The sequence below is a fragment of the Rhamphochromis sp. 'chilingali' genome, assembly GCF_963969265.1.
Source record: "Rhamphochromis sp. 'chilingali' genome assembly, chromosome: 19".
Lineage (NCBI taxonomy): Eukaryota > Metazoa > Chordata > Actinopteri > Cichliformes > Cichlidae > Rhamphochromis > Rhamphochromis sp. 'chilingali'.
In genome coordinates this window covers 12942873-13014961 of record NC_137946.1, presented here as the reverse complement: position 1 = coordinate 13014961, position 72089 = coordinate 12942873, and the positions used below count along the sequence as shown (strand labels likewise).

Genomic DNA, 72089 nt, shown 5'->3' with positions numbered 1-72089 from the left:
CTTACCTTCAAAAAGAAAAAAGTTTTCTTCTTATCTCTGCATGTCAAAGAGAGAGGGGAAGCAAGGCTAATGGTGCTTGCCCAGTAAACCTAAAAATGGGCATTGTCTCTCAGTTATATTTCTATTACCACATGCCACTAATCCGCAGTATGCTATTATCAAGCAGACAGTTCTAGCAGTGAGCTCAGAAGCCCCACCCACCTGTTGTTCAAACCTTTCGTTCATGAGGAGGAACCAATCAAAAGAAACATGTCTTAAAACAAAGGGTGTCTCAGTCTTGGTAACAGTAGATGAAAAGAGTGGCTACATAAAGGCTCATTATGAGATAAATAAGGATTACTGTAAAATATAAACTATGCAGCGCTAGTTAAGTAGCGTCCAAGACTAAATATATGGACCAGAAATAAGCACAAAAAGTCAGATACAGATTATATGAAAAGAAGGACATAAGTGAATTTGCTAAGCTTACCACTTTTATTGGACTTTTACTCACATTTTTACTCAACACGTGTCAGTTGCTTGATGCACCAAGATGAAAAACCAAACTCTTACATCCTCATTTGCAAAAGTCTGAGCTCACAGTGAGGCGTGACCCTGGACTGAGGACAACAGTCCACTCAGCAAACACAAGAAATAAGCAAAGGAAAGTTTATTTGAATTCTTTGAGAGTGTGTATTAAGTTGCCCCGCATGCACGTTTTATTGTGTATTTATGCTCAGAACAACAGCATAGGTCCAGAAGGCCCTACTGATCTTCGTGGTGTCCCGGTATCCCCACCCTCCACCCCCAACAAACAGACATACACACTCTCTCTCTCTCTTTTTCTCTTGCATGCTCTTGCTCTCTCTCAGCTATGAAGACTAGGCGGACATCACCCCACCCTTCACCCAGTGACTCACTCACAGAATATTCCATTTTCCTCTTCTTATTTCTTTTTTCTCTCCCCAAGGCTGAAGCTAGCCCTTATTTTATTTTATTTTTTGCAATTGGTTTCAAACAGCTGTGGTGTAACCCATTTCTATTCTGCAGAAAAATTACATCAGCAGTTCTGAAAATACAGCATGTAACACACTGTACATTATATTCCCACTGTATTCAGCTTTGTCTCCTTCACATTTCTAACAGAATTCAGTGAAAAGTAATCCAGTTTGGATTGAAATGAAAACATCACACCACACATTTAAGTTACGCTTCAATTGCTGCTTCAATTTAGAGATCACTCGATAATAAAAAAAAAACATAATCAAAGGTAAACATGTAACCTAATACATTTGTGCCCTCAGTAACAATGTAGGCAACAGTAACCTAGCCTTGTCAAACTGCAGTATCTGCTCTCTGTTTCCAACTACAGTGTAGCACGCAACAACTTCAGCCACCTGTGAAACTCATTAGCTAGCAGCAAATTGGTTCCACATGTAGAGATGCACTCCCACAAATGGTGTGTAACATAAAATGGAAATCTTGGCATGAAATCATGTAAAGGAAAAAAAACATCTACAAACTTTGTGAGAAACACAGTTGGACAGCAGCTCATGAAAGAAGCGAGCTTGGATTTTGTTCCTTCTCTAAGAAGATTTCCTGAAAGTGATAGAAAACAGGGTAACATAATCTACACCAGTCCTCTGCACTAAATGTCATTCATATCATCAACATCAGTGGATAAACAACCTGCAGACAGTAAAAAACAGCTTAATGTTTCTCCTTTTTTTGCACACAGTGCAGGTGCACAAGCTACAGTGTGTTATACTTAAAGCAGCTGTCCTCTAATTTTTTTTTTTTTTAGAGAAACCCTCAATTAAGCCACCGAAGAAATCTATAGGCCTTTCTTAAACCTTTCATCTTTGCTCTATGGGGGAGGTTTATCTTATTCAAGATCAAAGCCTTCATTATAGTGACACACTTCCAAGCTGCTGACAGACACTGGATCTAGGGAAAGTTTCACCTCCACTATCTTTTTATCTGCAGGTGTGAAACTGCCATCAGGTCCTACAAGTCCTGCATTTAAAATAATGCCCCACATTTGAGTTATCAGCAAGCGTAGCCTCAAGCTGCAGCTGGAGCGAGCAGCAGAAGTCTGCTACAAACAATCAGACGTTGGTGAGTAAAATCACAGTTCCACACTAAACTATCCTAAGTTTGTGTTCTTCTTCTGCAGCGCAAGTATTGAGTCATGTTCCTCTCCTCCTCTTTGTTAGGACATATTGTATTATTTTCCACCCTGACACTTGTTCAGCCCACAGTAACTGTTGACATGCAGCAATATTTACTCTCCAGCTAATGAACGTTTGGCAGAACTCTGCCTCCACAGTTGACGTTAGTAAGATTACGGTACGGTCTACGGTAACTGCTCTTAGTCAGCACAGATAAATAACGAAATAATTTTGGGTCGGAAAGAAAACTTTATTCCAACAGCTGCAGTGGATTCCCCACTTTATGCAAGGATGAACAGTTCAAATGACTCAGATTAATAAAACAGATTAATAAAAATATGAGTAGATCATGGTGTGTTTTTGATGTGTTTATTTCATGTTCTTGTAAAATTTGAGGAAATTGCAGTTTTTTCACCTCCATTTGCATCAGATGTGCAAGCAAGCATTATGTATTTGAGATGTCCAAAATATCTCTTGAAGCGTCTTGAATGAGACCTTTAAACTTAAAAATTCAACTGTCAAGGTCATAGGTCATCAAATATGCCATAGTGGAAGGTTTTTATTCAGTGACTGGGGTCAGGTGTTCGAAATGCATTTTCAGTGATAACTCTCACACCTAACTCCACAGTTTCACACAACTGGCTGATTAGATGAAATGAAGAGGTCCGATTTTACATCCAGAAGGTCAAAGGTCAAGTTCACTATTACATCATGCTCTTGAAAAATGGTTTTCTGGTTGTTATTCAGCATCAAAACTCAGGAACAGAACCATTCATGCTTACATTCACACCTACGGCCAACATAGGATCACAAATCAACCTAACATGCTTGTCTTTGGACTGTGGGAGGATGCTGGGGTACCTGGACAGCACAGGGAGAACATGCAAGGCTTCACACAGACAGGGCCCAGCTAGCCACTGAAGTTTAACCCAGGAGCTTTTCGCTGAGGCTCTAGGGCTAACCATTGCACTGCTGTTCTCCCTGAATTATTCACATTTGCTTATGTCAATCGTGTTTAGTCGTGTCTACTGTTTTAATTGTACTTAATCTACATAATCTGCATTTTATGGCTACGACTTCAGTGGTAGCTGTGCAATTACTGTAAATAACCTGTGAAAATGTGGTTTATAAATAAAGTTTTGGTTGCTTTTGTGGATTTTTCGATTATCTTTTAGTGAGAAGATACTTTATGTCTCCTGACTCACACTGTATTATGTAAGTTTGTTTGGGGAGGGGGCAGTAAGTTTAAATTTTATGGAAATGACTGTTAGCAGCAGGGAAGACTCTACTAAATGTAACACAGTGGGGCTTTAAAAGATTTAAATTACAGTGAGTTTGGTGGAAAAAGCCCATTCTACACCTCTTGAAATCTGTTAATGTTGGAAGTTAACATTTTTATTTTGCTGCAAGGTTTCCATGCATAAACGGAAAGCATTTGATTTTTAAATATTACCATCCCTAATTTAATTCAGTTTTGGCTTTGTCCCACAATGCTGCACTCAGAACACGTAGGATCTACTTTTTTCCTGCCAGATACTGCAGTATAAAAAAGCTGTAGTAAACATACACATGGCTGAATTCGGACAGATAAAAAAACGCACCATCATCTCTAGAAGGATGACAGCAATATTGGATTCACTCTCATTTCCATTAATCCATTAATAACTACATTAAGAAAAAAAGAGTTGACAGTTAGCTGGCAGCCGGTGCTTCTCCCTTGAAGGAAACGTCTTCATTTCTCTTACGTTGTGGTTCCATACAGATCAGAGCTGAGATGATAATTGAACTCCTTCCCATTGCTCTCAACTTCCACATCTGAATGCGACTGTAATGAGAACAGCTGTGCCGAACAGACCTCTTTCTCACAGAAATTCTTTCACCGAGGTAAAACCATATGGATGCTCTGGATATGAGAAACATGGTAATGTCAGATGCAAAGGAGGTCTGAAATCATTGCCGTCATCGGTAATCAGTCAGCGTTAAAGGGGAATGGTCTTCTGGTTGCTTTGCTGGAAAACAGCATACAGGGATGTGTGGAACTACAGATGGCGATGACTTCTTCTGCCATAATGTATGATTAAAACCTTGTGATGTGCAAATGTACACAAAACGTCCAGGGTTTCTATTCTGCTGCTCTGCAGTTCAGCAGATTTCTTTGAGCACTTTTTCTTGCTTTATCAGTCTATAATGCAGTCTTACACTCCCTGCAAGCAGCACAATCTGGAGGGCTGGCAGAAAATAATGGATGTGGAGCTCTTCCAAGAATTTCTGCTCTGATATATCCCAGAGTAATGGTTAAACCAGGGAGCGGGTTTTACAATATGAAGCATAGCTGCAAGGCACGATGAAGGAAGCAACAATATATACTAAATCCAAGACCATGAAGTGAGGCAGGAAACAGTCAATGTAAGATATACTGGTGCTGGGATAGACTTATGCTGCTTTCATACATTTATTACAAACAACATTTTGATGAGCTTAACGTAAATCCATCAACTTACTAATAAGCATGTACCCTGTTTGTGCTTATGTAGGGCTATATATAGCAAAAAAACCCTCTAAATGTAATATGTAAAATGTAGTAATTATAGTTGCACATCATGTTCTATCCACATTGTTCCCCTCCGGCTCATAACCTTCACATACTTTGTCATTTCCGAATTATGTGTAGGAAGCTAGTATATATATTCCCTTAGTTATAGGTGTAGGCTGCTGGGGGATTCCCATGATGCATTGAGTTCTTCTTCTTCAGTCACCTTTCTCACTCTCTATGTGTTAATACACCTCCCTGCATTGAATCATACTTGTTATTAATCTCTGGCTCTCTTCCACAGCATGTCTTTTGTCTTGTCTTCCTTCTCTCGCCCCAACTGGTCGCAGCAGATGGCCCCGCCCCTCCCTCAGCCTGGCTCTGCTGGAGGCTTCTTCCTGTAAATAGGGAGTTTTTCCTTCCCACTATCTCCAAAGTGCTTATTCATAGGGGGTCATATAAGTGTCGGGTTTTTCTCTGCATATATTATTGTAGGTTTTACCTTACAATATAAAGCGCTTTGAGGCAACTTTTGTTGTGATTTCGTGCTATATAAATAAAATAAAATTGTTCCCCATTTGTCCCTTCAGTCTACAGAATATTTTCCCAGATGTCTGAGGGAATCATCAAGATGTTTTTTCGGCAAATATGAGATGAGTCTTTGTGATCTTTTTGGTCAGCAGTGGTTTTCTCTCATGGATGCCATTGTTGCCCAATCTCTGTGTTATTGTTGAATCACGAATTCTGACACATGTGAAGCCTGCGGTTCTTTAATGTTGTTCTGGGATCTTTTGTGACCTCCTGAATGGGTCGTCGATATGCTAATTTTGGTAGGCTGCTCACTCCTTGGAAGTTTCACCACTGTTCCAAGTTTTCTCCATCTGTGTATAATGGCTCTCACCGCGGTTCACAGGAGTCTCTTAGAAGCCTTAGAAATGGCTTTGTGAGCCTTTCCAGAAAGACGTCAATGACTTTGATGTAGCTTGGTGTTTCTTTAGATTGTGGTACGATGTTGCTTTTTGTGATCTTTTAGCCTGTTTCACCTTGACAAACAGGTTTTTGTCTAAGTGATTTCTTGATGTAACAGGTCTGACAGTAATCAGGCCTGAGTGTGTTTAGTGAAACTAAACTCAGCTTTCCAAAAACTGTGGTTAATCACAGTTTTATGATTTAACAAGAAGTTAAAGAATTAATAATAAAATGAGAAAAAAAACTCTGTTAGTCTCTTATTGTTGTAACGAGTATGGTATAAAAGCAATATTTTCTGGCATTTTAATCTCTTATTTAACCACATTTACTTCCTGCTTATTTACCACATCTGTGAATACAAAACACAAGAGAGTTTCGCTCTGCATCTAAACTATGTTGTGATTTTGTCTGGGGATACTTTTATGGTTATGTTTACAGAAAACTGGCTTTGTAATTAAATCACAATAACAATTATGGTAAATTTGTATATATATATTTCCTTGGCAGATGCGGTTTCCGTATGACCCCGTGGTACCAAAGAAGTGGGAGGATTTACAGATCGGAAGCCTTTGTGTCAAAAACAGCTGGTTTTAGGGTAAATATTCACACAGAGACAAACAACAGACTGCATGCCTCGAGGTCAGTGGCTCCACGATGCATGAAATAGCCAAGTTACAGTAGAGATAGTGAAGCTGAAACTTTTGTAGGCATACAAACAAAGATAAAACTGATGGACATGAGTGCTGCTTGGCTCAACAACATCTGTAAGGAGCAGCATTTGGTGCTTGAACTATTTGGGCTCTTTATGGTATGCTCCAGATACTCACAGATAGAAACACTGCTGTAAAAGTTTCCTTATAAAAAGTTGTTTTTATTTATTAATTTTTATATATATATATATATAAATAGCTGAAGATGTGGTCCAAAAGAGATGTACTGCCCCAATCAGGCTAATGCAACCTGACACAGAGAAATCTGATTACTAGCATCATGGAAAGCACATCTGAGCCAATAGAGAGCACTAAAACTACCCCTGAGCTCTGGAACAATAAAACGTCCTTAAGCTGTGGAAATAAAAATATGCTTGGACAAAAAGCACAGAAATATCTGAGGTTACTTTTCAGAATAAGCCTGGAGTTAAGTCACGTCACATGATCCCTGCCAAGACTTCCCAAAGACCTTCTCGAGGTCTTCGTCTCACTTCTGAGGGACTCGTTTTTGGTTTTTTTTTCAGTTTTAATTTTCTCTGGAATATTAAGTCATGAGGCCATAAAGCTGACTTCATGTGCTCTAGGTGTCAATAAAACTGCACATATCACGATTAATGTTAGTCATTTAACTCATCTCATTCTACGTTTTAAAAAACTGATAAAAAGACAAGTCGTGTCTGCTTCTGTAGAGTTTTGGCAAGACATTTTTTGTTTTTGTTTTTATAGAACGTTTGTACAGAAACACAAGATTCTTCATCTTGGCTCATAAACACAATGCAATGAATCACATATCCCTCATATTTATAGAGGATTAGATTTGGCAGCAGCACCCCTGACAGGACCATGAATCTTCGCTCTCCTCTGCATACTTCTGACACAAGGGATTAGGAATAATAATCAACAGCAATACATGTGTGACAGACAACAAAAAGTAGGGGATTAGAGACACAGGGCTACTTCCCGCTTTGCATCACAAGCTGAAGGTTAACGTGATGGACATGCTTAGCAGTATTTGATTATTTGTCCAGTTCATCATGGTTTGTGTCTGCTGAAAAACTCAGTACCGCAAAGACAGAAGAAGCAACCTTGTTGTTTGAAACATGCATTTTTTTATTAGATCCTTTAAAGGAGAATGTGTTCTTTTCCAATTCTGAGAAATACGATCTGGTATCAAGATGCTGTTTCAAAACAACGTGGAACACAGATAAGAACACTTTGTCTCGTGGAGCACTTTGGCGAAGCAGAGGAACAATTTAGGGCTCTTGTTTTTGGAAAATTGGGTAATAGGCCTTTAAGGGAGAGAGATTATTTTTATCTTAATTATGTGTTGATGTGTGGATAGGAAAGAGATAAAACTCTGCAACTCTAAGGAGTGAAATTCCATTCACCTCTGTGACAAACTGAGAAGCTTGCCAAGGAATACCGACCACCGGCATGCTGTAAGTGGAAACACCTGATGTTATTTGCTCAGATTAAATTAAGAGGGATGGGGGATTGTTTAAAGAGGAAGCGATGTAGAGGTGTAAACAAACAGACACTATCACCTAAGTGTCTTAGGTCACCACATATTTGCGCAATAACCCTGTGTGATGCAGTGTGGCAACGCTTAGTCATATACCAGCCGTAGCCTGTAAATATGAAAAGACAGTGTGCAAACATGTATTGTTTTCCCATCAATGCTTTTGATTTATTCCAGACCGATTATTCATGCTACTGTAAACCTATAACCTTTTCATTTAAAGCATATAAAGATATTAAGCCGTCAGTGATTTCAAAAGTCCAAAGAAGCTTTGACATAAATGTCCGTCCTGAGGGGAGAGTGTGGCTTTAATTAGAGCCAAAAGGCTTGAAAGCTGCCAGTGTTGTAAAGCTCTGGCTTGCCAAACCATGGCGCCTGTCAGCTCAGCACAGCCTGCAATTTGTATTTCATGTGCGCCATCAGAGCAAAATGAAAAACATTAGTTCAGGCATGTCACATGAATAAAATCTAGAAGTTGGCTAGCAAGAAAAGGCTGTACTTGAAAGCATCAAAATGTTGCTGTAATGATGAAACCGAGCTACAAAGTACATTAAGTAGAGCAAAAAGCATGCAATTAATCTAGCAAATGAAGCACAGATCTTTTTTCTGGACATAATGCAAATGCACGAGGACCGTGCCCTTAGCAGCAATAGCATGTTAAACACAAAATGATGAGGAAACTGATCAAAGAGCTGCATGCGCAAGAGCCATGGGACTTGTAAAGGTTTATAGCAGCGAGCGAGTAAAACAAATGCTATATATGGTTGCTGATGACTTATATTCCAAAACCTGACAAATGAATGTATTCATATTCACCCTAACAAACAAGCTCCTCACGCTGATCTGGATAATAGTGTGTAAATCAAATAAAATCAACAGCAGAATGAAGGTTATGATACAATACAGACAGAACGCAGGCATTAGCATGTCTTTATTGGCAAATAACCATGTTTTCACAGGGGACTTCTTCCTGAATAAATCATGAAACTAGCAGGTTATTTCAGAACTTTAGACAGATGCACGAGTGCTGCTCTGAACTTCACTTGTTGTTGTAAACCCTGACAGACATGCAAAATATTCTACATGATGATATAAGAGGTCGACCTGAGAAACGTGCATCTATGCAATCTTCAGCATGTTCTGCAGGCGCTGACCCACCGGCCTGTGTGCTGCTTCTTGCTCTGTAAAGGGCAGCCCCACACATGTCTGAGTCGGGTTTACTATTTACTTATTATTTGACAGGAAACCCTTCAGGTGATGCTCTGTGGGTGACCTGAAGAAGCCAGTGGAAATTTACAGCTCTGTGTTGATGTGCAGACTTGTTGCTGACTGTTTGTTTGTTTTTTTAAATTAATGATGGATATGCTAAGCAGGATTCTTTACTCTTAAAAAGAGTCTTTTTTTGGTCACTGGAACATACAGAGAAATACAAAAACAGGCTATGCTTCTTGTGACTAATCTTCGAGTTAGTTAAAGACAAAAAAGACAAAAGAAAAGGACAAATTATACAGCGTGATTCTACGAATAAATTAAAGTTTTGGTTATAAATGTTTTTGTTACAGTAATCTTATATTCAAATGAACTGATATCTGCAACACAGATTGTGTGTTATATGCTGTTATGCTCTTATGCTTTATGACGTGTTATTTAACAAGGGACTTAACTTAAAAGCTGAGAAATGTTAAACCTGAACTAACGTTATGTTCATGTTGTACACTATGTATTGCCCTGTTTTTACAGGGCATGATTATTATTCTATTAAAATAGTATAAGGCTTTCTTTTAGGGTTAAAGAACAAAGACAAAGCAAAAATCAGCCCAAAAAGCACTTCACAGCAGTTCACAAGGTAGAAATGAAGGCTACAAGGCTGTAAGGATTTTTACATGTTTTTTTATTTTATCTAATCTACATAGGGTCAAAAGCATAAATACAGGCTCAAATATATACATATACTCAGTTATATTTGTTTATATGTCCATTAGCAAATTGCACCTTGACCAGGACACTTTTGGTAGTCATCAAGAACTTTCTGGTATAATTGTGGGTGAATATTTGACTGCTTTTCTTTGCAATATTGGTAGGGTTCATTTAAATTCGTTGCTTTCCTGGCACAGACTCCACTTTTAAGTGTAGTACACAGTTGTTCAATAGGGTTGAGGACAGGGCTTCGGGAAGGCCATTCAGTCAACTTAATGTTAGCTTCCATTATCCATGCCAAACCCAGTTTTGAAGTGTGTTGATTGTTCAGGTGTCTGTTAATTTGAAGGGAAGTTGAAGACCTTGCAGTTAGTCTTTATTTGTCATTATTCCATCCACTTTGTTGCAATAAAGTAGATGCAAGATGTTGCCGTCACCACGTTTGACAGCTGGTACAGTGCTCTGAGGTTTTAAAGCCTCACCTTTACTTCTCCAAACATACCTCCTGTCATTCTGTCCAAATAGCTAAATTTGCATGTCTTCTCACCATAAAACTTTTCTCCGGAAAACATTCAGCTTGTCCATGCAAGCAGCTGCAGATTATAGGCAAGCTTGACCGTTTCCTTTTTTTGAGCAGCAGTTTCTTTCTTGGTCGGTACGGTTTCAGTCCATGAATAAAATTCACTTCACTGTGGACGGTGACAATGCTGTTCCCGCAGTTTCCAGTTGTAGCCTTGGTGGTTCCTGGGTTGTTCCTGAACATCCTAAACATTTTCCTCACATCTGACAATGACCGTTTGGGTCTTCCTCTAGACCTTGGCAAAGTGGTGACACATCAGAAAAACGTCTTCTTCTGTACTCTTGTTTGAACTGATCACAGGTTTTAACAATCTGCAGCTGTTTAGAAATGGCTCCAACAGAGCTTCTTCTCAGTTCTTCTTCTTAGATCTTCAACGAGTTCAATGTACGCTCCTCTTGTTCCGAGTACTGGTCAATCCATTGGGTGCTGTCAAGAAGTCCTTTTCACGATGGCATAAAGAAACTACCAGCTGTAGTCAATTATTAACAAGAGGACCTAACAATGCCTTGGCCTTGTCAAGTTACAAGATATTGTAACCCAATATATTTGAGCATGCACTGTATATAATACTTCTTACATTGTGTGGATTAGAGAAAATCCAAAATAAATTCAAACCTATGCATCCAATTCTTGTTCTTTAAAGTCATAAAAGATGTAGACGTAGAATCATTCCACCCTGGAAAAAAGATCCAGTTAAAAATAAATCATACAAAGCCCCAAATTACCATGACATTCATGATGGGTGCATATACATTTCTCACCACAACTGTATGTTTTATGTGACTCTTGCCACAGTGAGAAGTGATAAATGCTTAAATCCCAAGTATGTTTCCAAACAAACAACAAAGCTGCACTCTGACATCTAACAGTAATACGTAAGTGTAGAGCACCAGGAAAAAGCCCAAACCCTGCACAGTAGTACTGCTGCCAGTTTTAATCCCAAAGACAGCCACCACCCTGCAGGCCATTTCCTGAATTACCGTGGTAACTGTGTTGAGTGTGTAAAATCTATTGCCAAACTCAGGCACTTACTGATCTCTTACAGTCAGCAAGAAGCAAAACCCTGCAAGTCATCTGCAAGGCCCTACATGCTCAGAAACCAGCACTGCCACTACTTCACATCAACATCTAGGTCACTTCATGACACAGTTTAGAATTCCTCTTAACAGCCATCAAACTGGGAATGAATACAGCTCATGTCTTTTTGGCTGCAGTTCATTCATTTACAGGTATAACTTGAGCAATGGAAAACATACATGCCTGCATGACCCACATCCTTTTCCTCCTACACGTCCTGTGAGAAAAAGAGAGCGAGCAGCCGGACTCAGCTGCGGGAGGAAAGTGAATACTCTCACAGGTGTTGACAGAACTTTATGTGGGGATAATATGACACAGAAAAAACAAAGCGCTCCTTACTTCAAATCCTCTACATTGCAAAGTTAGCCGTGTTTTAGTTAATGAAAGAAGAGTAAACAGTGCTTGAGCTCTCATATTTATGTGATGCTAAGAGGATCTAAGTTTTAAGGTTTCGTATTTGTGACGAGATAGCCAAGGATGAGAGGAGAGTTATTTCATTATTGGTGTCAAGGGTGTTGTGGAGGTTACTGAGCCCAGAAATTACAAGAGCAGGAAATGGGAGGCCTAACAAAAGATGAGGGTAAAAAAGATAAAGAGGATGGAAGGTGTGAGCATAATACTAGAATCCTCAATGGACATCCTCCTTAGGATCAGGGTGTAGGCCAAAATAGTGGCTCCCAATCCTACTCTAACTCAGTTTTCAGTGTCTAAACAACATAAATGGCATTGGGAGAGAATTACAAAGGACAAAAGAACCCCCCCTCACCATTATTGTCTGTAAGGAAATGCCTATAAAAGTCCATCAATTTTAAATCAATGACTATCACACCCTTGTATACAGGATGTCCACATCCCAGATAATGGATATCCTGTTTAAGACTTCCTCTTACATCTCCCACTCATTGTTAGGAATGTAGATACATTTAAAAAAGCTAATGAAAACCTTTAAAATTGTTGTGGGCTGATAGCTTAGAGCTTGTAGTTTTCCACTGCAGTGTTTTGCCTGTACACAAACTAAAGCCTGCTCAGACATGATTGTTCATCAGACGCTGGAGTATAAACGGATTATAAATGGACCGTAAACCATAAATCCGTGTCCTTTTCCAGCGGATTTATCTATAATTATATGCAGATATCTGTTGATCCTTTTCATAGCGTTTAAATACTTCCCTGACTCCCTGGGTGTTTTTCAGTGTGCTTCTTTTTCTAGTTAGTTTTCTGTTTTATTTTAAAGGATTTCTTCCATTTTACTGCTTTCCTTAAGTAAAACAAGTGCTTTTTTCCTGCTGTGGAGAGAGGCAGTTCAAGTGTACATCTCTGGTCCACTGAAAAATTTTGGTTTGGACCTCTTCAGAATGACAAGTCAATTTATAACACACATTTTGCCATGCTTTCAAATGGCCCCCAGCCCCTGCTGCAGCACCCGCTGAAGCATATTGATTTCTTTCACAACACATGATTATATATGAATTCAAACAATCATTCAGTGTCACCACAATTGTCTGGTTACTGCCCTTTAGTCTCACACTACACTTCAAACATTTCCCCTTTTGTTTGTCAAACAACATCTGACCAGCATCAAGCACCTATAGTGACTCATGCAGTGTAACAAGTGGATGACTTTAGTCTGATGGTCACAATGCGATTGAAAAAAGTAACTTAAATTGAACAAATAGGCTTTGAGAACAAAGAAGAAATTCAATCTGAAAATAACATCCAGTGTTTCCCTGTAGTTCATGCACTCAAAAAAACTGTTGTTGGATGAACACAATTTAATCATGGCACCCTTTTTCCACGCAATTTAACCAAGTACAATAAACCATTTTCGATCATGTCAAACCAACACATTTGGCATTTGATGGTTTAATGTAATCAGATTACGTTGGATCAACATAGTATACTTACATTGATTTGAAGTGATTTATTTAAGTATGTAGAGTGAAATTTGTTTTAATTCATTCTACACAAGTTAAAAACTTTAGGACAACACAATTAAATCTTGTTGTTTGAACAACTACTTTGTTAATCAAGGCAATTACTGCAAGTCTTGCTTAATAAACCAATATGGGGGCTGATGATTTCACTCATTTCAATCGAATTATTTCAATTAGATTTGTTTTCATTTGTTACACATTTAGAAACCCACTACTTTACCTTGAGGCGCCTTGAGGCGACTTATGTTGTGATTTGGCGCTATATAAATAAAATTGAATTGAATTGAATTGAAATTGAATACTTTACAAAAAAAAGTCACAATCAGATTATGATAACATTAACTTTATTAACTGGATTTAGTGGACAATATAAAAGCTTACCATTTTTGTACACCTGCAAGCATTATGCCACTTCAAAAGGAAAAACGATAGAATACTTATTTACATAGGTAATATGTTGGAACCAAAGCTTCCACAACTAAAAACAGATGCAAAATTTGCTCAATATATCAAAAAAATGTTGCGTGACCCATGGGTCAACATTTTTCCTCCAAGTGGCGTGAAACAGTGTAATCGGCTTTGAGATGTGTTTTCTCACCTTTAGTGGTGTGTCAGAGGTATCACAGTGTCAGGGGTGATGCGTATATATAAAATTCAAATAAGAACACATGCAGTGTTGGGGAGTAACGGAATACATGTACCGCCGTTACGTATTTAAAATACAAAATATGAGTAACTGTATTCCGTTACAGTTACCGTTTAAACAGGTGGTATTCAGAATACAGTTACTTTGTTGAAATAAATGGATTACACTGCGGTACTTTCCTGTTTCATTTTGTCGCGGGTCAGGACTGTTTGGGTTTTGTTTGACAGCTACGTTCTGTTGTTCCAGGCGGCAGCGTTACGGTTGCCATGGTTACAGGGCAACGCGCTCTCTCTCTCTCTGCGACTGTGTGTTTCCTGGGTGAGAGAGCGCCTTTTCGTTGTTGTTGTTGTTGTGCTAAGCTAACAGGCAGAATGCTACAAGCATAGCTCTAAAGAATGTAGCATCATGGGCAGTGTAGTCCGTGTTGCAGGGAGAATGGACTGCCATACACGTTATGGGTCTGTGAGCGCGAGGAGGGAGAAAAAGGGGAGCGGAAAGGTACGAGTTGTCATCGAGGAAAAACGGGAGCTGGAAGCATGTAAATATAATAATAACCACTTCAGCCAAGAAGAGAGCCTGACGAGCCCAGTTGTAAGTAAGCTATTAAGACTCGACTGTACACCGTGTTCGTGTTTTCCTCTGAAAACAATAAGTTCTGTTGGAGCAGCCTTTCAACGCCTCTCTCTGTCTCTCGCAAGAAAAGTTGACCCACACAACAAAGTAAAGCTATTTTTCGGCTACGAGCTGACAGGGACCCCGCCGTATTAGTCAGAGGTCCCTTTACTACAGTTCGGAGTTGCGGACCTTCAGTAATAGTAATAAATCACACAGCAATAGTACATTCACGTTGTTGTAAAAAGAATGATAATATATTAAGTAATCCAAAGTATTCAGAATACGTTACTGTCATTGAGTAACGTAACGGAATACGTTACAGAATACATTTTGGGGCATGTATTCTGTATTCTGTAATGGAATACATTTTAAAAGTAACCTTCCCAACACTGAACACATGTCATTATTTATATAACCCAAATTAAACCAAAATGAAGAAGCATTGTGTGCAAAACTAATAACAGCCTGTGATCCAATAACTTGTAGAACCACCTTTAGCAGCAATAACTTGAAGCAATAGTTTTCTGTATGACTTTATTAGTGTTTCACATCATTGTGGAGGAATTTTGGCCCACTCTTCTTCACAGCGTTGCTTCAGTCCACTCCTGAGGTCCCACCACAGCGTTTCAGCCAGTTGCGTTCTGGACTTTGAGTCATTGCAACATCTTCTGTTGCAGATTTTCTGCTTTGCTTGGGATAATTTTACTATTGCATGACCCAGTTTTAAATAAATAACGACGCTATAAAACATGCTGTAATATGTCACGTCTTGTTGTATTTCAGCTAAGGACAAGATGATCGTTTATTATGTTTTGATATGGCAACCATTAATTAATTAAAAGAGGATCTACTTTCTTTTTTTACTTTTTACATGATTGTATAAGACTATTTCTGCACAACTGCACTTTACTCTGACCTAATCAGCCACCCTTGGGATTCCTTGTCTGGGTGCAGTATGATCAGTGCGCATGCGCCAACCAGCGTGCAGCCTGTTACAGTCGCTCCTGCTTTTCTCTTAGTTTAGCTCTTTTTTCTTACGTATTCTTTTTTTTTCTGACTTGTATTTTCCTCCGTTTTCTATCTCTTACTCAATCATGTGGATTGAGAGAGTTTTTGTTCTTCTGGTGGCCGTGGAACTGTTACTTTTATCATGGAACGGGACCGCGGCACATCTCCTACACGCACGGACTGTTTACTCCAGAGATCAGCTGATCGCCCTGATGCCGGCCGGCTCGCTGGCCAGGCCCGCAGAAGTGCCCGCAGAAGTACCAGCTGAAATTTGGAGGAAAACACATCGGGGATGCAGAGGTCAAGGACAGAAGAGAAGAAAAAAGGTGACGGTGAGACAGCGGAGGCTCGAAGCGAAGAGGAGGTTTAAACCGTGTCTGCCGTCTATCGTGATGGGAAATGTGCGATCGTTGGCAATTAAAATCGACGAGCTCTCAGCACTGGTACGGAGTCAGAGGGAATACCGAGAGTGTAGCCTGATGTGTTTCACCGAATCATGGCTGCACCAGGTCATTCCCGATGAGAATGCTTCCGTGGAAGGCTTCCACACTGTTCGGGCGGACAGGGACAGCATCGCTAGCGGTAAGCGTAAAGGAGGTGGGCTTGCTGTTTTAGTTAACAACCGGTGGTGTAACCCTGCCAACATAACAATCAAAGAAAGGATTTGTTGCCCGGACACTGAACTGTGTGCTGTTGGACTCAGGCCGTATTATTTACCCAGGGAATTCTCTCACGTCATCTTGGTGGCTGTTTATGTACCCCCCTCTGCTAACCCCTGCTACAACTACACATGTTTCTTTTCCAAATATTTATTTATAAGTGACTTATGTATGTATGTATGTATATATATGTATATATTGTACTATTCTTAGTTAGCGTATTGTCTGTCTTGTCTTAATGTTGGTTTAAAATGGAGCACTGTAACAAAAAATAATTTCCCCCAGGGATCAATAAAGTATTCTGATTCTGATTCTGATTCTGTTCTTGTACCTGGAAGCTTGACATGATTTTATTGGAGGATTTCATGTTTCATGTAATATATCTGAGTTGGTTTTCCCCTCAGTTTGCTCACTCTCACGCTTCACGTTAAGTCTTTCTCTCCATGTTTCTATCACAGAGAATCACAGTGGGTTGAAAGTCATTCTGAATGAAACTGCCCCACAAAAAGGGAACAGGTCACTTCACAGAGGAATTTTAGAAACATCACTTTGTAATGATTCATTTTGGGTACTGCTCATCTCCTCATGAAAGTACCACCACTGACACAAAAACTCCAATTTAAAAACATATTTGTGTGCGATTCATTTCCCTGCAGAGTTCTCACACGAGGCTAATGGAAACATCTGTTTGCCTCAGTGCTATTTGCCGATGATGTCGTCCTTTGGGCCACATCTGCAATCTCTGGTGTACACTTAAGAAGTTTACTGCTGTGTGTGAAGTCAGAATCACATTCACATAATCCGCTGTAACTATTATTGCCACAGTGAGGTAAAGAATAAACAAAGGCGGCAGCTGTGACCTGTTTGTTATTAGTTTGCGGCAGGAGTTCATCATCTTCAGTTTGACATGTGGCTTTCCTCTGGCTGTCTTGGCTAACAACAGATCTTTAAAGTATTTTATGTAAAATCATAAACTGTTGGAGCTTATTGGCTCTTACATTTTAGCACTGGTGTGTCAGGCCAAGTAAAGGGGTTCAGGGGCTCCGCTTAGCCCTGACATAAAGCTGAAGCAAAATGCCCCGTCATGTTTCTGAGGTGCAGCACGTTTGGCAGCTGATCCACAGTGTGCACTGGCTTTCTAATTCAGCACTTGTTTTGTAGACGTATCAGTGCAATCACGCAGTCGACTGAGAAAAAAGCCATTTGGAGTTTCACATTTTTTAGGACTCATTGTGATTGAAGCGTATGTATTTAGAGCGCTATGTGTACTCACATCAAACCGGTATATTTAAAAAAAACCCACAAAAACAAATCTCGATGTTGAGGTTTTTCAATCTGTGGAAAATTACAGAGATATTTATGTCCATGTAATGAGAATGTTTTGTTTAGCCATCGTTTGAGTCACTGAATCATTCCCTAATCTACTTTTTTTTATTTCAAGCACTTACAGTTATTACAAGTGATTAAACTGTTTATTAGCTGTAATCTGCCACTTCGAAACCTGTTCGACAGATGGGCTTTTTAGGAGCAAGCATCTATAAATCTCCGTCACATAAACGTGATGGTTTTGTCTTAGAAAGGATTTGTTTTCATTTGTTTATGAGAGAAGTAAACCAAATTTCTAATGCCAATCTTATAAAGTCTGCGGTCGGGTAGTGTTTCATTATTTTTTCCTCTTTCAGCTCAGACTGTTAGGCAGGCACTGAGAAAAAATATTTATCTGAGTAGGCTCTAAGATAAAGTTTGATTTGCCAATTAAACAAATAAGCCAGGACCTATAAATTCTGAATACTGCTGATGAAAAATCCATTTTACTTTGCTATTCTGGCAGAAAATAATGAGTTTGATGGCAGCCTTTAAGCTCTGCAGAGAACCATGTAAGGATATTTCAGTCTGAGAGGAACTGATTGGAAGCACCTGGTGGTAAGTGTGTCAGACAGGCAGGTTGTCAGACTGTTCTGTTCTCATGGATGGACATGCCTTTTCTGAATAAATGCAACATGTATATGTTATTCAATGAAAGTATAGGAGCTCCAGCTTGGGTCTCATTTCTAATGTCTCTGGACAAAGCCTCAGTCACACAGGCCCAGAGAAAGGAGGTCCCCAGTCATTAGAGAACAACATGTATTTCCCATCCGACTGGCGAGTGGTTGCTCGCTATCACTCGGTGAAATCAGCAATAATTAGGGTGCTACATCAACTGCAATTAAATTTATATAGCACATTTCATTACATGTAAACTCAATGTGCTTACCACAGATGATAAAAACATAACAACCTGCGTAGGTTACCTTACTGCTTTATGGCAGTGAACAGCACTGGTTAGCAGTTGTTGCTGTTTCAAAGAACAGGACCGCAATAACTGAAAGCACACTCACAACACTTAGATCTATTTCTGGGAACATTTAAAAGATCTGCGCCTGATGACCTGAGAGGTTTAACTGGTTGTAGATAATGAGTGAGAGATGTACTCGTGAACATTCAACACTCGCCATTTGCAGCGGAACTTGAAAAAGTGCAACACAAACTGGAAACAGAGAATGTTTGCCTTCAAAATAAAAGTTTTTCCCTTAACGATAACAACTTTTAACAGTCTGTGTTTTTGGTTTGTGCCCTACTTTTCACAATTTCACACAGTTTGCAGTCAAGTCGGTGTCTTCTATGCAAACTGCCAGGGATTACAACAATTTACGATTGAGCAACCGAAGCAGTTGCAAGGAGGTTTTCGGTGTAGCACTGTATACCTCTTTGCAACCAATTTCAAAATAATGATTCCAGCAACCATTCTCCAACTAGTTGCAGATTATGCAACGTTTCTTAGATGCCAGCGGTTGCCAGCAGGTCTCCAGGACATCCAGTCCTGGAGACCTGCTTTGGAGGCAATTTCTATCCTTTAAACTGGATAGAAATTGCCTGCCTACTGCTTTAAAAACACATGCATATATGATTATTGTTTACAACAATGGAAACTGCATTCAAGTTGTTTTACTGTCTAGAGAATCTAAGCATTTAGATCAAATTGTAATGAGCAATTAAACCATCCTAACGTAAGTTTACATGCTTAACATCATGGCAAACTGGCAATAATAACACCGATTGCTTGCTGCCACTGAGAGCTGAACGTTTAAAAACTTTTACAGTATAAAGTTTAGCATCAGTATTATTTCATAAGCAATTTGTCTAATGAATAAAACCTGAAACAAAAGCTGATACAACTGCATAAAAATGGTAGGACGTTGTAGAAAATGTGAATAAAATCAGGAAGCAATCATCTGCAAATCACTAAGACACTAAGTGTGTGTGTGTGTGTGTGTGTGTGTGTGTGTGTGTGTGTGTGTGTGTGTGCGTGCTTTAAGGTGCTGATTCCTGGAAGACACCACAGACAAGATGACCAGAGAGCCTTCACTTCAAAGCAGGGGATGAAGTGTTTTACATACGAACTAGCAGAGGACTCATAAAACCACAGCACCCTGCAGTGCGTTACTCAGACTGCTCTGCTCGTTTACTTCATAAAGCAGAGCTGCCTGACTGCATATGTTGATTAATGCCCCACGACGACTCTGCGAGCACATCAAAAAGGTCAGCTTTGTTTAAAATACTTCATGTGAACCCTTTCAGCGTAATCCATCATTGAAATGGTATGATGGTATATTGGGACCACTGTATATTCTGAGAGAAAAACTTCTTCATTTCCAAAGTAAGGCTGTAAATTATTTAAAAACAAAAAAGCCTCTGTGTATTTTCATCACCGAATGAATATAAAAGGTAGCAACAGTATCCTCACCTGTTGCCTTTTGAATTCCTGTTTTCAAGCCAGTCTTTCTGAATTTGTCCATTGCCATGTTGCTATTGCTCGGTTCCATAGACAGTATGGCAACAATACACAGAGATACATGCGAAATCGTGCTATATAACATATAAACAAAACACTACAATTTCACTCACTTCACTGTCACATCTACAGTCAAGAGACTCCAGTAGAGGTAAGGCCCAGCAGATAGCTGTATGTTGGGCCTACGAGTGACCACACCCTTGTCAATCAAATCTCAAAAAGTTGATTCAGTTCATCTGGATGTAGCATTTTCAGTGGGAGAAAAGTTTCATCACTCATAGAAGTGCTGAATAAGTCTCAGAGACTTAAAACATTATGTTCAGATGAAGAGAATCAACTTTTTGGGATTTCTTTATCTGGATGATTGCACATGCATCAAGACTTGTCAAAGTTGCTGCAACCTTTACTTTTAGGTTTGACACTGACTAGATGATCAGTGTACTGTATTTGTAGTCTAGGCATATATATATGTGTGCCCTCTCCTCAACGGGTAGGCTGATCTGAAGGAAACTGCAAGAACATTGTGACACATCATTAACCTATATGTTTAAAAAAAACATTTTTGTATATATCATCGTACCCCTGCCTATGTGTTTGTTTCACGTCTCACTTTCATCATGCACCGCTTGTACATAACTTACTTTTTTTTTTATCCGCGATAGAATTTTGTTCGAATCACCACTAAATAGAAAATGAAAAACTTAAAAATTAAGGATTTAAGTATCACAGACATATTGCTTAAATGTACTAAATCAAATTCAAATTCAAATTTTATTTGTCACGTACACAGTCATACACAGTACGATATGCAGTGAAATGCTTAGACAACTGCTCGTGACCTAAAGAAAAAAAACGAAAAGGCTATGAATAAGATAGGAAATAAATATGAAAATTAAAAAGGGTAAATTTAACTAGGAAGGAATAAAATAAAATATAAATATATATATACAATAACAGCAGCTGTACAAGTATTAACTGGAAATGAAGAATATAATGACCAGTGTTGTGCAATCCACATTATTTAGTGTCTTGTGCAGTGCAAATATGCTTAAAGTGATTAAGTGATGAAGTGAAAACAATGTCCAGAATGTCCAGTGTGTGTGTAAGAACTATATGTGTGGGTCAGTACTGTGTGGTGGTGTGATTGAGAGACCGTATCGCCTGCGGGAAGAAGCTCCTCCTCAGTCTCTCTGTGTTGGTCTTCAGGGAGCGGAATCGCTTTCCTGACCTCAACAGAGAGAACAGTCTGTTGTTGGGATGGCTATGTCCTTTTATTAGGCCTTTAAATGTGTCTTTTTAAATGACAGGTTATAGATTAGGTTTTTACCAGTGGTAATAAAAAGAAAACCATTGTTTCACACAGATCTTTTTTTTTTTTATTGCTTGCTTTGGGAGACAGCCTGAAGTGCCCTTTGAAGGAACAGTTTTCAGCATGTCCATGTTAACTTAATCTTTCATTCCTTTCTCACAAATGTATGACTTCTCAGATAGCAAATGAGTGATAGGAGATTTTTTTTTCTTTGTAAATTTCTCATTTTAAGCTATGTGTTTTTCTCAGGTTTTTGCTCCATCCTTCAGGGCTCTACAGGAATTCTTTTAAACTACAATGACAAACTACAATGACCCTGATATGCAGCCCTATAAAAGTCTTCATTAGACCACAAACAGGCACTTACTAGTGTTTGTCAGTTGGATGACCTGGTTCCATAAACACCTGAAGAACATGTTTTAATTCATTTACAGTGAGCACACATCTTTATGTTGTAGTATGATTAGTACAGTTAGCTTTTCCCCCCATTTAATATGTAAGTCCTGATTCCTTTAACTAAGAGACTAAGAAAAAATAATATAAAAAAAACCAAGCTGACGTGTAGAGACAAAGGAAAGCAATGACGACATCCATGTTCCATATTGCTGTTAACTTATTCCAGTATGTGTAGACTCGCATTGCTCAACATTTCCACTGCTATCTCCCAGGAGAAAAGCTGTTGTGTTACTCAGCCATCAGCGTGCTGTTGTCATGGACTGACTGGCCCAACGCTTCAACAACAGCCTTTCTGGAGGTTTACTCAGATTGTAAAGGAGTCAGCAATCCAGCCCAGCCCCACCCTACTGGAGCCCACCATGTCTTTGATGGCAGAAAAACAGCCATCAAAGCAGAAAAACCACATTATCTTTCTCAGGCTTCCCTTCCAAGCTAGCGAGAGAGAGAGAGAGACTGTCTGAAAAGGGGGGAAAAGGGCTGGGTTGTTACTGAAAGCAGAAATTAAAGAAGATACTGGAGGTAAGGTATCAGTGCTAGGACAGCCATCTATTTTTTTTTGTTGTATTTTTGGGTTTTTTAAAATTTGGTTTGTTGTGGAAACAGTAATCCAGATAGCTGTACCCCATGTAACATTTTAGCTTGTTAATGAAAAACAGCTTTTTTGTCCTGTTGGGAATGGAGAGTTGATGTCACCTGGGTTTATCTGCTTTCAGCGGACAGTCTGGGTCTTACCTTTAGTTTGATTCAGAAACTGTTGTTGTTGAAAAGTACCTTCGGTGAAGTTTTGCTGAGTAACTAGAGCACAGTTATGGACAATATGAGTATTTATTCATATTGTTGAGCAATTAGCAATAATGTCACTCTTACTATGTGTGGTTATTGACAGTTTACACCAATGAAAATGTCAGAAAATCACGCGAGCAGTTCCTCTGACTCTTATAATTCTTCTTTGTTAAACTCATGAAAGTGTAAAAGTGGCGCATTATTGTGCTAAGCTAAGCTACTTGGAAAGCACGCTTTTCTCATCGGGTTTCTCTGTCACTGATTCCAGCTTTGTGGGATATTTTCGTAGGTGATTATATCAAGTTGTGGTCGCAACTAATGAAACACTCATGATAAAAGTGAAGTAACTGCAAATGTTCTTGCCTCAACACTCACATGTCTTTGAAAAAGTGAAATGATTCATTGACGTGTCTATAGATCAAGGACCACATATTCAGATTCATGAAGTTATGTTTTCCAGACTTTCGGTGAGGAAAAAAAATCGTAACACAAATGCAAACCCCTGTTGAAGACTTTTTTTTAATTTTACAGTATTATGCAAAAGTTTTAAAGTGGTCTTGAGAGATAGTCTCCAGATCTTTCAGTGTTTGTTGGGTTTTTTTGGACATTGGTTGCTTTATCACATATCCCAAATTTTTAGCCCAGCTCATTACCTGATCATTTTCAGAAGAACATTGTTTGTTAAGTAACTTAAAACTGACCTATGAATGCTTCAAGCACTACAAAAAGGCATTTAACTCGAATAGTATTGCATTAACTTTTTTAGGTACTTTGTTAGCCTGTTCCATGAAGACATATTGCTAACATTTCTTTAACTGAATCTGCAAAAGTTTGACGAATATAAAATAGTATAGTGTGAACTTTTGACAGTGTACCATCTATTCTTATATAAATGGTAAGTTCAGAACGCCAGTCTGATGGAAATCACATTAATACCAGTCTGAAATCTCCCTAATATTGCCTCTCAAATCCCTTTCACGCACTTTCAATCCAAAGATTTTCCAATTCAAATTTAGTTGGGGCTAAAACATAGAGTCTTTGCCCAGCTGCACAATATTTTGCAAAATGGTGCATGCACAAATTGAGAAAATGTGTTCTTTAAATTATCTGTGAAAATAAACTGAGTGCACTCAGGAGCGATTTGTGAGTTTGTAACATTGGTGGAGAAGTCCACCAATATTTGCGGTTCCTACTTTGGCTCCATTTAAGGAGAAATTTGAAAGAAGTAGCACAGAGTAAAACAAAATGCGTGACAAATGTGGCTCCGCACAAGAAAACACTTTACATATTTCTAATGAAAGACGATCTGCATTTGATCAGTGTTAAGACTTGATAGTCAGATATATCACAAACACATGCTACTCTAGAAGGCATATGTTCACTTCAATATATGCAAAGAGCTTCAGCTTGACATCCCTCACTGAGCGATCAGAGCAGTTTGTTAACTTTAATAAAAGCCTTGGAAAATACAGAGCAGAGAGACATCAGGGGTGTTGGCTCTACATAGTTCAGAGTTTTCTCATTTGAAGTTAAGCTGAACTTTGTTCTCTAACTTTATGACTAAACTGGAGTATTTATCTTCATTAACACCAACTACATTTTAATTAGGGACCTCATCTAATATTTATTCTGTAATAATCATTAATTAATATTTAGATCCATCAGTTAGATGTCTTAAAACTACTTGTCAGTCTGTTTTTTTCCACACTAGATGCAAATGGTGTATGGCGTGTATCTGTGTGCAAGAGAATCACAGGGCCTGATGCATTCATTTATCGGATACTATTCAGAGGAAAAGAGCAAGCTCACGGACACATGCACACTCTATTCCTGACAACGAAGCTAGTTAATAATACAATTTGAAACGTGTGCTGTTTCATTAAGATGCTTGCTGTTGTCACCAATAACCACAAGTAAATCAACCAACAAAGAAAGCAAAATAAAGCTGTAACTGTAAACAGTTACAGTGTTCATGTTAAACATGGTGAAAGTATGTGAAAGATCACTGTGAGGGAAAACCTCAGGCTTCATATTGCCCTAAAAGCTTGACTTCCATTGTTTTTTTCTACTCTCGAGCCAAGTTAACATCAGGCCGCCACAGATGAACTTATATGGTATTATCAAATTCCTTTTTGCAGGAACAAGCCATGGGCCAGCAAATCAGAATAAAACAGGCGTTTGGGGTGGGGTAAACACAAGCTAGAGGGAGAGAAGAAACCGAGGGGCTGCAAAAAGGGCTGTTAAAGATAAAGATACTCAAGTTGAGCCCAGGAATTAAAAAAATACAGAGTTGGAGCATACTAGGGTACTTTTAAACTTTACCTGCTAATGGTGTAGGATTCACTAGATCTGAACAGATCCTCTCAACTGTGAATATGTCATATGGTAACTGTGCTTTAACCCAAACACACATTTTTCTTACCTCCCAGCTCCCAAAAGTCTGAATCCACTATAGATCATTCAAACATAATCTTTCATTAAATACAAACCCACAGACACAGAAGACATTTCTGTATACCAGCACAACACTTGGCTTTGATAAAAAATTTAAGGCAAGAACCAGAAAGAGCACAATTGTCAAAAAAATGTTTGACCGTGTATATGAACATCTGTATGAGAAGGAAGGCTGACGTCCATTTTCATGTGTACACATGGGCACCTTGACCCCGACTGTCAGTGAACATGCTCCTAGTATTGTTTTATGACTGGAGCACCACAAGCTCAACACCTGTACAATAAATCACTAACTTAATTGCGTAGGTATCACATAACCCAGCAGGACTTTACTGACATCCACAGAATTACCCATGGTGGAGGGCCTGACATGGGTGGCAGGAGTTGACTCACATGCTTGTCATAGATGGTGCTTCTCAGGTAAGGAAAACATCCATCCATTGTCTGTCGTCTATATAGGCTCGAGACAAAGGGCCCTGAACCCTCTTCTTGGCAACTTCCTCAGACGACCAAGGAATTCGCCAAACTAGCTAAACAAGAGACATAATGTCTCCAACATGTCCTGCATCTGGCCCAGGGCTTCTTCCCAGTAGGTCATGCCTGAAGAAGCTCACCTATAACTCACCTTGGGGCGACTGTGGCTCAGGGGGTTGGGAAGCGTATCTGTAACCGGAAGGTCGCTGGTTCGATCCCCGGGCTCTCTGTCCTGGTCGTTGTGTCCTTGGGCAAGACACTTTACCCTACCGCCTACTGGTGTTGGCCAGAGGGGCTGATGGCGCGATATGGCAGCCTCGCTTCTGTCAGTCTGCCCCAGGGCAGCTGTGGCTACAACCGTAGCTTGCCTCCACCAGTGTGTGAATGTGAGAGTGAATGAATAGTGGCATTGTAAAGCGCTTTGGGTGCCTTGAAAAGCGCTATATAAATCCAATCCATTATTATTATTATTATTATAAGCAGTTAAAGAGGCATCTTAGGGAGATACCCGAACCGTCGCTACTTACTCTCATTTTAAGTAAGTAAAGTAAGTTTATTTATATAGCAGCAGTCTGTTTAATAAGAGGTTAAAGTATATATTTTCGAGCTTGCCAATTTAGCGCTCTGTATGTTAATATAAAAATTTTAAAACAAATTCTAATATCAAATGGGAGCCAATTTAAAATGGAGTGGTGTGAGCCTGCTTGCTACAGTGCGTTACGCCACTTGCTCTAGCATTTGGTGTGAAAGGGGTGATTTATATTAGCTAGTCAATAGGGATGGGTACCGGTATCGGTTCTGACATAAACGGTAGTAACCAGACCGAAAAGCAGCGCACATTTCGGTGCTTTTTTTTCCTGAGCTGTGATACACTTTAGATTCTAGCCAATCATTTTACGTTTCCGAGGATAGTAGGCGGGTCCAGGTACGCACGTTCTTTTACGCAGAGCTACAGATTAAAAATGCCCAAGGCGAAGCGGTCAAAAGTCTGGCTGTACTTCACAGCAAAATATGCAAACTCAGCAGCCTGCAACAAGTGTTTTAAGCTGATACTGATACTGATACTGTTAAGGAGGTAACACCTCAAATCTGATGAAACACCTGGCGATGCATAGCGGTTTTTTTAAAAGCCGAGAAATGCGGCGTATTTGATAGCTTGCCTCGAGACCTCACACCATGCACATCTACTGCGGGTGTGGTGCCTGTTATCGGACCCGGAGTTAGCAACATCCCCCAAAAACCCGAAGAGTAGAGTCCTGGCCCCTAGCCCTGCCAATGTAGCAGAAATGATGAGGACGATGATGGCAGCAGCAGCCGTTCTTCTCTGCGTGAGTAGCTTAATGTTGTTCGTGTGTAATTTACGTTGAGTAGGCTAACCACGTTATTACATTAATGCATGTAAGGTGAACTAGCAAACATCATCATAGCTACATGCGGCTGTCTTCTTGTTTGATGGCAGATACTCCCTTCACCCTGGCCAAAAAGGCTAAAATGACCAAAGAAAAAGTGGAAAACAGCTAAACATGAGAGGTTTTTGGACAAAGTTTGTGTTTTTTCCATTGTTTAAGCACTGCTTCCAGCCAAGAGTGATACCATATATGCCCCATAGCTGCAGAAAAGGCTAACATTGTTATCTTTTTACAAAAAAACAGCTGAACATGGGAGGTTTTTGGACCAATTTTGTGTTCTCCATTCTTTAAGCACCGGTTTGAGCACCGTTTAAGCACCGGCACCGTTTCAAAAGTACCGGTTTGGCACCGGTATCGGATAAAACCTAAACGATACCCATCCCTACTAGTAAATAAGGTATTACATTTACGTATGTGATAAATGATATGCATGTGCAGTGCTTTTTTTTTCCTTTTCTTTTTTTTTTAAAGGTAATTATTGGAGCGCTAGTCACTAATCCAGGATAAACAGTCAGCTATGGTGGAAAGGCTATCCAGCTGGTGAGACTTAAAAAACATATAGGAGAATATCATCGGCAAAGAAATTATAAGAAATGCCGGAAAATGATTGAATGACACAGGCTAAAGGAATGACGTAGAAGAGAAATAATTACGGATCAAAGACTAAACTTTGTGGAACTCCACATCAATAATATGTCTTTGTCAGGTTTATTGCTTCTGCTCAAATAAACCTATGGTATAATAACATTTCCCCCTTTCCAAAATAATGTTTTAAAGTAAGTTTAAAATCATGCTGATAATGTTTATTTAAAAAAAGGATAATTTTGCCTTTACGTTCATAAATGATTACCCCTGTCATAGTTAGTATTTACAATGGTTAACCACAGCAAATAGATCCACATATTTGATTTAGCACATATTTTTACACCAGACACCATTTGTGACACGACCTTCCCAGAACCTTTTTTGGCCCCAGTCTTAAAAGACTCCACTGAAGCCTGTTTCATTGTTACTAAACCTTCAAAACTTCATTCAACAGCTGTAAATAATTACCACCTGACCTCTTTACAAACATATTTGGTTTCTTCTATTTCACTAGCTGAGCTAATTTGCTTTGTTGTTATTTTAAACCAGTTTGTAGTGTCTCCGTAGTGTAGTGGTTTACACATTTGTCTAACACATGAAAGATTCCTGCTTCAAGATATGAAGCAGACAGAATTGCCTGGAAGGTTTGCAAACTATATCAACTCAGTTACAGACCAAAGATCTTTTTAAATTATAGCTCTGTAGCTTTGTATACTGTGGCCCTGAGAGGCCAAACGGACTGCAACTTAAGAAAACACCAGCAATAAGATAAATGCTGCAAAAGCACACAAAACACAACGGAAATAGGAAAAACGAAAACAGAAATAGGAATAGGAAAAAAAAAGATTTCCAAAACAACAAGGGAAGTGTTTCTGGGGAGACAATAACCCGACGGACCAGTTGCAGGAACCCAAAACATGTTAAAATGCCAAGTTTTACTGTAGAAATGACGACTTCATGATAACAGCATCGTATGGGAATGTTTTGATAATTCACCCATTATTAAGGATGTATTAAGGAAAAAGTATTGCATGACTAGGGGTGTGGTCACTTGAAATTAAAGGTCGGTGCTGTTTGTCATGACTTTGCTCTTAGGCTGTTTTTCACTTTGTGGACTGTCTCCACTGAGCAAAAGGTGGCGTCACAATGGCTTTATCCATTTAATTTGCTGATAAAGGTTAGTAAGAAAAACACCGTATTGTTGTAGTTACTTAATAAAAGATGCTGTTTCTGGCCAAATGGAAATGACAGAAAAAGAAACCTGTGAGTTTGATTCTGATTGCACAGAGTGGAGGTACACCAGTTCTTGTTTCCATACAGACAGTAGAAAGCATCCAGAAAAAAAATTATGTGAACACTTAAATAAATCAGACCAAAGTAGAGGGTGATATGAGATCATGAAGTTTTATCTCAGCAATCACAGTCCAATCAGTACCATGGGAGTGGGTCAAAGACACTTAAGGAGTGAAGACCAGCTAAAGCCTGCACGATAACATGAGGGGGAACACTGCATCCACTGCACTCATGTTTCTGGCTGTTTTTGCAGACCCCATCCCTTCAGCTCAGAGTGTTCTGAATCGTGGCATGGAGCAACCTTCCAAAAAACAGGAGAAACATTTCAGAAAGTCCCTCTGTTTGGAGCCAAGTGTTAATGCAAACCCTTTGACTCTACAGGAGGCAGTGAGGAGGAGGAGGTGAAACCAACCCAAGCTGAAGAGCAGCACAGGCGAATGATATCACTTCTCTCTTCATTAGTCCAGCTTGCATCTGATCTCACCCTATATTCACAGAGATTGAATATCCACTTTGCATTAATTCCGAGCACAACACATAATGTCAAAAGTTACTCTTTTAGAAGAAGCTGTTTATATACTCAAGTCTAAAGTGTAAAGAAATTAGCAGAAAAGAGAATCGTTTTTCATCTAAAGTTTCACCCTAACCAAGAAAATTTTGATTTTAAATATATTTTCTATTGTAACAGAAGAGCTAAAGGTTATTCCAAACAATTTGGACAACTTTGGCGTTTCATCTGCTGCCAGAGTTTTCCAGTCAAAATGCTGGTAGCACCCACAAAGAGCTTTCTTAGTTTGGTCATGTCAGTATAGACCATATCTGTGAATTGAAGACTTACAGAGAAAAGGGGGACTTCAGCGCTGTAACAAGCCACCCACTCCCACTCCCCTCCACTAGTGTGGTTGTTCTTTTTCATGTCAGCTTAATGTTTTGCATTCAACAGCTCTTGGCTGCTGCATTTAAAGCTAGAAAGATCACATGCACTGTCATTTTCAGTAATAGATTTTGCCACTTTATTAAACACACACATCACTATGTTTATCATTACAAAAGAACAGATTTGAATCATTGAAGTGTCCCACAAAGACTTGTGATTAAAATGTAATTGCTTTTTGCAAAATTAGACAAAACTTTTAACTTTATTCAAACTGCAGTTGCCATTTTGTTTGTAGTTGATTATGTCATCTGCAGCTTTTTGGGGGTTTATTTCTTGTTCAGTGGGGAAAATCTACTCTGTTTTGTCTTAGAACAGGTCAATTAAAGTCAGGTTCAATATCTGAAGTGGAAATGCAACAGCAGACGTGATCATCACTGACCAGTAGAAGTTTGATTGTGTTAAACTTCATAATTGAAAAACTGTTTCTTCACAAAGTCCCTTTCATTGAGTGTATTGCTGCCAGCTCCTCTGTAATCAAAAACTCTAGATGAGTAACTGGGCTCTGGTGCATACATCACAACTCTGGTCCAGAGCCAAGGAGAAAAAGTCAAAATTGCCCACTTCATTTCTCGATTGAAGCTCCAGATTTCCTGCAATGTCCTCGATCCATTTTGTTACAGACTTACTGGAGTTTCTGGAGAAGGGCACATTTCCAAATGTTTCTTTTTTCAGTGTATATTAGCATAACAGAGTCCACCAAACACTTTATGATAAACTCCTCGCGAAAAAAGTGGCTTATGTTTTACAGTAATTTTGTGAGAAATGATGAAGTTGGTCTTGACTGCACCGCTACAGCTTGGTAAAAAGCGCTAGTTGCTTTTGCGGATTTCCTTTTTTTTTAAGTTTCAGATGTCAATCTCCATTGTACAACAGTCACGTTGTTGTGTTTCTCTGCATGTTTAGGTTCATAAAGGCAATTCAAGATGTAATCTCTAAACACAGCAATCTGCTCTCCACAAACTAAGGTCATGGCTTTAGCTCTGACTTCACCACATAAATATTGCGAAGTCCATGTTTCATTAAAAACTCTACATACTCATGCTTTTTATTATTTATTGCATGTGTGTGAATTGCAGCGTTAGCAAACTCGCATCTCTCATAAATGTGTTGGCACTGACATCACAAACATCAGACCCAAAACATTCATTGGTAAAACTGTGTTCACTTGCACACATCTACATCCATAAATTTAAAAAAGCAACAACAAAAAAACAGCAGTCATCTTAAAAATAAAAGAAACAAAGTAGTATTGTGATTTACGACAAATTGAGAAAAAAAAACAGGAAGTCATTCTCTTTTGGGGAGTTTATCAAAGAGTGTTCTGTGGTTGAAATGGGACAAACATGATCTATAATATTACTATCCATTTATGTTTATATCCTAATTATCCGGTCGTTAAGTCTGACGTCACTAGCCGTGTCTGGGCCTAAACTCCGCTGCAGGTCCATATATCAAACGATCACTATGGCATTACTGAGAGTTGAAAAACTGTCTAAAGTCTTTCATCTTTAATAAAATGATCAGCGTTCTGCTCTACCAGGTGTAACAATTGAGTTTAACATCCAGGCATCCATGAAAATGGAATTTATGACATTTAACGGAGTTAGAAGTTAGCAGGAAGTTAGCTCGCTAGCTTCTATCTAAATACAATATAGCATGTCCTGACTGCAGGGTTTTGGAAACAAATTAAAACGTACAGCTCTGTTATCACTTCCAACATAAATGAAGACAGAAAACTAAACAGCAGTGACGTTTGTAGGGTTACTGAAGTTTGGCTAGTTGGTATATAATGATGTGCTACGTGACCGCTAGCGACACAGCTATGTTAGCATAATATAAACAAGCTAACTTTTTTTCCACTCGATAAAAGTTAACGTGAGTATTCTCGGTGGTCAGGAACAAATGTAATCGCATGGCAGGATGCTGTAAAAGAACCAAACTTCAGCCAGGAGAACAACTGAGATAATCCATCCACAATACGAGGTTAGTCATTCATATATTGCTGCATGGGCTGGGCTGTAGTTACATCCTAAGGTTTTAAAAACTGAGCTTAATGAATGATTAGCGGTAATAAAAGCCGAGGGAGGTCAACAGTGATCACTGACTGTTTTAGGAGCTTTTTGAGATTAAATAGAAGAAAATAGAAAACATTAAACATGTTAACAACACAAAAGCCATATTAAACGCAGACTATTTTAGGCCTGGAAGTAGGATTCGTCACGTCATCACTTAACAACCGGATACATTGACCTCAGGCAGGTCGGTCAGAGAGAAACAACTGACTGAATGTGACCCGACTGAATGTACAATGGCCACTTGAATACAATACAGTCAATACAGCTTAGCTTAATGGCTTCTCCATATATCCTAAGAAATGCTATACAGCCATAGCAAAAGTATACGTGAAAAACTAGTGATCAGATATACAAATAAGAGTGATAAATGCCATTCATTTCAAGACAGAAAACTTGGCCAAAAAATTAATAAATAAAATGAAATAAAATTCAATTAAATATACAGACTGTGTGAGTCAATCATATTTGCAGAAAAGTTAAGAAAAAGCAGGATCTGAACATAATTGTTTGCAGCCTTGTTCCAGGTATTTCTTAGTGTTTTCCTCACACCTCAGGAGAGCAGTCACAGCCTAAATCCAATTATAACCATTTTCCAGAAGTCTCAAAGCCCCCATTAAGCTATCAGACCTCATTTGACCCAGGTCACTTAACAAACAGAAGTGTCAGGAGCCGACTGCTTGACTTCCACTTAGGTATTGATAACGATATGATCTCGGCCATTTCTTGGGGTTACTGTAGATGGGTGAAGGGGTGGGCGTCAGGAATAGTCCTTTAATTAATGTTTAAACAGATTAAACAGGCGTCTACAGCCACTTTTCAGATCACAGTGAAATTTTTGAAATGTAAATGAGTTTTAATGACAGCCATACAGAATTTGTAAGGCTTTTGTCTTTTTTTTTCTTGATTGATATGAAACTGACTGTCACCATTTAACAAGATTACCTCATTTCTGCTGTGCAGTGTCGTGCTGAGCTGCCTGGGGGAAGGCTCAGGTAACAACTCCAAGGAAGTACCTGGGGAGCAATGCAGTCAAGCGCCAAATCCAAGCCCAAAAGGGGGGGTGTCTGTTTTGTAGCTGTCTTATCTGACTGATGACATTAAATGAAACTCCTAGATGTACTATTGCAGATATATTTTCACCGCATAAGAAGAAGAGTAATGCACAAAAGTTTTGGAGTTTCTGTGCTGCAGCTGAACAAGAGAATTATTTCATGATCAACTTATCTAAACCTCTTCTAGCCCCTTGTAACACTTTCTCAGGACATCTTACTCTGCACCACATTTTTGTTCTTCTAAACTAGCTGACTCCAATCTCCCATAATGTTAGCCCTAATCCCCCATACATTGATTTACACACTGTCCACACAGCTCGGTCTGCTCTCTGTCTGCACAGAGATCAGAATAATGACTTGTTGTGATTCCTGGATGCAGGTCAAATATTACTGCCTTTCCTGGGGCTGATATAGTGTCTGCCGTTTCAACACTCCTCATTGACCTCATACATGGCAGAAAAATAACAGGATTTCTTCTCTGTGCAGTACATGTGAATTCTGATAAAGTGCAGAGTATTTTCTGAAGTGGCAACTGCAAGCATGCATAAAATTATAGAGCATTTTAACATAGCTCACCTACTGAGAATTTTCAGTAATATTTGAAAATATTATCTTATTGAACTTCTATCTTTTCTTTTATATGGTCTAATGAGGCATGAAGAACTCAAACTCAGGCCTCAGTGACACCCTTCCCACTGTGTTATATCTGTTTAAACAGAGAAGACCACAACTATAAGCCTGGTTTTCGCCCAGGGCTTAAAAAAGAAAAAAATAGGAATAGGAAAAAAAGAAAAAAACTTTACGAGCATGTTTCATAATGTTCCGTTTTCAGGGGGCACCTTTTTCCCCCGTCAACCATTTACAGATGAAAAAGAGAATTCACACTCACATGTTTCATTTCATCGCCATGAGACCGTTGCAGTCTTGAATCTGCAATGTAATCTCCACATGAAAGCTGCAGTTTTTCTCTTTAATCTCTTATCAGCAGTTAAGACCATAATGTACAGATGTATAATTTTATGGCTATAGATGTATAGCTATGAAAACTATACGTCTATCTCTGTGTCAAGCACAAAAGAGCAGATGCGACCTTATATGGGCGACTGATGTTATGCACCAAAATACTGGAATACCAAAAACAGCACATTCTTTCACTGAGATTCAGAGAAATGGCTCTAGTGATCATTACCTTTTCAACTTGAAAAATGATAAGCATTTCCATTTCGACTGGGGAGCGCAATGACCTCTTAAGAAGAGCTATTCAACTGATTAGCACAAACAAAGAATGGCATAAAGACCCTTGTTTGGCATGTGCTCCATACCCATAATTTCAAATCTCTTTCAAATAAAGATGATTGATCTTAGTAAGCTCTAAGTAAAAGAGCTTAGATTCAGGACTCAAAGAAAGAAAAAGTCAATATAGGAAGCAAAGGGAAGTAGCAGAAAAGCACGCAGCTCATTAGAAAATGTTAACTTTAACAGGGGGGCAGGCTGACACTGACTGAATATAAGGGGTAGCAATTATTTTAAAATGGGCTGAACCACTATTGCTATACAGGCTGGACAGAAGGAATCATGGATACAAAAGCACCTCTCAAAATCTTTAACCTAGCCCTGGATGGATGGCTGGATGGATGGATGGACGGACGGATGGATGGACGGATGGATGGGGTTGGTGTATAATCTTTTTGGCAAATATAAACCTGCTCCTGATGAACTTCCAGATTAAACTTTATACAGTTAAAGTCAACAGTTGTTACAGTTTCCAGAAGTCAGTGATAAATGCTTTGACTCACACAGTTGTTTTGAAGTTGGGGTCACTATGAGGTCAACATCACCCTTCACTTTTCCCTTATCCATCGTATCATATTTCTCCTTTTTAGCCTGTTTTAAGTTTATAGTCTCAGAAATGCATTCACAGCATTGTTGCCTACCACTATGCCCACTTCCATGCAACGTCTTTCCTTCTACTGGTCAAATAATCAAATAAACTAGAAAAGGGGTGGAGTACAGGCAGTAGAATTGCTACTGGATAAAGTCATATAGCAAATGCAATTCTTTTTGAGAACACAGGGTTTTTTTTTCTAAGTAGATGGAAGTAGGGCAGGGTGTGGGGTGTAAGAGTTCCTTAAAGGCTACACTGCACATCTGCACTGTGCAGCAGAGGACACACCACTAACAGGAACCAGATTGGCTTTATTGCAAGGTCACGTACTACAATCAGCAGTTAGGCTTGCTCACGCCAAAAGATTAAATTCTGTGTCATACAAGACGTATTCTTACGTCATTGGATGTACGGGAAAATGGCAAAAGGAGTGGTGTACAAAGATTTCACAAGAATGCTGATTTTAATTACAGATTGAGTTTGAAAACAAAGTATTAGCTTAAAGGTCAGGAAACACATTTGTTAGCTGGTCGTATTCACCTGCTGTGAATAATCACTACATGTGGAATGTTTGCACAAATGTCCATGAGACTGTACATTAATCATTACAACACTGACATTCCACTGTAAAACTGAGACAGTTCATGATGCTTCAGCAGCTGCTGGGCTTTTCTGACACTTTCTTAGCTGTGGTTGGTCATGCCTCATGTCACAACTATTGCAAACTCATAAAGAACATCTGCTGTTTGGGACCATGGTGAATTATAATGAAACTAGTTTAATACTATTGTCATTATCATCGTGTTACTGATATGAAACTCACGGCTTCTTTCTTAGGTACACCTTGCTGGTACCAGCTTCTACCTCCTTTTGCCTTCAGAACTGTTAATTTTTCGTGGCATAGATTCAACAAGGTCCTTGAAACATTCCTTTTGGTCCATATTGACAAGATACTATCACACTGCTGCACGTGCATGGTGTTAATCATCTGCTCCACCACTACCTAACGGTGCTCTATTGGATTGAGATCTGGTGACTGTGGACGCAACTCGAGTACAGTGAACTCAATGTCATGTTCAAGAAACTATTTTGAGATTATTTGAAATTTGTGACATTGACCACAGTGGTTTATAGGGATGGACATGGTCAGCAACAATACTCAGGTAGGCTGTGGTATTCAAGTTGTACTCAGTTGGTTCTAATGAGCCTAAATTGTGCCAAAACAGACGTCCTACACAACATTTACGATCAAACACTGATCATGACATTATGACCACGTGCCTAATATTGTGGCAGTCCCTCTTTTGCTATCAAAACAAGCCTAAAACATTGAAGCATGGACTTCACTAGACCCTGAACATGTGCTGTGGTATCTGGCACTAAGAAGTTAGCAACAGATCCTGTAAGTCCTGTAAGTTGTGGGGCCTCCATGAATTGGACTTGATTGTTCACCACATTGCCCAGATATTTGATTGGATTGAGAGCTGTGGAATTTGGTCAACACTTCAGGTTGTTGTGCTTCTTTTGTCTTTGTGACAGGGCATATTCATCCTGCTGGAAGAGGCTACAGCTGTCAGGGAATTCAGCTTCCATGAAAGGATGCACATGGTCTCTAACAACGTTTAGGTAGATGGTATGTGTCAAAGTAACATCCAGGTGAATGGCAGGACCCAAGCTTTTCCAGTAGGACAACTTCCATTTCTCTGTGGTCCAGATCCAGAGGGGCAGTGATAGCTCAGTAGGTAAAAGCGGTTGCCCCATGATCGGAAGGTCAGGGGTTCGAATCCCCTGAACAGCTACCCTGAGGTACCCCTGAGCAAGGTACCATCCCCACACGCTGCTCCCCGGGCGCTGCACTAGTGGCTGCCCACTGCTTCACTGAATGAATGGGTTAAATGCAGAGAAGAATTTCCCCACGGGGATCAATAAAAGTGTACATTATTATCCCTATGCAACCTCATACCCAACAAAGTGCAGTGTGTATTCTGATAATGTCTACCACAACCAGAATGAACTTTTTCAGCAATTTGTGTAACAGTAGCTCATCTGTTGGATCAGAGCATACTGGCCTTCACTCGCCATGTTCCTCACAGTTTCATTAACCAAAGCATTGGACACATTGACCTGAGGAACATCTAATGAAGATTTTACCAGTCACCCCAAGGAAGCCTACAACTGTGCACAACAAATTTCACTGTTTTCACTAAAAATTAAAAAACTCTAAGGGTGGGGGGATGATTTTTATCAGATAAAATCACAATATTTTACAATATACTTTAAATGAATAATAATGCTTATTTGGAATGATTCAGCAATTCCTGTAATGGATCTAAGTTGTGAACTTCTGTGGGTATTTGTTGCACTAAGCAATTTGTGGTTAAAATACAGCTGTTCCCACTCATATGTGGCCACCAGCAGTGCAGTTTAAGCATTTAATCCCCCCTGGTTTCCAGTCACAAACAAGTCCCAAAGCATGAGACAGGAGGTGGGGCCCCACCAGTATCAGACCATGATCTCATAAGAAAGGAAGTGAGATGTGCTAAATGTTCCTAATATTAACTTTATGAAGTCCTGCTGACCAGCAAGTGGAAACAATAGGAGTGGATTTACACCCCGACGACTGACAGTTTATATGTGAGCATATGTGAACAACTCCCCTGTTGTTGGATCTGTGCGCATCCAATATACAACTTTTGCTCACACTGTGGTCTTAAAGCTTTATAAACCTTGTGTGTGTTACAGGATTATTCTGCTGGAAACACACTAAATTGATAGAAAAGTGTTTTACATTGGAAGAGATAATTGCAGAGCAGGGAAGAGTGCGCATTTTTGAGACTTTGTCAATCACCATGACAGAACTGCCAGATTTTTTTTTCTTTTTACAGACAAACACCCTCTTTGAACTGATTGTAATTATTTCAGTGTTTCAGAGATTCTTTGCAATAGGCTGCCATACTGAATATTTAAGGATGCTTGACAGTTGTCTGAGTACCAGCCACCAGTGACCCTGTTACCCTGTCGTGCTTAACACGGATAATAAATCTTTCAGTTCAAGTACAGAGTGCATGCAGATACCAAGTGATGCAGATTTTTTTTCCCCTCAATGAAATAAAGATACTCACAAACACACACTATATTAGCCATCCATATTTAATAAAATTATGTTGCCATATGGAAGCACTCTATAAAAAGAGTGCTTTTCCTTACTTTTTTTCAATTTACCATTCAAGCAAAACATAAAGCGGTTTTGTAAATCATGCAGTTAATTTATCCCTCATCACGGAATTTGGCTGTGAAGAAATTGGTATTTTTTTAACTGCTCTCCGGATCAAAAGATCATGGGAAGACTAAAACACAATACTTATACACACTTATTTATGAAATCAGTCGATTTTTAACTCCTTTCACACAAATAGTGTTTGTACAGTGAAAGAATGTGTGAGAAGAGCTGGATTATATGAATAAGTTACCTGACACAGAGGAGTAATCAAAGAAAACTAGCACAAAATCCTCTTTGTGACGGCTAAAGTTCACTCTTTGTGTTGAAGACAGGGGGATTCCCCAACAGTGCTCTCAACTTCAAACATTTATTGACTCAGTCAGTACACCTGTCTGAAGTTCAGCCCCAGCTTTCATCTGAGCAAATCCTTCACACTGCTGATTTCACTCACAGATGTCAGAGGGCTCAGCTGAAGGCACTAATTGCACTGAGAAGCACAGTGAGACCTCTAGCAGTCATTAGATAAAGGGCGACAAAAGACAGAATAAAACTTTATATAAAATCCTGGAAGAGCCTCCTTCATTTCCTTTCAAGCCCCGGCGATCTGTCGAGTTCTACATCTGAAGATCATACTTCAGGTAGATATCATGAACATATGCACTCATGCCAGCTGTGAACTTACCAGGCTCCAAAGTAGGAATGTGCACGATTTACAACCACATCAGAATAAATGAATGCATCAAGATAAAAGAGCCCAAGAGCCAAAAAAATGAGTTTAACTGGGTGACATGTTAACCAGACGTCAGTTTGCGTGATGATATAAATATGAAGCCAGGATCAGTCTTTTTTCTCATTAATCTGCGTGATTGATGCCGCTTTGTTGTGCCATTACCCTGTGGACTCCATTGACTACAGGCTTTTATGAATACGTCACATCCTGCACAAGTATAAGACAAGCTGCATCTCCATGAACTGCTTCCACCAACGATGCATCACCTAATCATCTTATCACTCCCCAAAAGACTAAAAATGGGGCAAAAGAGTAGGTATGTTTGGGATAATGTGGGACACTGTCTGAAACGTTAACAGATTTAACTTGAAAAGTAAAGAAATGGAGGAGGAGGACAAATACAGTACATGGTATTTTACTTGGATGCAAACTTTTTGAAGGAAACGGTTTCCAGGGCCTACTCCGTGGATCGGCTTCCTCCGAGGCGTGGACGTCTATCAGCAGAGAATGTACCTTCACCTATCAGCAGAGAATGTCCCTTAGTCTGTAACACAGTCAAATATATTCTCAAGTAATATTCAAGCATGCCATTCAGCGTGTTAGTACGAGCTCGGGAGCAGCTTGGGAGAACAAGAAAACAGAGACTGCTTCAGGTTGTCTTCCCAAAGTGACTCAACTTTATTCACAAGTACAACAGTTTATATAGAGGGTAAAATTCATGAGACAGCAGATTTATCAGTTTAAACCAGTACAGACCAAGATAAGGCAGCGTCTTCCTGCCCTTGGGTGAAGAAGCATCCTTTGTGTAGTTTATTAGTTCAGCTACAATTGTGATTATCTCAGCGACATATTTTCAAGGCACAAAACAAAGAGTTCTTACATTAGTGAAATCTGAAACAAACCATTTGGCCTCAACAGGCGTCTCCTAAAAGATTAAGAAACTAATGTAGCTGAGGGAGTGATCTCTGTGGTATTTCAACCTTGTACCAGCCTGTGATTCTCACACATCAATTCTTGGGTCAAAGAGAAAAATAACTAAAACAAAGGGGCCTTATTGAATGACAGAGTTTTCCTGCATAATGTCACTATAAAACAATATCCTGTAAATGCTAACCGTAGTGCTAAAATACCTAACACTTTTTATAAGCTGAAATGGAAGCTCAAGCTTGTTTTATGATAATGGGATAAGTGATAAGTCTATCACACATATGGGAAGTTGAAATGATCATGAAATAATGATAGGAATTAATAAGTACACTGAGCTCGCCACAACTGAATGACAGATATTTGTTTACCTGTGTATTCCATTTATCTATCAGACAAGCTGCTGAGAGTCGTGACTGTCATTCAGACCCGAGTCTGTCTGGTGATCAGTTCTGGGCTTCAGCAGGCAGATTTTTGTAAACTAATGACGATCATTGTTGTCTCAATATGTGTCTTTGGTCAAGCTCTGTAGCAGAGAATGCTGGAAGTTCTCATCACACGACTCGGGGATCAGAAATTCCAGCAGCAGGTCACAGATGCAGTAAAGCAGATGCCTGCAGAAAAACACAGATGTAGGAAAAAGACATCAGGAAAATGACATTCTTAGATTGATGATATAATAGTATAAATATGAAAGGTAAGAGGAGTTTGCAGTTCTATCTGAAACATTAACATTGTGGTTGTACTGTTTAGTGATAATCAGAGACCAGCACTGATACAGTTTCTGTTTCTTGTTAGCTTGCTGTTTGGTTGCTGACTCACTTGTTTATCTGGTGGTCCTGCAAAGACTCCAGCATAGTCTCCAAACTCAGTCTGTACTTCTCATTACCCAGCATGTCAGTGATGAGCTCTGCTCAGACACAAACAGTGAAACATACTGTCAGAAGCTATGAAAATCAGGGCAGCATTTAACAGCAGTAATCTGATTTGAACAGCTGTTATTCACCTGGGAGCAGCTGCATCAGGCAGTCCAAACATTGCTCCTTTGTTTTCTCCTTTTGTGCAGCACTTCGCTCAGGCTGTGGTTGAGCAGGCAGAGTGCCACCGGGCCATACAGCTTCCTGCAGCACTTGTAGGTAAATCACCCAGCAAGGAGCACTGGTAAGGTGGGCGACACCTACATCCAACCATCTGATACAGAAATCAGTTCAATACTTTAGTGAGTGCGTCCATGTTCAGGACATGTGCCAGTGTGTCAAACAGACAGATGGGGAATTAAATGCAAGCTCATGAAAAAGCGTGCTTTAAGCAATTACAGGAGAATGCAAAACATGAACCTTAAGCCAGAAGTGAGGTCCCAGAGGCAGATATCAAGCCAAAAGTTGTGACCAATATGACCATTTAATGATAGCATAACATTAGGGGTAGGAAAAGCCCATTTCCCACACACCATGTGGTAAAGTGGGTCCAGTAGTTATTTAGTTTAGCAAGTAAAGCACAAAAACCCATAACATTTATGTGTGTGTGCTAAAAAACTCCTGAAAGACAATCGGAGAGAAGATCGTGCACCATTAAAATCCAACTAACCACCACTAACCTGTCCTTGTGCCCTCTAGATCTGGCTGAATGAAGGAAAAATAAATGACTGTAAATATGTCACCTGCTCACAAAATAGACCCCATAGCCAACTGTTGAGGCCTTGCTGTGATTTATTGTAATGAATAAAAATTCAATATTTTTTCCTGGAATGTAAATAACAGAATGACAGTACAAAGACTGCGAACAACCAAAAGGACATCACACAAACTATGGCAGAGAGTAGACAAACACCAGAAAAGTCCTCTAGCAGAGTCACCTGAGGTATAAGTTTTATCAAGTTGAAGTTTCGTGTTCCAGGTAGAGAGAGTGTCAGTCTCCTGATCCCTAACTGGGAGCTGGTTCCACAGGAGAAGAGCCTGATAGTCGAAGGCTCAGCCTCCCATTCTACTTTAAGAAACTCTACCCATACAGTATGATGATCATTCAGGACTTTCTATTCAAAGAGAAGAATTTTGAATTAAGTTGTGGTTTTAACAGGCAGCAAATCAAGAGAAGCTGATATGTTAGCACTCTCACTGTGGCCTTTGAACTGAAGGTTTTTCAGGGAGATTTTACCTGTTTACAGTAACCCACTCTAGAAGTAACAATCTCAAAGTCATTTTTCTGTCTCACTCTCACAGGATGTTTCTAAATTTGACAATATTGCTCAGATGAAGTGAAACAGTCCTAGAGATTTGTTTAATGTGTGAGTTGAGTGACATATCCTGTTCAGAAATGGCTCCAAGATTCGTCACAGTGTTACTCGAGGCCAAGGTAATGCCATCAAGATTAAGTATTTGATTATACTGCTAACATTCTGTCCACATTTGATAACCTGCTTACGATGTGAAATCATCATCAATGTGTGTGGGCAAAACAGAAGCAACTTTGGATTTCTAACTACAAATCCACTCTCTCTTGTTTCTTTTTGTCTTTATCCCACTCTAAAAGTTGGATGTAACAGTGAGACCAAATTCACAACCCAATAGAAACAGATCCAGGTACATTTACTGCAATATTCAAACTGAATACAGGCTGCTGGCCATTGACATGTAGTATCCTTTTGACTTGAAGTCACCTGGAACTGTAGCTGTGCTGTAAACAAATAATGAAGCACAGTTTGACCAGAATAAGAACTAGAATCTTTAACACACTAAGACAATAAAATATTAATGACAAACCAGTGGTAGAAGCATCATAACATCAAGAAAACTGTACAGTTAAAGGATTTTTCTTTTTACATTAAAAAAGAAAAAAAATGTTTGATGATCTGAAATGTTTAAGTGTGACAAACATACAAATAAATAGGAAAACGCTTTTTCACACCATTGTCATATAAAAGACTTACTTCCTTCATTCTGTTCATTGACCCCATTGTGGACCACTAAAATGTTGTATACTATGTAGTATATACCTTATTTACTTTATTTACTAAATTTTGGGTTTGTTTTGTTTTTTTGCACTACATTAGACAACATCAAAATAGCGTTGTCAAAAATGACAATAGCGTTGGCATTTTTGTTATTTGTGTTCTGTAATCTTTATAAAAACCTAGAAAAAAAACCCCTCTTAACCCTTGTATGGTGTTCGGGTCTGTGAGACCCGTGTTCAGTTTTTTTCAAAAGAAAAATTAAACGATTAATTATTTTTTCACGTGTAAATGTGTTGTGTCTTTCCACTCACTCCACTTGATTATAACTGATTTATTTATAACATTTTATATAAAAGAAAAACGAGAAGCACATTAATTCATAAATGTGATCTAACAAAGGTAAAGGGAAAAAATTAACCATGTTTGCTGTTCATATGTCTTGTAATTGGGATGAAGTAAACATCTGTTGAGTAATTTAACATAAAATTGTTTGATAGTGTTAATTTGGAAAGCCAAAACTCTAGCGGGTCCACCAGACCCATGAACACTGGCTGAAACATGGTGTTTTAGGTCGGATTAAAGGACTGATGTGATGGTAAGGTGTCCGCTGCTCTGCTTTGAATATTGGTAGGCTTTTTTTTTTTTTTTTAATTTTCACAAGAATTGCTACTTCCCCTAGAGTTTTGGCCACACCAGCAATCAGAAGATTCCCTATGAGCAAGCATTTAGCGACAGTGGGAAGGAAAAACTCACTTTAAAAAGGAAGAAATGTCATGGTCCTGGGTCGGTGACCCAGCGCTTTTAGTTATCATTTTCTAGTTATGATGATGATGATGATTATTATTGTTTGAGTTCTGTGTGTTATATTTGGTCTGCCTTTGAGTCTGTCTCTGTCTATGGTGTCACCCCATCTGTTTGTGAATCTGTCTGGTTAGTTCAATGTCTTGTCTGGTTCCATGTATCTGAGTTTCCTGTTTTATTGTGAAGGTCCGCGTCGTACGTGAGTGTGATCAGTTTACGTTTCCCCTGTCCCGTCAGCCCAGATTCCTCCCAGCTGTGTTGCCCTCCTGTCTCTCATCCCCTGATTACTGGTGTGTGTATTTAAGCCCTGTGTGTTCTCCTGCCTGTTGCCGGTTCGTCTGTGTTCCTCCGTGTCAGTCTGTGTAACTCTGTGTCAGTCTGTTACCCTGTGTTCCACGGAGTCCTGTTCCTCGTCTGCGTCTCTCTGCTATTCATCATCCGTTGTCATATGCTCCCAGGTCTGTTATTTTAGTTCTCCCAGTTTAGGTGTCTTTAGTTGTTTGTTATGCCCCACTGTTTGTTTGCCACTACACCTCTGTAAATAAAACCACCGGTATCTCATCCACTGCCTGCATCTTGGGTCCTCCTTCTATATCCACACGGCTCGCCTCGGCAGCCGTGACAAGAAACCTTCGACAGAACCAGGCTCAGGAAGGGACAGTCATCTGCCGCGACTGGTTGGGGTGGGGGGAGTGAAAATTAAAAAAAAAAAAAAAAAAAAAAGCCAAAGTGATAATTATTGGAGCAGCTTAATTAATATTTCCAGTGTAATTTGCTGTTAATATCCTTTTCCAACCCCAGTTTGTGTTTTTATCACTTTTGTCCAGGGTGGAAGATGCCATGCTGGAGATTGACTCTGTATGGTTTTTCAGTGTTGATACTTGGGAACCTGTTGGAGAGGCCAGGGTTGAAAAAGGGATGCCGGAGAACCTGAGAGGGTGTTATCCGCTGGTGTGCATCCAAGGCCAACATCTCTTTAGTTAGGCTGACAAATAAGCGTTGGCCATCTTCTGGTCCTCGTCTAAACAGCATTATTTGTTCGAGGTCATCCAGACGTGTCAGTTTTATGTATCTTGTCTCCAAAGATTCATATCCTGTCTCGTATTTAAATTGTTGGGCGGTCTTAAATGTCCAGCGTTGTTGGTTGTAGTTGTCTTTTGTGAAATAGTCTTCAGTGTACACGCCAGGATCGAGAACATGATCTGGTGGCTGACCCTGAATCTCTATGATGAATTTCAAAACATCATAATATTTTTTTCCAAGGGTAGAGTGGCACCCCTGTACCAAGCTCCACAGCCACCAGCCCCAGAGACCACATGTCACTTGCTTCATTATAAGGAAGGCCAAGCATAACCTCAGGTGCACTATAACCAACTGTCCCCACACGGTCACCAGGCATCACTGCAGACACAGGACATGCGAGGCCAAAGTCTATAAGTCTGACTTTGACTGGAGACTCATAGCGATTTACAACCATGATGTTTCCAGGTTTGAGGTCAGCGTGCACTATTCCCACAGAACCCAGGTGGGACAGAGCATTTGTGAGTTGACCTAAAATTGGCCTGACTTCGCTTATGGGGAGACGCCGATTATTCGGGTCCCGTATGTAGTCCCACAGGCATTGATCTAGGAGTTCAAATTTCAGGCAAACACGCTCTCCGTGTGGAGCAGGGAAATTATTTTACTGCTATTGTTAAATAATCATCATTCAAAACCTTCTAGTCACCGCATTCACACACTTAAACTGTGACTAGAGTTGAGGAATATAACTCAAAACACACTTTCCTAAGAGTATTTTAGACATGCTTGTCATAATCAAAAAGAGCAAGTAAAAAACAAACAAACAAAAAATTGAAACCTCCATTAATTCTCACCGCACACACAAGAAATTAAAAATAAAACACACCAGCAACTAATGCTGGAGAAAAGTTACTACTGAAAGTGATGTGTTAGTCTTAAGTATATACAGTGCACTCAATATATTTATATATCTACATCCAAACTCAGTCAATTACTATACATCCACTACGGCAACTCAAAACTTTATTTATAGTCCTCTAATAAACATAAATGGCATTTGAAACACACACTCAACAATGTTTGCAGCAGTATTTGTAAAACCAACTGTGGTTTAAACAGTTCACTGCTTACTCATTTGCATTTTCACTCACACACACACCGTCTAAAAATAGCTCCAGCATTGCCTCAGACTCCTTTCACACAGAGATCTCTTATTTTATATTACAAAGACATCTTATATTTACAACCACTGTCAGATCTGTCAGCTTTAGCGCCTACACAATTTTGACAAATTTAAAATAACCGCCCAGCGGATAAACTCCCTGAGTTTTTTGCGACCAATTCACCAGTATCAGACTTTAACTGTTTCTGGCCTCATCTCTAAAATCCCTAACTCAATTTAAAAGCGTCAACCAACCCAAACTTTGCCTGAAGCTCTATTTTTTGGCGTTTCCCAGCCAAGGCTTACCCCGAAGTATTAGGTTAAAGTTACACGCCCGAAGTCCAACTTCTCCTGTCCAAAAAAGCGCAGGTACCGTTCCAAACGGTAAGGAGACTCTAACTCCTAGCTTCATTCCAGGATGCCCTGTACCCCACAGTTAAGCCAAACTGAACTAACCCTGTTCGCCGACAGGTCAATGTCGCGCGTCCACGACAAGGAGGGAGCATAACCTCCGGGCTCTGCGCTTCCTAGCAGACTCGAACTGCCGTCCTAGAATAATTTATAATACTTTGAAACAACAATCAACACCCAACACAAGTGTATGACTGAGGCAGATCGACCCTGATGGACAATGGGGACTCTAACCCACAAAATGACCAACCAAGGTCTGACCTAATGACCAACCGGGACTTTAACCCACAAAATGACCAAATTTCCTACCAAACTACTTGAGACTCTAACTCAATTTCTTTGGGACTTCAACCCAGTATTTAAACTTTTCCTGGCAGACTCTAACTGCTCTCGCAGACTCTAACTGCTTTCATTTCTTCTTAGCAGAACTCTAACTGCTTCAACTCATGAGATTTTTCATCAAAATCAAAACAGACATCCACCAGTAACTTCAGTGAGTAGACTTAAATTTTATCATATCCAATTTGGCACGCTTTGGAAATAATTCAACAGGTAGTGCCTTACCTTTTGGATAAGCCGGCTTATGCCCACTCACTTCGACCACTGGAATTCATGTCTGCCCGTCAGACCACCTAAGACCAAATTTCTCCATCTACACCTCCAATTCTCCCTCCTCAACCACCGGACGAAGCCCCCAAATGTTAAGGTTCAAAATTGAGGAGGGAGAGTACAAACCACCCTTGGTCCAGAAGCTCTTGGTCAAACAATGATTTTTAATGAATACACACGTGTGGGAAGACACTCTGTACGCCGACAGCAAGTGATCTCCGACTTAATCAAAGCATAAACAGATATTTTATAGCATCAGGGTTTGATTTACTGACGCCCCTTCATGCGTCACAGATACATTTTATACATAGATCAGATCAACACCACAATGACTTTTAACCCAGAAGATCATCTTCTATTTTCATGGCTGGTACTTTCCGTTCTTGTCTTAAAGTGAATTGTTCCTCTTTCTTGCCGAGACACGACTAATCTCTCCTCTAAATAAATCTAACTCATGTGTGTGTGTCACGACCTCACATGCTCTTTCTCAATTCACCTGTTGCACTTCTGACCTTTCACCAGGACAGAGGCTCACTGAGACTATGTGTATGTCTTCTACTAAATAAATGTTTTAACCAAGAACCTCTACTAAAACCTTAATATAAAATGACCTGATATATAAGTGTTTTGTAAGCATGTATTGCAATTCCTTCTATGGCTCCAAGTCACTTGCACAATAGATTGTCCGGACATCGCGCCGAACAAAGCTTCCAACCCCCAATTAATTGACCGAGCTCCAACTCTTTAATAAGCACAGATATGCACTGTGTACACAATAGTTATAACTGCATCTGAAATACAAAATTAACATCATCATAAACATCTTAAGGCCATCTTAAAGCTATCTGTTACATTGTTAAAGCCTCGTCTTAGCCTGCTGCTCAAAATAACTTCCTGCTTCTGCAAACTCTCTGCAAGCCTGTTTCCTGTCAGCCTGTGACTTTTAGCCTTTCTGAAAGACACACACTGTTCAACCCCTGAATGCAATATAAACTCCAGATTATATTATTAATGCAATGGTAATAATGATGATTATTTAACAATAGCAGTAAAATAATTTCCCTGCTCCACACAAGCTCCACAGCCACCAGCTCCAGAGACCACATGTCACTTGCTTCGTTATAAGGAAGGCCAAGCATAACCTCAGGTGCACTATAACCAACTGTCCCCACACGGTCACCAGGCATCACTGCAGACGCAGGACATGCGAGGCCAAAGTCTATAAGTCTGACTTTGACTGGAGACTCATAGCGATTTACAACCATGATGTTTCCAGGTTTGAGGTCAGCGTGCACTATTCCCAAAGAACCCAGGTGGGACAGAGCATTTGTGAGTTGACCTAAAATTGGCCTGACTTCGCTTATGGGGAGACGCCGATTATTCGGGTCCCGTATGTAGTCCCACAGGCATTGATCTAGGAGTTCAAATTTCAGGCAAACACGCTCTCCGTCGTGGAAAAAGCCGTTCCATTGAACAATGTTGGCGGCATCTGGATCCAACCTTCTCAGCTGCTCCAGGATGAAAATTTCCAGTTTTGCCTGTTGCAGAATATCAGGGTCGTTCTTGTTCACCTTAATAGCCACAGCTCGGTTGGTTTTGGTATCACGGCATTTGGCTACAATACCATAGCCCCCTTCTCCGAGGAAAGCCTCTACCTTGTAGTGGTTTCCCAAAATGCTCCCTTTAACTATTCCAAGCTCATTTGAGCGGAAGGATGGGTTAGCAATGACTTATGGCATAAGTCATTGTTGATTTTGTCTTCACTCCTGATTTACTTACAGTGCAAGTAAATTGTTCCTGATTTACTTACAGTGTAAGTAAATCAGGAACAACAGTTCACAAACAGCTGCAGATGCGGAGGAACTCTTACCTCTCGATGAAAGTCCCGAAGAGCAGTCTGATGGCCTTCTGGATGTTCTCAGTGCACAGCCAACTCCACTGATCCTTCATCAGCAAACACAAGATGTTCAAAGCGACATCTGCCACAGCTGTGTCTGCAGCACGCACACGCACACGCGCGCACACACACGCACACACGCACACACACACACACACACACACACAAACCCCCATTAATTATACATTAATTATACATTTATTTCAGCACAAGGATGGGAATCTTCACAAATGAATTAAAAAAATATTTGACTACTTGTAAAGGCAGAACACACCATTAGTGGTAGTGGGCAAAAACATGGAGTTACCTTTGTGTTGTTAATAAACAATCAACCAAAAAATTTTTAATGAGAAATATCTATTAATAGATGCTGAGGTCAAGATTTTCCACTGCAAGTAAAAAAAAACATTCTTACTAAATGTGGATTCAAAAAGTCTCCAAAATGTGTTTGTGCCCTATTGCTGCAAATCGTCTACTGCTCAGCTAAAGCCACCACAGACATTGGGTTTTGCTGCACCCATGTGGTAAAACTGTGTCAGTGCATCTTGCCAATGTGGATAAATCTACTTCAGACAAACTCAACCTGTGCCGTGAGTTTTCCCTGAAGTCTTCTTCACATCTTGCTCACACCTCTGCTTGTTCTCTTTCCCATTCAGTCCACATAACAGTGTTTCCTGCTCACCAACAAAATTCTCGAGGTGGGACAGTGACATGCCATTGAGGACCTAGAAAATCAGAATAAGCAAATGATTTCTGAAGAAAATGTCAACGCTCTCCCACATTAGTCTGAAACATGTTTGTGTTGATAGTTCATGAGGAATAATAACTTACAGTGCTGCCTTCACTGAAGCAGTATGTCACTTTAGGATGTAGATCAGGAATGTTGGGTATATTGAAGGCTGGGGAGATTTTGCTTGGGAAAAGCCTCCTGAAGCACAGAACACAAAATAGGAATCCCCGTGTTACAAAAATAAGTGAATTAAATCCAACATGAAAGAAGCTGAGAATTAACTCACCGAATTGATAATAAGGAAGCAAAGTAGATTTGAATGTGTGTGAAGACTGGTATCAGGCAGATAGAGCTCTTACCTGTATTTTCTGTTGTCCATTGTTCTTCCATCAGGATCTCCATCAATGTCCTCTGTTGGGCTGAGGGGTTCTGGATGTGGGAAAGCTGTCTTCAAAGTGTCCAAAGCATTTTCCATCATCTTTCAATCAATCAAACATATGTGAGATAATTAAATTCAAGTTGTAGAAAAAAGAAAGAAAAAGCATCCAGTTTTTGTCTCATTCTGAACATGATTAGCTTCTTGAGTATTTATTCTTCTCTATTTTGTGCATTCTTGAGTATTACAATGTGGAATTTCTTTACACATTTTCACAAAAGGTCCAACTCCATGCTCAAGAACAAGGCATAAAACTTCTTACTTAACTCTCGCAGGGGAGTAATGGAGTAAATTTCACAAAATGCAACTACTTATTGGTTTAATTTTCTGTTAGCTTGTTCCTACCTTATCAATTCTTGACTTGGCAAAAGGTTTTCTTCCAAAATATGTACAGACACCTGAATTGAGAGCTAGGAACTCCTGCATGTCTTCGTTGTTGGCTATCTCAGGAATGCTGCTTAATTGCTAGAAAACAATAAAAATTATACCACAAGAACAAACGTCAGAACCCTGCAAATGCAAAAGTTATAATCCCAATGCTTACTTTTAGGAAGGCATCCAGCTGGCTTTTACGCACTTCAACCTTCTCACCGTCTGGACTGCTGAATGAGAGATCAGGGAAAATCCTCTTTGGGCCCTTGACATCTGAAATGCAATAAATAAATAAACGTGGCATCTCTTCTTGGACTACTAGGGTTTGGTGATGTCTTAAAGCAGAGGACGATGTCTTACTCTTGATTAATTTCTTCATTTCAGGCTTCTCCTCTAATCGTGTCTGCAAGTTGAGGAACTCGCTGTATCTGCGATTGACAGCGTGACAGGCCGCATGCTGTGGAGTGGTGCTGCCATCACTGGTCGCTGTCTGAAACTGTTAAACAGAAAGAGGGGTGCAGTATGCAATCATCAATAATCCAATTTCATAAGACAGCTTCATTGTACCAGGCTGTGACATGACTGTACCTTTACAGTGTAAAGAATATAGGGATGTATGCCGGTGCCACGCTGGTCTTTTGCGGTGACGGTGCCACCAATTCTGACATTCTGGATGTTCACAGGTGCCACTGCATTGCTGGGGGAATCCAAGTTATAAGAGGGTAAACAAAGCTTTCTTCTAGGGCAACCTGGAGATTTCTCTTCAGCTATGCCTGCTGGCCACTGGGAGTCCACCGGCACCACCACCTTCTGTCCTAGATTTCTCAGTGGACCGAAGCATCCATAGGCTTCAACATCTTTAGAAGTGAGCATGCTGCAGAAGTTGTTTGAAGGACCACACTCGCAAAAGCCTCCTTTCAGATCATCATCCGAGTCAGACTGAGTTAGCGAGTCCAGTGAAATTATTTTGGACTCTGACGAGTTGGAGTGATGGGCAGATGTAAGCGGACAGCAGTTCACTTTGTATGATGTGAGCAGACCTGGGCGGCAGCTTTGAAATTTCCCAGCTGACGCCAAGCTAACCATGCTGCTCAGTGAGGACTCAGTCTGCTCCGTCGTGCTCCGGCTCTCATTCAGGTCATCAAGGTCAGAGGCGCTTTTGCTGGCGAGACCAGCTTGATCGGAAGAAGACAGTGACATGCAGGTGGCCCAGGACTCCTGGTCGATCTGACATTTGTATAGGGGATCTACTGGGAGGTCATCCACGTTGATTTCCTGGTGTGGTTCTCTGCATCTGGTAAGTATGTCTACAATGGTCTGGTTGAGCCAGTCAGGATCGGATATCCTGGTTATGAGCGGTAGCAGCACGTTGCAGGTAATAAGTTCTGTAACCATGTAACCTCCTGTCCTGGTTTCCATCTGTGGGTATGGAACCAGCACGTGTAGTACAAGGTGAACTAGAGCTCTGGAGTAGCTGAGCTCAGCAGCTTTGCTGCTCACAGCTGGATGAGGGGTGTCTACTTCACTGTAGAGCTGCCAGAGGCTCATGCTTCCCTTTTGTGTTGACTGTATCTGTCTTACTGTCATGTAGTTCTGCAGGTGACCCCCGTACACCTCCAGCAACCGCTGAACCATGACCTTTCTGTCCACTCGCCGGGCACGCTCCTTCAGTTCCATCACTGACTCCAGCATCGAATTACGCACCGCACGCTCAAACTCGCCCTCCACCTCGGGCAGCAGAGTGCGATACCACGAGGACACAAAGTCACGCACTGCTTTGTGGACAGCGCTGTGGATCTCATGGTTCAATCTCCACTCGTGCTCAGGTGAATACTGAGGTGGGTTAATGTTGCCAAGAGGCAAGAAGTGCTCCAGGTGGAGAACGCTGTTGGCATCCAGCAGAGCCCGTGACCCAAGCCAACCTCCGAGAACTACCAGGAGACTGGTGAAGACGCAAAGGAGCCAAACATTAACAAGAAGGTGGAAGAGGACGAGCCACACCAGCAGAACTCCGACCCCCAACAGCTTCCCCTGCCCAAGAAAATCCAATAAAGACATTATGATCGGCAGTGGGGATTTGTCCTGTTGAAAAAAAAAATGCATATACTGTTAAATAACAAGCAATAAGAACATTATAGTAATGACTAAATTTCAGTATACCGGTAACTGTTTAATGCAGGGGCGGGGGAACTCCAGGCGTTAAGGGCCGAAGTCCTGCAGGTTTTAGATGTGTCCTCGATCCAACACAGCTGATTTAAATGGCTAAATTACTTCCTCAACATGTCTTTAAATTCTCCAGAGGGTTGCCAATGAACTAATCGTGGGCGATCGTGGCTCAAGAGTTGGCAGTTCGCCTTGTAATCGGAAGGTTGCCGGTTCGAGCCCCGGCTTGGACAGTCTTGGTCGTTGTGTCCTTGGGCAAGACACTTCACCCGTTGTCTACTGGTGGTGGTCAGAGGGCCCAGTGGCGCTAATGTTTGGCAGCCTCGCCTCTGTCAGTGCACCCCAGGGTGGCTGTGGCTACAATGTAGCTGCCATCACCAGTGTGTGAATGTGTGCGTGAATGGGTGGATGACTGGATATGTAAAGCGCTTTGGGGTCCTTAGGGACTAGTAAAGCGCTATATAAATACAGGCCATTTACCATTTAATCATTTGATTCAGGTGTGTTGACCCAGGGTGAGATCTAAAACCTGCAGGACACCAGCATTTAAGGCCTGGAGTTCCCCATCCCTGGTTTAATGGCTTCAATTCTCACATGATAAAGCCAGCCAGCTACAACTCTCACTCAGATCTATGTTTACACAGTGTTTGTGTCTATGATGGGGCTTTTGCATATCCCTTTATAGGCCTTCCATTAACAAATATATGCATTATAATGTAATCTATTTCCCTCAAGTTTTATTTTACAAATTTCCTTTTTTCATTTGAGACTTTTTTTGTAAATTAAAATCTAAAAAGAGAAAAAAGAAAAGAACTAGGAAGCCTCCACAGAGATAAGCATCTAAATCCTCATAATTAAAACGGTAAAACCGGAATATGCAGGGAATTAGAACAATAATTTAGCATTTTTTTAAGGTGATGTTTTTCTTTGTGTTTTTATAGAAAATTAATAAAACACCACACCTGATATGACATAGGCAGAAGTTGTGTTGCGTTTACTGTAAATGGCCCACAGAATTTGGAGGACGTGTGATTTAATTCAACTGACCATTATACATGTTAAAATTTAGATGGCTTGCAGTGCTGTACTGGATTCAAAACACTGACCCAACAAAATTACAGTTCCAGCAAAATCCCTTCTACTGAGAGACTGTTTTATATTTACTGCCTTCATGAGAATAATAAAAAATGATCAGATAACGTCCGAAGTCATTTGGAAGCAAAAGGTCCATATGACAGCTATAAACCTATTATGTTGTTTGTATGGAGTATAATGTTCTACTCCATTAACTGCCCCGTGACAATGTAATTACGCTTGAATGCACCATCTGTTACAGTATCATGTCAGAGGACTTTCTTCCATGTCAACAGTAAATTGATATAAACTTTAATGGACAGCGAGTATTGCCTGTTGTTGAACTTTTTTCTGCTTTCTATATTTCGCATAACAGTCAAACCTCGAGAGAAATCCAGAGCGTGTTTACAAAAGTACTGTGGGCTAGCAGCAGCTGAGGTCAGAGCAGAGGTCAGTGAAGCTCACCTATTATATGCAGCTAGCCCGTAGCCTACTGACAGTGGATTTCTATTAGTTTAGGCTATGAAGCAGAAAAACACACATTACCTGAAAGGTTAAAGGACTCTCTTTGGACAAATGCAGGTCGTGTTGAATGTCTTCCTGCTCCGGTCTTAATCCTCCAACAAAGATTATCTGGATAGACGCACAGAGCCCATATGGACAGCTCTCTGGCTGCTGGTTGTCTACTTGAGACAGTTAAAGAGCAATACAGTCATCTATGTGCAGCTGAAAACAAATGCTAGCGATAAGTATGCAGATTTTAGAGAATAAAACTATGTGACCATAAATAAATGAACAGACACAAAACAAGCATACAAATGATACACATTTAAGCGCTAGTAGCTGAATTAGCATAAGTTAAATTCCTTTACTCCATTTTTACAGTTCTGCACACTTAAATATTTTAAATTTATTATCTCTACATTTTCTTGATTTAATTGCATACTTCTGTGTTTTCACCAGTGTTTTCTGCAGAGTAATGAGAGTGATCTGTTTTACAAGTTGACCAAAAACTATATATATAATGTTATAGATACACATAAATGTAGGAATAAAGTGATCGGCAACCCATAACTGTAAAGTAAAGTTTTGGAGTCCTGATTCATATATTCTATATTGTTCTTATTGGTGTATATTAAAGCAATATATTAGTCATGGGAGACATTGGGGGGGGTGATGCAGTAAGCACTTTCTTTGTCTGAGCTCCTTAAAACAGAATTTTTATGTAATAAAAACATCAAGGCTTTAGTCCTTAGCCCTTGACCTTCAGGGGGAGTTGCGCTCTCTGAGTGGTCTTGTTTTATGTTTATTATCCTCAATTGCCAACGATATTCTATTACACCTACACTATGTTTTGAATGAGTAGAGGCAAACCTTAACTTGGAGAACAGTTAAGATAAATTGCATTAGCATAGATGCTACTGCCATAGTTTGTCAGTTGCTTGCTGCTAAAAACATTTGGAGGTAAATAAGTTGTCTAAAGTGCTCCTAAAAAGTACTAAGACATTTATCTCTCTTCTACTCATATCTTGGTTGTGCAATATTTAGTAATTTCCCTTCCTGTTTCCTTTAACTCTTTCCCATGTGTCGTCCTTTAGTGTCTCCCTGTAAAGTCAGTCATGTCTGTTTGTTTACTTTTCTTTATGTCAGCTTTGTCTTTGTCTCTGCCTCTTGTTTTATTTTAGTAGCTCCTGTCTTTTGTGCACTATGTTCAGTTTTGCTTCCCCCTCTCTTACTCTTGATTTGTCCCCGCTGTGTCTCCACTTTCCTAATCACCTTCCTGTGTATTTGATTCTCAGACTTTCCTTGCCTTTGTTCTGCTTCTTGTGGCCTTAGAAACACATTTATAGAGTGGGAGTGGGAGAAGAGGGTTGCATTGACAATCCAACACAATGGGCAGCACATTGAACACATTTTATAAGTGGTCAGAAACTTGTAAATAACTCATGAAAGAATAAAGTTACGTTGAAACCAAGCACACCATTGTTTTTCTTGTGACATTACCAATAAGTTTGATGTGTCACATGGCCCCTAAGCAAAGATGTTAGACATACAACATAGAAACCTGGAAAATCACCTGTTAGCACACCACGTGGTTTAAAGCAGGTGTAGCTTATGATTGTATAGGCCTGTATGTAGCTGCTGTTGTAAATGTTTATTCTTTTTTTTCTGCCTACCTTATTTCATAACCTCTGTTTTGTTAGCACCGTGTGTGACTGCAAGCCCAGGCAGGCACAAGTGACTCTCTCCCTCTCTCTTTCACTCTCCCTCTCTCTTTCACTCTCTCTCTCTCTCTTATAGCTTACATAACGCAGTTTATCGCTGCAGGCGGCTGTCGCAGCTCCACGCACACTAGTGGGTTTCTGTGGTCTAGCAGGACACGGATATAGAAATCAGGAACTGCATCCACCAGCTGTCATGTCATCTGTGAAGCTCGAGCGTGCAGGTAAGCTTCCTCCTTGTTGTGAATACTGTACAGTAATACAGTTCAGATTGCACAGAACGATGCGCTGCTGGTTTCATAACTTACAGGAAGCTGCACGTTTTACAAGCCACGAGCATTTGAAGCGCACTTGATGAAATCGCATTTATCATATTTGCATCTCTATAAATCAGCTGGACTGTTGAGCGCGGTGATGGGCGGTTGTGACTGTATGTAGAGTAATATCAGTACAGAGTGTTCTTTAAGCCTCACGTTGGCATGTGTGGATTTAATTTCACAGGCCGGTGGATATGAAAAACTCGGCAGGCATTGCACTACCAGAAAACAGAGTAGAACTGAGGCTGTAATCGGAGACTTGGATATCTGCTGCTTAGCTGTTTACAGCACAACCGCCACGTTTATGGGGATTTTGTAACAGCCCGTCTGCTGTAGGCCAAATATAATTAGCCATAACTTATAGCAGAAAATTTCCCTCCACATCAAACTAATCGTTTCAACACCGATTTATTCAAGGTTTTTCTTTAATTTGTCACCCAGTAGTACACCACTGGGTGTATTTGGATAAACAAGCTTAAAGCGACATGTTTGTCATTGTCTCAAACTCCAGAAATGAAACTTTTGTACATTGTAATTTCTCTGAGTGGATCTCCAGAATATACTGTTGTTTAAACAATCATGTGCTTTTGCTTTTGTAAAAATGAAGCCCTTCCCTGTCAGTAGTGGCAGGGGTGGATGGTAACAGTACAGCTGACTGTTGTGAATAATTTAAGTCATGCGTCTTTAACACTGGAGTCAGAGAAGCAGTTGGTGACTTTTTCACTGAGGATCTGAAGCGGTGGTTAAACGGGGTTCTCCCTAAAGATCTCAGCAGGGCACTGAGCTGTTTATTGTAGCTTTTCTGAAACAAAGGACCACCCTAAACTAGAACAGCAGATTTCAATGTCACTGTTATTTTATACTTTATATTTTATGTTTTAGTAGCTGTGACACTTAAATGAACGACCTTTTAAAGACAAGTAAATGCACACTTGAAAAAGTAATGGCAGGTTTTAAATGTTTCTTAATCAAGGTGAAAGTTGGGGAGTCGTTTATTTTATTTTTATTTTTTTATATCCCCGAGATGCTGACAGAAGGACAAACAGTGTTACGTAAAACTTACCAAGCCAAATGTGTTTAAACTCTGCTCAGAAGCAAAGCTTGGGCAACTAAAGAGCTCTAATGTGGCACAGACCCTGAGTGCTTGTTTTCATTCCTTATTTTTTCTTAATTTATTGAGCTGCATGCAGAACTGCCAGTAAAGTAAAGTTTATACTTGGGTTGCCAGAAATGTTGTTTACAGCAGTTACTAAGTAAAAGGGAAATATTGTCCAACTGTAAGAAGTGTAAAGCAAAAGTTGCACTAAAGAAAGGTAATTTCTGTCCATTCTTTCATTTGGGTTCAGATCAGGCAAAAAATGCCCACAATGGCAAGGTACTGAAGGGGCTGGAGACAATTGCTGCCCTGGTCCGCTCTGTTGAAGAGACCCCTGAGCCAGTAGCTACCAAATTAGAGGGAACCATTCCCTCCTGGATCAATGGCAAACTCCTCCGCAATGGCCCTGGGAAGTTTGAGTTTGGAGAAACACAGTGAGTTATAAAGACCTGCTGCAAAGCACAAAATGAACATTTCTATAACAATGGAGTCGAGCCTTAACATCTGTGTTTCATGACAGCTACAACCATTGGTTTGATGGGATGGCCATGCTGCACCAGTTCAAGATTGAGAGAGGTGAGGTGACGTACATGAGTCGGTTCCTGCAGAGCGATACCTTCAAAAAGAACAGCGAGCGGGACCGGATCATAATGTCTGAGTTTGGCACGCTTGCCATGCCCGACCCCTGTAAAAACTTCTTCCAGCGATTCCTTTCTCGCTTTGAGAAGTTTGGTGAGTAAATAAGACAGTGGGATGAAGTATATGTGCATAATGGATCAAAAAGCAGGTTTTCTGCTGCAGTTAATTTAAAAAAGCAGAAGAGCCACGACAGCTAGAGATAAAATCAAGTTTATAACTTTGCTTTGCTAAATCCTCCTGGGATGGAGCTTCTTAAGTGTTCTGTATATACCCAAGTTTACAGTGGGGAACCAGGGGGAGCATAAAATGTTTTACATTCCCACTGGACCCTCCAGTATAACTACAAACTGTAAATCGTATAGCAGACCAATTTCTTTAAAAGGAGAAAAGCTTTCAGTCCTAAAAAAAACATGCCATCCTTTATTTGTCTTTGCTACAGAACCCACAGACAATGCAAGTGTGAGCTTTGTGAAATACAAAGGGGACTACTATGTCAGCACAGAGACAAACTTCATGCACAGAGTGAACCCAGAGACCCTAGAAACTTTAGAGAAGGTAATGTCATTTGTTATGTGCAGTAAACGCATTTCTTTGTCATTGTGTAGTCTGGTATAAACATAGTATACATCCTTATCATTCTGTTGTTTTGCAGGTGGACTGGAGTAAGTTCATTGCAGTAAATGGAGCCACTGCTCACCCCCACTATGATCCAGATGGTACCACCTACAACATGGGCAACTCCTATGGAAGAAGAGGTTTGTTCCTTGAGTCAAGTATCCACACTAAAGTCTGCACAGTTACATGGCTTTTTAAAATTTATTTATTTATTTTTATTTTTTATCTTGATTTAGAAAAAAAGAAATGAACTGTACTTTGTTGGAAGAAAGGAGGTGCAGCAGTTAGCAGTGTCAAATCACAGCAAGTGTCTGGATTCAAATCCACTGGCCGACTTAGGTCTTTCTGTGGAAAGTGCGTCATCTCTGCCTCTCCAGGCATTCCAGCTTCCTCCCAGAGTCCACAGACATGCACATTAGATTAACTGGGTTGGGTTAATTAGGTTGATTCTAAATTGGCCATAGACATCACTAGTTGTCTGTCTCTGTTATCCTTGCAACAGACTGGCAAACGGTACAGGGCGTACCCTGCCTCTCACACATGACAGTTGGGATAGGCTCCAGCTCCCCCTTCCTCAGCAACTCTGAATTAGATAAGCTGAAGAGGATGGATGGAAAATGGATGGAACAATTTTTTGTAAAACACTTCTCCTTCCAGGAGTCCTCTACAATATCATCAGAGTACCTCCTGAGAAGACGGAAAGCGAAGACACTCTGCAAGGAGCCAAAATCCTCTGTTCTATTGTGCCTGCAAACAAGTCCCATCCCTCCTACTACCACAGCTTTGGTAAGGCAGCACACCAGGGTACCACTCATTATGCTTGTTTTTTTTTTCCATTTGCTACCCTCATCTGCAAAGCTTGGTAATCTTTTTCTTCCTGCTTCCAGCCATGTCTGAGAACTACGTGGTGTTCATCGAGCAGCCAGTCAAGATGGACCTGCTGAAGATAGTCACATGTAAATTAAGAGGGAAGGCTCTGAGTGATGGAATCTACTGGGATCCCAAACAGGAGACAGTCTTCCACCTCGTGAACAAGCACACAGGCGAGGTGAGATGCGATCAGTAGCGGTTTTAGATACAGGCGACACGGGCGGTTGCCCGGGGCGGCATCATGGTGGGGGGCGGCATCACGGGCATCGGCAAAAAAAAAGAAAAAAGAAAATGCTCGTACTCATGCTGCCCCGACGTCAGCAAGCGCATATTGGGAATGGCATAGGCACCGATCGGTTTTCTATCGCCCATTTGCTGGGAGTAAGGGCGCCCTCCGTTTGCGAGGTGCACCTGCTGCTTGCGGCGCAGGGAGGAGAGGGCGGGGCGGCGGGGGATTCTCTGGCTGGCTGGAGCAGCATCCAATAACCAACTCGCAAAATAAAACAAAATAAAAACAAACCAACAAAGACGAAAACACCAGACATTATGATACAGACTTATAATTTGCACCGATGTTTTTTTGAAATTCTATACACGAAAAGTGAGGCGAGAGCCCTCGGTGCGCCTGCTCGCTGCTGAAGTCAAAGTAAACTTTATTGTCATCTCCGCATACAGTCCAGAGACGAGACAACGAGGCTCCAGTTACAGCAGTGCAAGTAAACAAACAATATATATAAGAAGAGTAAGAAAATAAACATACCCTTTAGGACCAGGGATAAAGGGATCAATAACAATTTAAAATTTACAGTTTGATGATTTAAAGTCTCACACACAACCCATTGAAAGGGGAGGGGGGCCAAATAGAGCACATTTCATTCATAATGTTGTAAATCCAAGTCCATTATGTATTCTTGATTTGAATCCTGGGTTGTCTCAGAAATCTCAGAAATGCACCCTAGACAAAGTGAATCTGTGAACTAAGGTGTAGGTGTGTTAGATCATGTTGTGGTGATCCTTGGGTTGAGGGATAGGTGTTCATACTGGAGTGCAAAATTAAAACCACTGGAAGATGGAAAAGAAAAGTTCAAAGCCATCAGGTCCTCAGTTTAGAAAAAAGAGAAAAGAAGAGGAGGAGAAACGAGCAAAAGATACAGGTAAGCAGATGTGTCATTGGATAATGGCAGGTCATCCTGAAACAATCAGAATCAGAATACTTTATTATGTGGGTGATCGTGGCTCAAGAGTTTGGAGTTCGCCTTGTAATCGGTTGCTGGTTCGAGCCCCGGCTTGGACAGTCTTGGTCGTTGTGTCCTTGGGCAAGACACTTCACCTGTTGTCTACTGGTGGTGGTCAGACCACCACCAGTAGGTGGGCCTCTGTCAGTGCGCCCCAGGGCAGCTGTGGCTACAATGTAGCTTGCCATCACCAGTGCATGAATGGGTTGATGCCTGAATGTGTAAAGCGCTTTGGGGTCCTTAGGGACTAGTAAAGCGCTATACAAATACAGGCCATTTATTAATCCCTAATCCCCGTTACAGTTGCTCCAAGAAGAAATGGTAAAAGTAGGAACAGTAACAGACTAAAACAATACCTTATGTTACAGAGGGAGTGTTCGCCCAGGGCACCAAACAGGCTAGGACCGCCACTGGATGCGACTGTTAATATATTTTTTTAACTGCACTTCAATATTATATTTATATACAATAACAACTGATGTTCCTGTTGATTGATTATGCAAGAACTAGCAAGCCTGCATGTAATGTAAATGTAAAAAGAGGCAAAGACAGAATCCGTTTAAATTGGGTGTGGATTTGAAACATTGGTTGAATTCCACTCCAGGCCATTAGGGGGCCACCTAGGCTGAAAATGTTCATCTCTGCTTAGCGCCACAAATTTGCAATGACATTGCAGTAGGAAAACTCCCTAGAGTGGCCCCATTTAAAGGGCTACACAGAGAAAACTAGGTGATTCAGAATGTAATGTAACAGATGTAATAAGCATGTTGTGTGTACATATTAAGCTTTTATTACTCCATGTTGATTTTATTTTAAAGTTTTTAACATAATTTGTCTTCTGAATAAGTGATGGTGATGTTGAGGAGTACTGTCCTTAAAGGAGAGTGTCCTTGTAGTTTACAGCGAAATGAAGTACTTGACAGAAATTCTGTAACTGTATACGCTGTACCGCAGGTCAGCTCAGTGAAGTACCACACCAAAGCCTTCTCCACCTTCCATCAAATCAACGCCTTTGAGGAGGATGGATTCTTGATGCTCGATATGTGTTGCTCCGACGACGGCCAAGCCATCAACAACTACCTCATCCAGAACTTGCGTAAATCAGGAGACGCGCTGGATGAGGTCAGTATAATTGCATGAACACATTGTTACAAAATAAATGTAGCAAGAAAAACAGATTTTTTTTTTTTTTCACTGTACTTAAGTTTTGGCATAATAAATATTTATAACCGGGGAAGACAATATTGGCTTTAAGATAAGATAAGATAACCTTTATTAGTCCCACACGTGGGAAATTTGTTTTGTCACAGCAGGAAGTGGACAGTGCAAAAGTTATGAGGCAAAAATTAGAATACAATAAGAATAAATACAGTACACAACTGTACAGAATAGAATAAAATACTATATACAGTAGAATAAAATAAAATAAATATACAATAAGATAAAAATAGAATACAAATACAAATACAAATACTATATACAACTGAGTAAAAATACAACGATGACAGAAAGGATTATTGCACTTGGTATTATTGCATATGTATGGATGTGTGTGCTTGATCAGTTAAAGTCTTTATTATGGAGTCTGACAGCAGTGGGGAGGAAAGACCTGCGAAATCTCTCCGTCCCACACCGTGGGTGCCGCAGTCTCCCACTGAAGGAGCTGCTCAGTGCTGTCACAGTCTGCTGCATGGGGTGGGAGACGTTGTCCAACAGGGATGACAGCTTAGCCGCCATTCTCCTGTCACTCACCACCTCCACTGGGTCCAGAGGGCATCCTAGAACAGAGCTGGCCCTTCGGATCACCCTGTTCAGTCTCTTCCTGTCCCCAGCAGAGATGCTGCCGCCCCAGCAGACCACACCATAAAAGATAGCAGAAGCCACCACAGAGTCATAGAAGGTCTTCAGGAGTGGGCCCTCCACCCCAAACGACCTGAGTCTCCGCAGCAGGTACAGCCTGCTCTGCCCTTTCCTGTAGAGGGCGTCTGAGTTATGAGTCCAGTCCAGTCTATTGTTCAGATGAACACCAAGGTACCTGTAGCTGTCCACAGCCTCAATGTCCATACCTTGGATGTTCAGTGGTTGCAGTGGAGAATGCTTGTGCCTGCGGAAGTCTACCACCAGTTCCTTGGTTTTACTGGCGTTGATCTGGAGGTAGTTCAGCTGGCACCAGTCCACAAAGTCTTGGGTCAGACCTCTGTACTCCTTGTCGTCCCCATCAGTGATGAGGCCGACTATTGCAGAGTCATCGGCTTTGCTAATTTACTAAATAATTTAGTGAGAAAGCTATTCAGTGTTAGCTTTATGGATTTCAGTCTGTTCAGATTTGAATTAACCAAATATCTAAAATGTGCAAATATTGTTCCTCTCAGGTGTACAACACCTTGTGCAGGGTTTTCCCTCGGCGTTTTGTTCTGCCACTGCATGTGACCAATGAAACCCCAAAAGACCAGAACCTGAACACTCGACCCTGCAGCAATGCATCGTGTGTCAAAATCGGTGACGACAAGGTGAGTTGACTTCTTGCTCATGCCTTCATTTACAGTTCACCTGTAGCACACATGCTGGAGGCAGTAACCAGAAATGAGTTGTCTTGACAACTCATACAGTGTTGTACAAGTCAACAAGCAGGCAGTGAAAATATTAAGCTTCTTATTTTGAAATTAATCTAAGTGGCAGAAGTAAAGCGTTCCCTTGAGTAGAAATGTTAACGCCACACTACGGTATGAACAGATGCAGAAAATTAAGTTAACAAAATGAGTACTAGGTTTTTGGGAGGGGGTTGAAACGCATAAAAAAGGCTTTTCATAAAATTAGAAAAGCCTGCTTAAAAGTAACCGCTACATTTGTAAAACTACTGATTAGTGAATTTGGGATATTTAGACTGATGGGTAACATCAGCACAAAATCTATTCTGTTATCTTAAGAGATGTTTCTGTAGTGATTTTTATCATTTTTGCAGTTTGTGTAGTTTTTGACCTGTGTGTATGGAAGTTTACATAATTTCTAGTATGTTAGAACAAATGTATGGCAATCAGAGTTCACATAACTAGGTTGCAGAAACATGAGTCCAGTTAAAGGTGAAGCTCATGGTCACAGAGCTCGCACGCTCGACTGACCTTAGGTGGTAGTTCATCCTCTTTTTCAATAGGTGTTCTGCCAGCACGAGGATCTCCACGGAGAAGACCTCCATGAGTACGGTGGCCTGGAGTTCCCGCAGATCAACTACGCCAGATGTAACACACATCCGTACCGTTATTTCTACGGCTGTGGCTTCAGACATCTGGTGGGAGACTCTCTGCTCAAGATGGACCTGAAGGACAAGACATTCAAGGTCTGTATGATACTGTGCAAAGGGCTCCACCTCATTTAAACATGAGAGACGATGAGAGAGCGTTAGTGAATTTGATCACATTCACTGCTGTTATACTGTGTAAATTATTAGTTAACATAATTTAAATGGTATATTGGTTTATTGCTAGCCCTTAGTTTAGTGTTAGCCCTGCGACAGACTGGCGACCTGTCCAGGGTGTACCCTGCCTCTCGCCCTATGACAGCTGGGATAGGCTCCAGCGCCCCCCGCGACCCTGAAAAGGATAAGCGGAAGCGAATGGATGGATGGTTTATTGCAGCTTCTTTCTGGTTAATATCAACTGTCTTCCTACACTGCTGCAGACAGTTGTCTATACATTCAACTACATCTGGGCTGTCACAGTAAAAGCTCATGATCTTTCAGAGTTAAAGTTTTATGTATTGTTACTTAGTAAAAAATATTTAAAACTAGGCAAAACGATGCCTCAGATGAACTACACGTGAAATATTAAACCATTACTCTTGTTAAACGTAACTTGGCCAAAAATGTAGAAGTAACATTGGGAAAAATTAACTACATCCTGACTGCTTCCATAGCAACTGTGATTATCAGTGTGAGCAATTTGCTGCTCTGGGAGCATTCAGGTGTGTGTGTGTGTGTGTGTGTGTGTGTGTGTGTGTGTGTGTGTGTGTGTGTGTGTGTGTGTGTGTGTGTGTGTGTGTGTGTGTGTGCGCGCCAGACTGGAACTGAGCCAGTAGTTGAAGAAGCAAAATTAAGATGGCGAACAAAAGCAACTTTAAAATGTGGAGTTAAATTGAAAAAACACTGACACTTGTGAAAATGATCATCCACAGGTCTGGTACCAGAAGGGTTTCTACCCCTCAGAGCCTGTGTTTGTGCCGTCACCTGATGCTGTGGAGGAAGATGATGGTGTCATCCTCTCGGTGGTTCTCACCCCGTCACAGGTAAGAGTCTCGGCTGCACAGACGTAGCAAATACATCTACCTAATGTGCTGAACCTTGTTGTGTCTCATGACGTTATCAGAGGTTTATGGTTTCCTGAATTTGAGGTACCAGCATGTCTGCAAGTCCGCCTAAGCTTGATTCCTTTCCGCTTCAAATTCTTTAATCAGCTGGACACGATCTATCATAAATATTCATGTGGGTGACGAGCAGAGTCATAAATATTCATTGCTGAATTTACGCGAGTGAATTTTTGGAATTTAAAAACAGAACTTTCTAAAGCCTTCAAGATTAATGGCAGAAAGTGCACTTGCTGGCTACATTAATGGTGCCAGTAAAAGATTTTCTGAGTAACGTAAGATTTTTTTTTTTCTTTCCCAAAAATGGTGTTCTACTACATCCCAGTGTCCGTCTTCCTGACAGCACATTGGGCAGCCTGAATCAAAACTGAGCATTATGCTATTGTGTCCATCTCCCCTATAGCAAATGTCAATTGTTCATTTGCCCGTCTGTTTATTTTAAAATCCTAATCAGTTTTAATTACCCCTGAAACACTGGATGAGGACCCTTTTATTATTCTTTTGTACACACAATGCGTTCTGGTCCTTGAATTTAAGCAAAGCTGCTATTCTAAAGACATGCACACCTCTCAAGCATACCTCCACCTGGTGTACTGAACCTAAGTGAAGTCTTTCACTATGTGGTGGTGTGTAGAGAAGTGTGATTTGTTTTGTGTGTGTTAACGCCATCAATCGTTTCTCTCCAGGATAAAGGGACCTTCCTCCTGATTTTGGATGCCAAGACTTTTGAAGAGCTAGGAAGAGCCTATGCGCCTATTAACATGGCTTATGGCTTCCACGGTACCTTCAGTGCCTCTGCATAAACTTCTTGTTTTTTAGACTCCCCATGATTCATGGGCCATGAATACAACGCATCAATAAGCATTAGCCAGTTATATATCAGATGGTACTGAGTTGCTGCTGCTTTTTATGCTTAACATATATACTGTCTACAGATATTCACTACAGGTGAGGATCACCAGACATTATGTTATCACCATATTTCACTGACAATACAAGCAGTGTGCTGAGTATTACAATAACCGGATTTATCATATCCAGTAAGATTATGTTATCTCTCTTTAGTAGTTTGCTGCAAATAGACGTTGGAGGTTGCTGTCCCATTTTTACTCTAATGACTGAGCTGTTAGCTTGTTCTGAATTAGGAGGTAGGTAGCTTTGTCAAGTGAAGTGTGATCAGTGTTGGATGGATTTTCGACTGGTAGGACTTGTAGGGTACAGTTGAAAGTAAATCTGTGGTCACCCAAGTGCCAAAATGCTTTTTTTTTAAAGAAATTTATTCCAAAAATTTTTACAAATCTGACTTTTGTACTGTTTTTTTTTAAATATAATTTTTTAATTAAAGTTTCAACATTAACACTTTTCAGAGGTGAAGTGTCTGGATTCTTTTCACACACTGAATCAGTCAAAACACATGGTTGAGAATAATGTACATAAGTACGATTCCTCACATCAAATATTCTTTTACAGTCTTTTACTGGCAAGTGGTACATTTAAGGCCCCAGGTTTTATAAAGTCAACATGTGTTGCTAATTATAACAATTTGTATAGCAATCAAATTTGCATCCTTGACATTAATATAGATATTAATCGTTAATTTGTTATTACCTTTGTTCAGATTACTTGTTTCACAGTATACATTAAGCCCATAAATAGACTAAGTGTCACACAAATCACTTAAACTAAACAGACCCTATTTTACATAACAATGGGGTCTTTTTAATTGAGAATTGAAAATTGTATTAAAACTAAGTGGCATTTCTTTACCATACAGTTTTTAATTCTGTTAACTTCTGCTCCACTGTAGGGAAAAACATAACTCTTAATCCACAATTTGACAGCTTTTAATTTCCAAATTACTCTTTTGTGTTACAATAAAACATGCTACATGTTTAAACATTTAAAAGACACATCGAGGTCTCCAGCTCCTCAAAAGTAAGGATTGTCTTTAAATAAATGAATAAAACACAATTCCATTAGTGATGGTATAAACCTAAAAATTTTTTTACAAGGGCTCAACTAGAAGGCTAAAAAAAAAAAATTGGTGCTAATAAAATAATTTTGTCACAGTTAAATAACACATTTCTGCATTAAGTGCCAACTCTGATTATGTAAATCTTATGTAAGCACATGTATTTTACATGTAAGTGATAACTGTGTGTGCCATTTGTACTTCCTCCACTATTCTAATGCATAATACACATTTATAGTGGTCTAAATTTGAAACGCATGCTTTATTAAAGTCTGGGTGCGCTTCACCCAGATTTCAGAAGTATACAGAATATCATTCACAGACGTATTTCTGTAGTAAATGTAATAGGCTAGGAAATGGTTTTACTGTGTAGAGAATTTATTAGAGGTCCTCTCTAAACTATGACTCAATAGAGGCTATTTTTCAAAAACCGATTAAACTCTCTGCACTTACACTAGAAGATGAATTTGAAAACCCATGAATGAAAAAGCTCTACACAGTTGTAACTGAGGTGTGGCTTTTTGGAGGGTTTTTTTGGTTTCTTTGCTGTTTATAAGAGATCCACACATCATCCACTAGAGGTCAGCATGTGATGACATTTACCTTCCTTCAGTCACGTTCTGGATCTGCAGAGTTGGAACAACGACTCAGTACCTGACCAGGATTTATTTAAATTAATTTATAAATTAAGAAAAAAGTTGTATACCACTTTGTGTCGTGTGTGTTTTGTAACCATGTTCGCTTTCTGTATTGTAAACCTCGTGAACTGCAAGGCTGTTTTCAGCTTTGCGATTGTGAATCGTAACGGACCCATTTTCTGTCTCATACAACAGTCTGAACAAAGGGGTGAGGCAGGGGCAACGTCTCTGAAGGAGGTGGGCTCAACATGGCCACACGGGCTATAAGAGGGATCAAACCTGTGACCCTGTGACAGTGGGACAATCTGTAACTGCCAGCCCACCCTGCCACTTCAAAAACACACTGCAAACAGTGGAGGAGCCCGGCATTGAACTTCACAGGGGTTATTTCCAAATCTGTGACCTTAACAACTGTATTTATAGGACACTTGGAAAAGAGTGCCTCTTTGAGGGGAAAAAAAAAGATAAGATAAAAAAAAAGAAAAGGGTAGAACTTTTTTTTTAAAGAGGGGAAAAAAGGGATTTCAAACAGACTATTATCGAAACTGTGGATTAAAGCAGAGTAACTCAAGCTTCACTTTTCAGTCTGCGTGTGTGGCCAGAGAACAGATGCGCATTTTCATAGAGGATTGTACAAAGGGGAAAAGGAGAAAAGGAAAAGAAAAAAACTGTTCCCAACAGCCGGTTAAAGCAACAGGACCCAAAACTACACCTCCAAATGTAGAAGTTTGGGGGGCGGGGTTCTCTAACTAGCTTTTAAAGTTTTGGGATGCTTTTGTAGGACAGAACATGCATTTTTAATATCTGCAGGAGGGCTGCAGATGGCACTTTGTTACAACAATGGTGATTCAAAAAAAACTTTAACAACAACGCTGCGGCTGATCAAACCTTCAATCAGTGCTCATCACTGGTGTGTTGTTTTGGTATTGTTTTATCTAAATAGAAAAGTTAGTGACTAGAATAACGACGGCACTAAATAAATTAGAATTATGTGATTTATTTTTACATCCACCCTGTTTAGTCAGAACAGCTCAGGGATCAACTGTTTCAGATTTCTTTTCTGCAGGAAAAACGTGCTGGCAGATACAGCTGCTGTCTTTCCTGTAGCAAATCCTCATATTAATCAGTTCAGTTAATCAACTTTCTCCTCAAAGTATCCTGCTGTCTTTTCAACACACAGCAGACACTCGCAATAGAAATGTATACCTAAAGATTCTCGCTGAACTCATCTCAGTCTTTTACAGCACAAACATTAAGCAGACAGCAAGTAACATGAACGACTGTGCTCATATGCACTACCCACTGTTTGATTTGCTGCTACAAAGCAGCGGGTTCTGTGGAAGCAGAATAATGTCTATTGAAGCAGCCGGTAGAGTCTCGGGTCACGAATTGTGATTTTCCTGGCAGGAAAGCGGTTTGTGATCAGTCGTGGCATAAAAAGCACAACATTTATTTTTAGCTTGTTTTTTGATGGTGATATGAATAACTCTAAAAAGCTGCTGCCTTTTGTATAAAATCACAAATGTGTGAAGCCAGACACCCCTGAGAACAGTGCTGCTGCAGTCTTCTCAGGAGGGTTACTATGTTATAGAGAAGCTGGATTTTAGTCTGGATATTGTTGTATTATATACAGCAGACTACAGAATGACTACAGAGTGTAATAATGTAAATATAGTTTAACTGCATGTATTACCATTTTGTTTTTTGGGCTTTAAAAAAAATTACTTTGACTAGAAGATGAGCCCTTAATGTGCATTATTGCAATACATTGGTTGTGATAAATTTTGCAGGTTATGCAGGCAACATGAGTTTCTAGTTTAAGCTCCACCTGACCAACAAAGTCCAATATTCTTTTTTTTTTTTAATCTTTGGTCTACTCTTCACGTCTTTGTGTTTCTATCATTTAGTCTTCAGTAAGTACTCGTGCTTTGCGGTGAGTTTTTTGTCCATCAATGGCTAAAAGCATCATCTGGAATCAATGCAGAAAGCAGTGAGGTTGAACTGAAAGAGCAAAGTTGCCATTTGGGAAACCAAAACAATGTGCTGAAAGAGACTAAAAATCCCAGAGTTCAGGAGAACTGACAGACATCACACCAACAATCCTCATTGATCTTTAAGCTGTTAAATACATAGAAAGTCACTATGCAGGATCGTTGTAACTGTTTGCTTTGTACCAACCACAAACTCACTCACAAAATACATATATATAAATATGCTGTGATTTACCATAAATATTTCACTCATAAAAATTAACCATGGCAACATCATAGAGAAAAAGAGCGTCTCCCAGTGTGTTTTGATACGTTTTCCCTACACATGAAAATTCAAATTTGGCACTTTCGCCCAACCACACGATTGTTTTCATGTGTTTTGATGGAGCTCGGCCCAGTCGGACATTGGGTAAAGATGGATGCTACATTAGCTCAACAAACACGCCCAGCAAACATTTTGATAGTGAATGTCACTGTTCTCTTAGTCGAAATATAGAAATGAAAGTGGTAAATGGGCTGTTTTGTTATAAAATGCTTTTCTACTCTATGGGAGCCCTCGGAGAGCCTCATTCATACAAAAACATATGTACAAATATTTCTCTACACCTGAGTGCTTTCAATCTTCCATTTACACACATTCATACTCTGATGAATGCATCAGAAAGCAACCTGGGGTTCAGTATCTTGCCCAAGGATACTCTGGCATGCAGACTGGAGCAGGAAGGGATTGAACCACCAAACGTCCTTAGGGGATGACTGACTCTACCCCCTGAGCTTAAGCCATCCTTGAGCTTAATGGACTTTCAATCAAGTTTACAAGAATTGTAATTGTTTCATCAAATGTGAAAAGATAAAATTCTCACTTGAGCGAAGAGCAAATGTGTGCAAAGCAAAACCATCGCGATGGAGATTTAAACCGATGACCTCTCACTTCTTAGTCAACTTAGCGAGCCAACGCACACCACAGATTTATAATGTTGACGTGGAGCAGAGAGATTGCTCAAGCAGCCAATGAAACAGAATGTCCATGTAAATATATGTAAATGCAAAAACACATGAGGGTCTGACTGGGATGTTACTGTACATGAAAACAACATCAGCGTCTGTCAGTCTGTTTACGCGCAATAAATAAAACTAAGGAGGGATGTCAGTGAAGCGGTGGGGACACGCCCACACAGCTCTGAGCAGGGGTCTAATCAGTGAAAGTGAAAGCACCTGTGTAACTGTACCGTGTTCGCGCTTTTAAATCTACATAAACCTGCAATGATCTAAAGGGGACTAATTTCTGGTGTGCAAAAGGAGGCTGCAGGAGGCTATTTAACAGAAGGAGTAGGAACTACATGTGATGCTTAAAAAAAACAGACTACAATTACTGCTTTGTGGTTGCGCACCTTTGTAAACCCATCAAGCTGCAGACTCATAATATCGTAGGAGTCTGAAAGGTGGGCACAAAGATTACTGTAACCAATTTAATATCTAAAATATGGCCCCAATCTGCCTTTTTATGTCGATATCACATCGTATCAATCGCATCGTTTGTGTGACTTTTTTTCTTTTCTTTTCTTTTGAGTTATGAGACCACAGTGACCTCGGAGCACAATTCTAATAAGTTCATTCTTGAGTCAAAGCGAGAGTTTGTGCCAAATTTGAAAAAAATTCCCCTAAGCTGTTAAAGACAAGCTATGTTCAGGAGACCGGGTCAGACGTAAGGACACAGAAAACGCACAAAACATAATAAATATGGCGTTACTTGTGCGTTGTTTAGCTTACACAAAAAAACAAAAGGAAATTTGATTTAAAAAAATGACGCCATTATGTTTATGTATGTCTGCCTGTGCAGGTGTAGCTCATGAGAATCTTCAGCTCCAGGAAGGCTGAGTAAGAATTTAGTAGTAAATGGTCATTTTCATTGGATTATTATGACAGCGTTTCATACAAATGTCTAACAGAATAACATATTGAAATGATAACTCAAGGTCAACTTTGCTGTTACATCATATTTTTCTGCAAATAATACACTTTCCCTGGCGTTCAGCTCCATAACTCAGCAGCAGAAGGATACATAAAGTACGTATTTCACATTTTGCAGGTTACTGAGTTAACTCGGAGGCTGAATGAAGTTTCCAACAGCTGCGGTATCTTTAATATGTCTTTATGAAGGATAAATAGGGTGTGAATAATAAAAGTAATAGTATCTGAGTTTCTATGAAGCTGCTTTGATTTCAGGATGCCGGTATATGAAAAGTTATTTATCATTTATTTAGCATTTCAGTTACTACAAAATGTAAGTAAGACAGTATTTATTTCACTTTGAAAAAGCTGTTGTTGTGTTAAGGTTAAGCAAGTCTTGGAGATAAATGTGCCTACCATGGAAAAAAAGTTTCAAGAATTTATTTGAAAAAGTACAGAGAATTCGAACTTACTGACCCTGTCATTGAAAAGAAAAAAGTATTTTTTTCCACCTGTCACGTTAAAAGAAACACCCCACACACAAGATATTTCCCGACAGATTTGTTTTGAGATGCACGTCATATTAACAACTGTACAGTGTGTTCCCAATTCGTAACAACCGTCTTTTGAGGAGCATCTGACTGCTGAAACAGAGTTAAGTTTTTCACTTCTGCTCCTCCTTTGTGCTGCATTCTCATGATAATCACGCACAGGTGAGGAACCCTATTTCCAGTCTAGTCTGTTTTCAGTTCATTAGTACAGTGAGTGTGCTGTGTATGTGTGCCTGTGAACACTACTCAGAATCAAGAGCATCCTTTGACCTCAGAGCAC

General features: G+C 40.1%; 2 protein-coding genes across 2 annotated transcripts; one reads left to right on the top strand and one right to left on the bottom strand.

Annotated features, from left to right (window-relative positions):
- Positions 1-39250: 39250 nt before the first annotated feature.
- snx19a (sorting nexin 19a) lies at positions 39251-54029 on the bottom strand. Its single transcript, XM_080867233.1, has 12 exons — positions 53904-54029; positions 50709-52202; positions 50481-50616; positions 50293-50393; positions 50094-50213; positions 49672-49790; positions 49414-49510; positions 49166-49307; positions 48556-48679; positions 40739-40923; positions 40555-40642; positions 39251-40346 (listed from the first exon to the last, which is right to left on the bottom strand). The coding sequence occupies exons 2-12, from the start codon at positions 52176-52178 to the stop codon at positions 40235-40237; spliced, it is 2694 nt and encodes an 897-aa protein (XP_080723359.1). The 5' UTR covers positions 52179-52202; positions 53904-54029; the 3' UTR covers positions 39251-40234.
- A 1371-nt stretch (positions 54030-55400) lies between these two features.
- Positions 55401-66005, top strand: LOC308386474 (carotenoid-cleaving dioxygenase, mitochondrial-like). Its single transcript, XM_080866033.1, has 12 exons — positions 55401-55803; positions 57243-57426; positions 57513-57724; positions 58071-58186; positions 58284-58386; positions 58904-59032; positions 59134-59294; positions 61306-61473; positions 62724-62861; positions 63503-63685; positions 64519-64629; positions 65394-66005. Exons 1-12 carry the CDS (start codon positions 55776-55778, stop codon positions 65508-65510), a joined length of 1650 nt encoding a protein of 549 aa, XP_080722159.1. The 5' UTR covers positions 55401-55775; the 3' UTR covers positions 65511-66005.
- The last annotated feature ends 6084 nt before the right edge of the window (positions 66006-72089 follow it).

Bases quoted from the DNA above. Each gene is read 5' to 3' on its own strand.
- snx19a (XM_080867233.1), bottom strand. From the start codon at position 52,178: ATGTCTTTATTGGATTTTCTTGGGCAGGGGAAGCTGTTGGGGGTCGGA. The intron at 49,791-50,093 runs GTAGGAACAAGC...ATTGATTGAAAG, and splicing joins CCAAGTCAAGAATTGATAAG to ATGATGGAAAATGCTTTGGA. The intron at 49,511-49,671 runs GTAAGAGCTCTA...TCTGTGCTTCAG, and splicing joins ATGGACAACAGAAAATACAG to GAGGCTTTTCCCAAGCAAAA.
- LOC308386474 (XM_080866033.1), top strand. From the start codon at position 55,776: ATGTCATCTGTGAAGCTCGAGCGTGCAG. The intron at 63,686-64,518 runs GTCTGTATGATA...GATCATCCACAG, and splicing joins TGAAGGACAAGACATTCAAG to GTCTGGTACCAGAAGGGTTT. The intron at 64,630-65,393 runs GTAAGAGTCTCG...GTTTCTCTCCAG, and splicing joins TGGTTCTCACCCCGTCACAG to GATAAAGGGACCTTCCTCCT.